The 72,089-nt window shown below is 37.1% G+C and overlaps 2 protein-coding genes across 4 annotated transcripts; one reads left to right on the top strand and one right to left on the bottom strand.

Moving 5' to 3' along the window:
• Positions 1 to 26,574: 26,574 nt before the first annotated feature.
• LOC144996907 (ethylene receptor 2-like) lies at positions 26,575 to 30,661 on the bottom strand. 3 transcript variants are annotated; one of them, XM_078956689.1, is made up of 3 exons: positions 30,111 to 30,661; positions 27,833 to 29,687; positions 26,575 to 27,389 (listed from the first exon to the last, which is right to left on the bottom strand). In XM_078956689.1, the coding sequence occupies exons 2-3, from the start codon at positions 29,561 to 29,563 to the stop codon at positions 26,844 to 26,846; spliced, it is 2,277 nt and encodes a 758-aa protein (XP_078812815.1). In that variant the 5' UTR covers positions 29,564 to 29,687; positions 30,111 to 30,661; the 3' UTR covers positions 26,575 to 26,843. The 3 variants fall into 3 exon arrangements, with proteins under 3 accessions (XP_078812815.1, XP_078812817.1, XP_078812816.1); XM_078956691.1 differs by having other exon boundaries at positions 30,117 to 30,661; XM_078956690.1 differs by lacking the exon at positions 30,111 to 30,661 and adding an exon at positions 29,773 to 29,938.
• Positions 30,662 to 39,124: 8,463 nt separating this feature from the next.
• Positions 39,125 to 62,813, top strand: LOC145045843 (uncharacterized). Its single transcript, XM_078994146.1, has 4 exons — positions 39,125 to 39,226; positions 61,482 to 61,617; positions 61,682 to 61,769; positions 61,955 to 62,813. Exons 1-4 carry the CDS (start codon positions 39,125 to 39,127, stop codon positions 62,811 to 62,813), a joined length of 1,185 nt encoding a protein of 394 aa, XP_078850272.1.
• Positions 62,814 to 72,089: the final 9,276 nt, after the last annotated feature.

Below are 72,089 nucleotides of genomic sequence, written 5' to 3'. Positions count from 1 at the left end.
GGAGCTCCGCATGCTCGAAACTCCCTAAAAGTAAGCGTGTGCGACCCCATCATGGCTGCCACCTCAGCACGGAAAGTGCTCAACCTCTCATCCATCAACTCTAAGATACCCTCCTTGATCGAACTGAAGATCACAGGAGTCTACTCAAGTATGGTGTGAGTAATCTCTGAAGAGAGAAACTCCCTAGTCTGCTCATCTAATTGCCCGGCCTCCGGGCCTGATCCTGATCCCCCTCCAGCACCTGAACTGCTGACTGCTGGTTTAGGGCGTAATACCACCATTCTGAAACACAACATAATAAACGTCCGGAACACTGATATATCTCGAGGAATCACTACTACTACACGTTTCTTGGTCTCATCTCAGCTTTCCTTTATTCGAGTACGGATCCTCTACTTTCAGTAGTACGAGCCCATACTACCTTCCACATCTATCCGTACTTTCCTCAAGTATTTCCTTGACTCCACCAAGTCACTACTACTGCTAATAATCTCTGCTACTCCCATCCTAGGCTTTCCCTAGGGAAATCCCTGACTCTATCCGAACTAGTCCTCAGTTGCTGAAGGTCTCCTTGTAATGCCAATTAGCCATCACCTGAATACCATCACATGTGGCGAGGCTCAGATAATCCTTCGAGTAAAAGACTCGTCCCTACAACAGTTAGACTCAAACAAGAGCTGCACAATAAGGCCAAGTCTAGCACTCTGAGATTATTCCACCCTGTTCACATGTGACGTGTCGTATTCACCTAATGGCTAACTCCCATTCCTCAGAGTCCCACAAAGCACAAAGCAAGTAGCATTCAGACACAGGAGACTACTCAAGCAATTCTATCCTCTTAACAAGAAACTATACTAGCATACAATGCTAAGCTCATACTATCAGACATAACCTAAACAGGCTATCGTTTTGCTGTATACTCAAAACTAGCATGCAATTCTCATAAAGCTTAAACACATATAGCAGGCACATAAGGCATCCTCTGAGATCCTTAGTCCTATTCTAGCATGTTGTTCTACTGAAACTGAAATAGATGATCATAATATAAGTTGTATGGTAATTTGGGAGTACTTACTTGAGCTCGGCTGATCGCATGCACCACACCCTTTTCCTTTTATAAAAACTCTTCTTCTTTCTAAGTTCTTTTTCAAAAATCCTTTTCGAAAACATTTTTCTTTTCAAAATCTTTACCGTTTCCTTAGTTTGAGTTCAGACACACCCGAAAGTGTATCCGAATCCCTCAAACCAAGGCTCTGATACCAACTTGTAACATCCCAAAATACGACCCAAAAATTTTATGTTTAATCATTACTAAAATCATCATTTCAATACCATAAAATAAAACCCATACGTTAATATATCAAAACCATATCAAAGTATCATGAGAAAACTGTATCAAATCATATCTATGAAAAGCGAAATCAACTCCCATGACAAACTGAAGTTGTGGTGTGTGTGATGCCATCATCTTGAACTCTTCCCCTTACATGCGGAAGTATCTGAAAACAAAACTGAAACTGTAAGCACGAAGCTTAGTGAGCTCCCCCCAAACTACCACATACCATATAATACATATAAATCACATATTGGGCCTTGCCCACTGCATCAGACCGAAGTCCGGAAACTGCATCGAACCGAAGTCCAGAACTGACTGGGACCTTGTCCCCAGCATCGGACCGGTGTCCGGAACTAGCTGCATCGGACCAAATTCCGGAACTGACTATATCAGACCGAAGGCCGGAACTAACTGATCGTGGCATAGCATAAACACATCTCAACTAGCATAACACATATCATCTAACATAAACACATATACTGCATACTGCATCAGGCCGTAGCCCGGAAAACGTAACACACAAATCCTGTCTAAGCGACGAAGGCATCAAACATACTGACTACATCATCGGACCAAACTCCAGAAACTACTGCTAGCTAAACGGGTCGGCATTGTGGCCTTAGACCCATTCCTACTGGAAGGAAACTCACATCGCGATGCCGACTGCTGAACTCCTGAATGAGAAATCCCTGACTGCTGCTCTGGCTGCTTCCCAACTATCATTGGAAAAATAAAATACTAAATCAAAATAGGGATTCCTTTATGGGTAAAATGACCATTTTACCCCTACTATGGTGTGGGCCACAAACATGGCCCAAATCCTTAATTCCTTCTAAGTCCCCCCAATGGCCCACTAAGAGTCCACTAATGGCCCAATTTTCCACATTGGGCCCAAATCTCATTATTGGGCCTTACACTAGGCCCACACCCATACTTGGCCCATACCCACTGGTTTCTGATGACCCCTACGGCCTAGAAGGCTCTAAGTCCAAGTCACGGACCACACCGAGGTCCAAATGCTTGAAGCCCAAACTGACCAGGTACGCGGGGCGTACACCAAGGTATGCTGAGCATACTGGCTGCTGGCTTGTATGCGGCGCGTACTTCCTTGTACGCCCATCGTACAGCTCTGTTAAGGCAACATCTCATTAAGTGCTTAATAATCTGATCCATCACCTACAAATCCAGATCCTAAGCTTATTCCATGGCTTAAGCCATAAAGTTGCTTACTTGATGGTTTACAAGTCTCATAAACACTCAAACTTCCACAAATAACATTCTACTTCCATGAAGCTAACTAGATCTCATGCATGGTTCCATAAAAGCCACAAAGATCGAAACTTTACTGCTGTGGGGACACTTGAGATTCAAGGATAGCAATCCCAAGCTCCAAAAACGAAGTTGCAAGATAAAGGTCCTTCCTTTGGACCTAAAAGGTCCAAACTTCCAAAAAAATCCTAGATCTAAACTTACAAGAGGAAAGTTGGAAGGTTTTTACCTCTTTTGAATGCCAAATGAAGGAATGATCTCAGATCTATGAGCTCAAGGTACTCAAGTTCTCCTTCTTTCCACTTCTCTTCTTCTTCTTCTTCACAAAAATAAGCTCAAAGATTAAACAAACACAAGCAAGGAGCAAAGGGGACGAACTAGGGTTTCTCTGGGGTGAATGATAAGTGAGGAGGCCAAATGGGAGCCTATAATGGGGTTTAAATACGTCTCAAACCCTAAAATTAGGGTTTTTCCTATGGTCTTGTACGCTGGGCGTACACTATGGTACGTTGCGCGTACGCTTCTCCTTCCCGCATTTCATTTAGCACTTACGCCTAGCGTACAACGGGTTACACCCCGCGTACGGCTTATGGGCAGGCTATAACTTGGCCCAAAACAAAAGGCCCACTCTCATATACAATTCTATTATAGCCCAAAATAAAACTTGAGAGTTTAAATAAATTTATACCTCGGAAAACGATCGTTACAGAGATAGGGAATTCTTCATTGTAATGTTCAGTCCTTCCATGTCAGCCGTATAAAATACTAAATGAAATTAAGTAAGTTAATAAAACCATCTCAACTCTTTTGTTTCCAATCAGTATTTTATTCAAATTAAAAAGTCTAGATACAGAAATGTGGTATTGTTTTTTGTATTTATTGTTGTTCTTTGCATTGTCTATGGGCGCAACACCTATTTTTATATATTTTCTTTATAAAATTACATGCATCTTTAAAACTGATCAACAAATCATACAAACAATCTAAATAATGCAAGTAAGATAATTTTAATGCTCAACGACAAACTTGTCTCGCAATGTTGGGTTTTCTGGAAATTTATACACACTTGTTAGGCAGCAAAAACATCATGTGTATATATACCATAATAAATCCAGGTTTCAATATATTACTGCAACTACTAAGGAAGACAAAATAACATACCTCTTTTGTGGCTAGAGACTTTCTGCGTATTGTCGTGTCCTTGAAGCCTTGCATGGATGAGAGGACTCACAATAAGAATCCGTATTTTACTTCAAACCCAAGACACTAAGAGCAAAATGGAGAAACCATATTAGATGGATGGCTTAGATTAAAAATTCCAATAACCCTAGAAGGGTTATAATTTTCGTCCCATGAAAGGTAAAGGGATAGGGAGAACGAAATTTAGGAATTAGGCGCAAGTAGGGTTTAATCCCTAGATCCCTATTTATATAATCCTAGTGCTTAATCCTTAAGCAACTCAAAACATAAGGATAATCCTTATCCTTTCTAGATATTTTCCATATCCTTTTCCCATAAAGGTTCTAATCCAAATAAATAACAACTCATTAACATTCAACCCTTTTAAATAATTAAATTATTTAATTAATTCAAAAATAATTTCTAATTAATTTATTAATTCATAATATATTAACTAACTTATTTCTCTTAAATCCTTATTTTCTTTAATGGGTCATGAAGGCAATTCAAAACAATCCTACTATTATTAGAAATACTACTAATAGTTAATGAGATTTGAGAAGTTTTTCAACACATAGCCCATAAAATGGTGGATCACAAACATATTTTATGTATGTTAGATTTTCAACTTCGTCCTACTTTACATGATTTTGCATCTCAACCACTATACATTAATTGAATAAACTATAAGAATTTTTAATATATATATATATATATATATATATATATATATATATATATATATATATATATATATATATATATATATATATATATATATATATTAGTGGGTAAAACATATTACCAAATTATATCATATAACCATAAAATCACCTTATTCAACCTTCCATCAAATTAAATTCTTTATGGGTGTGATGGTAAAATATAAAATGTACTTATTTGAATTGGAAATAACAAAAACGTTAATATCCTATGAAATTCGGGTTCATCAAAACTAATTTGTTAGTATAAAAAATACATCTAAATCTTAGCCGGTCGTTATGAATTTTTAAATAGAATAAGATTTCAAAGATACATGTTATTGTTCATGTAGGAACATATGTGCATGTTTAGTTATGAAAATTTATATAAAATTCCATAAATTAGACATGTTCGTACAATCCATATATTGAATATGTATGAAAATGTAACCATTATACATGAATATGAAATATATACATTCTGTTTATGTTTAGAAATTATCATTTATACAAAAACCAAGATATTGGTCACATTTATTCATGTTATGTATTAAACATGATTGTAACCATCAGACATGAAAATGAAATAATGCAATGTCCATATTCGTAGAAATGAACATTTATTCAAAAAGAAAAAATAGTCATGTTCATACATGCTCAATACTGAACATTTATGAATGTAATCATTTGAGTTGAATATCAAATATATGCAATATCCTTGTATTAAAAATTGAAAAGGTTTTCAAAAACTCAAAAATTGGTCATGTTCATATAAGTTTCAACACTGAACATGTATATCTACCACCCTTCATCTTTCTGAATCGAGATCCAGCCTGGATCGCATCGTTCCAACAACCGAAAGGGAGCAAATTAGTAGATGATCACGAAACTAACCACTTTGGATCAATCTGGGTCAAATAAATTAGATAATACCCTCCCAAGAAACACGAACGACCACATATCGATGGCAAACCGTGGATCATAAGAGAAGCAGAACTGCGAACCAACAATCAAGTCGAGAGACTTTGTTTTGATTAAATGTACAGCCCATAGGTATACTAGGTAGAGTATATGTTGAAGAAGAAGGCTAGCTATATAGGGGAATATCAAACATATAAATTTTCATTCCTAAATTTATGCATGGTAAGTTATATATATATATATATATATATATATATATATATATATATATATATATATATATATATATATATATATATATATATATATATATATATATATATATAAACTAAACAATGAACTAACATACACAAGTAATGGGTATCAAGTTGAATTTTGGTAAATATGTAAGAAATACAATGAGTCAATTAATCATTGATCCTTCATCTCTTTAAAATATTACAATTGTTAAAAATACAAACAACAAATCATTGAAACTAACAATCAAAGATTCCGAATTAGTAAATTCTACATTATGGCTTAACAATACCTACTCTTCATCAATACTATTAAAATTAATGAAGTATTACAAGGCTTGTATTGTTTCAGTAACCTACATATACAACCTTATTCATGAAATGCATCAATTTATGGTAACATATTGATCCACCTCCACCAGAGTCTAGAGTCGAGAAACATATTTTGCGTTTTTTATGCATCTATACACACGATCAAGGCAACAGTAACAAAGCAGAATACATATGTGTATATGCACATTAGGATCTAAGTTTTACTAGTTATAGCAACCTTCTTTAGAAAAGAACTAAACAATGAATAAAACTAAGCTCTTCTTTCTTTGATTGTGATCTCTTAACTGTCAGCTCTTGCAATGGATGAAGGGCCCAAAGTAGAATGCTTCTAATGTAGTCAAACCCACAACTCCAAAAAGCTAATAAGGATTAACGCTAGTGCAAGATTTTTTTGAAAATTCCATAACCCTAGGAGAGGGGTTATAATTTTCCTATAGATGAGAAAGAGAAAGATAATGGTTGGTTTTGGGAGAAGGAATCAACAACTAGGGTTGGATCACTAGCAGTCTATTTATAGGCATCAAACAAATCCTTAAGGGATTAAAATTCTTAGGATAATCCTTAAATATTTAAAACCAACCTTATTCATATAATAGGGATATCAAAACTTTTATCCACCCTTTACCACAAGTTTTTGGAAGATTCCAATCAATCTCCATGATTTAATTAATATCATAGTTCTTTAATTAGTTAATACAATTTAATTAATTCCAAAAGAATTTCCAATTAATTTATTAATTACTTAATATATTAATAATTTATTTTTCTCCATTTGCATATAGCTAATTGTGTTATGAGGCCAACCTAAAAACACCTTATTATTAGTAATATTATGACCTTGGATAGTAGTTCCTACAGTCTCCCACTTGGAAAAGTCACTAACGTAAAAGGTCTAATATTTCACTAATAATCAACATACATTAGTCATCTAGTGTATATGCCAAACTCTTATTAGAATAAAAAATTTAGTCCAAGGTAAGTGATCAATTATTCGTTTGTTCTAGATATCAATATGAATATTAGCCAAGGATAGGGGTCAATCTCAATATTTAGAAATGTGTTTCATAATAAAGACTACTGACGATCATATCTGACTTCTAAATCGAACACATCAATTTACTCAGGGCTCGGCCAATCACTTCATATGTTAGCACAAAATCAACAAGGGGCCTATAGATATTTCTTCCCAATTACGAGAATGAACAAATAAAATTTGACTACATAGGTTTTGTGTAGTCGTCTAATCATACATAGATATACCCTTTATGATTCCTAGTGATGGATAGCATTGCATCATATTAATGCACAACATATTTTGCAAACAAAACTCCATATGTATCATGTTTTGAAAAATAAAAGATATTATCATCATATAATTACTTGTGACTAGATCCTTGAAGTAATATACAAGTGTGGGTTGTGATAATACTTAAATACCAATTTTAAGTACTCATGGGTGTTAGTGCAATCTCAATGCAATGTCCAATCTATATAGTAAGACAACTAATACTCATGATAGTCTTAAATTACTCACTCACTTCTTAGAGTGTGACCAGCTATGAAGGTTTAAATATAGTTAATTTAATATCTCGGAAGTGGGCTCAAAATATGCAAAAGTGAAACACATATATGAAAGAACACACTTTTGATAACAAGACTACCGTTTTATTAAGTCATTATAAACAATTTGTACTGCTATATGTTTCTAAATAAATCAAACTAATAACTAAACTATTATATCATTTAAAGTCTCATGCCAATGGTCCTAACATGATTATCATGCTTTCTTCTCGACAATGGATTCGTGAAAGGATCAACATGACTCTCCTCTGATGCTACTCTACTCATGATGATGTCTCTATGATCAACTCTCTTCTAAACATAGTGGTATTTTCTGAGTATGTTTCTAGAGTTCCCATGGTCCTTAGATTCTTTAATAATCATAACTGCACCCTCGTTATCACATAAGATCTCCATAGGTTCTCTGATGCTTGGTAAAACTACAAGATCATTGATGAATTTTTTTAACCATGTAGCCACCTTCGTTATTTCACAATATACTCAAATACTCTGACTTACACATTGAGTCTGCCATAGTCTTCTACTTGAAGCATTTCAATGTTACTACTCCTCCATTCAATTTGAATAACCATCTTGACTGTGTACATGAGTTATCCCTGTCAGTGTGGAAGCTCACATCATTGTACACTGAACTTTCAAATTATTTGTTCCTATACATTCTACAAGGTTGTCCTTAGTTCTACTCATATACTTATTGTCCAATGACTATCGCCAACATTTTCTTGATATCAACTCATGATTCCTAAATTCTATGAGATATCAGGTCGAGTACATGCCATGAGGCACGTGATTGATGCTATGAATCGCCTCATTCTTTCGAGTTCACCTGTAACACTCAGTTTTAGGATATCTCGAATATCAGTATAGTGGACCGTAATTCGATTGAGTAAATGTCTTCGTCTTCAAGGGAATAAAGTCTACACCTTATTAGATGTTAATAATGTTGCTTAATTGATTTAAGCCTTGAACTGTGCTTTGGATCTAAAGTGGGTAAAATGGGAAAAGGTGATATTTTAGTCTCTTTACGTGTATTAATGAATTAAGTTTGGTATTCATTAATTCAAAAGTAATTAGATAGAATTGTGGGGATTGTTAATACCTTTACGTGTATATAAATATTATTGAAAACAGATTTGGACAAAGAATTTAAAATTTTTTAAAGTTGAATGGAATCTGAGAAAAGCCATAACCAGAGTGTGGTAAGACTGATACCATGACATGGTGAGTTTTGCTGCCCAAGCCCATTAAATTAGGGTTTCCCACGTATTTAAGGACCATACCTTCATGTTTTATGTCATTTTCTAGCCTCCATCACACCAAGAACTCCTTGGGAGAAAACCCTAGCCTCCCTTTTTTATTGATTGAGCTCCTCATCTCTCTCATGTCATCCAAATTTATGGTCTTATTGGGACTTTTGAGTGTTTTATCCTTCAAGACTTGGTTTTGAAGCTTGCAACTGAAGATATCACCTTTCTTCAACCTTATGGACCCTTGTGAGTTTCAAATATCATTTCTTTATTGTGTTTCATCATTATCTCTATGAGTATTTGATGTCTTGGTCCATTTTAATTAGTGTTGGTCCCTTTATGAGTTGTTCCATGGAGCTCAAAGAACTCCATAAGCTTTAGTTCATGTTTAACGTTCAGATCTAGTGGTTTAGTGGAGTAAAGAGTGTATGAAAGAATTCTTTTTACTCCATGCTCGAAGAAAGTGAGTTTTTTGCTCATTTCTTAGCTTAGGGTTTTACAGATTGGAAGTTTGTGGAATTATTATGGATAAAGGTGGAAACTTTATCCAATGAAACATCACATTGATTAAAATCTAAAAGTTTGAGGCTTGGACTTAATGTATTAAATCGAGAAAGATGCATTCTTGGAATCTTTGAGACTTAAAGTTTAGATTTTGGTTGTTTGGACCATTCTAATGGATAATGTTGCAAACTTTTTCCATTATGAACCTATTAAGTACCCGATCTAAAAAGCTTGAAGCTTGGACTTAAGGGTTAAGAGGATAATGAACTAAGTTGTTAAGGAAACCTTTTGTGGCACGGTGGGGTTCTGGCTACGATGTGGTGGGCTGAAAATCTCACATATGTTTTGTCCTTTAGTGACGACAGGGAAGTCAAGGGAATTGATGAAAATGCACTGATCAATGCTGACTTTCATCATTGACTTTTAGTCAAACTTGGGTAACATTGAGTATTTCGCAAAGGACTCGTCTTAGTTTGGCATTATGAAGCTTATGTTAGCTGTATTGTTGTTGGGGTTTCCATTGAGATTCTATTGTTTAGTTCAAGTGAATTTTCTCATTATACTTTATATTGAAGCATATATATATATATATATATATATATATATATATATATATATATATATATATACCTCTATAGGATAGGATATGTTATGATGTAGTATGTTGTTAGGTAGGTGGAGTTGTTAATTAGTTACCTATAATATGGATGGTATGTGTATATGTTTGATATATATATATATATATATATATATATATATATATATATATATATATATATATATATATATATATATGTTGACATATTATGTGTATAGTTGAGGGCGGTATAGCTATGTGTTGTAGGAAAATATACTCGGGGCGAACCAACTATGTGTTTAAGGTTGCGGGTATGAACTTTATGCTAAAGAAAAAAGTAAAGGAAAAGCTATAAGTTGAAGGCCAGGGCGGAGCAGCTTTATACTGAAGGCCAAAGGGACAGACCAACTATATGTTGAAGGTCGAGGCAAGCTTCAATCGGATGACCAAAGGGGCAGACCAGCTTCGTGTTTGTAACATCTGGATTCCCAGGTATATTAATTATGTGTTTATTTTGTGGTTCATTGAGCGAATCGACAAGTTGTGTAGCCAACTCATAGAGTAGAATCATGTTTGGCCACGTGGGTTAGTAAACTACTCGACAAGTTAGATAGTTGAGTCGTCGAGTAGATGTTGAGTAATGAAACCCTAAATCCTCATGTTTATGGCCTATTTAAGGACACTTATAGCCTCATTTGCTGCCTACCTTCACTAAGAGAAACCCTAAGTGACCTTTGAGCTAAGACATAGAGGGTTGAGCTAATATTTAGTGTCTTTGGGGCATCATTAGAAGAGAGGAGAGGGATTCAAGCAAGGAAGAAGATGAGGTTGTTGGATACGCTACTGTTTCATCCAAGAGCTTCTGTGAAAGGTAAAAAGTTCTTACCTTTCTCATTTTGTTGGGTAGATCTCATATCAATGGAGTTTAGGGCTTTTTCCATATTATATTGGGACTTTGAGTGTATTGAGTCCATATTGAGATTTGGACATCAGATCTGGACCATGTGAGGTCCCTAGAGTCCACAATGTTTCTGCTTGATTCAGCCATAATAGAGCTTCTAAGTGAAAAAAAACCTTAATAGAGCATGTTCTTGGAATTTGAATCCCTAAGTGCCATGCATGGATGTAAACCTCGTGACTTTACGTGATAATCGAACCATGAGAGCATAGATCTAATTTTTAGGAAGGTTTTCTGCCTTGAAATCATCTTGTAACGTCCCAAATTTCAAAACCAAAAATTTCTTTTAATATAACATTACTTTAAGCAAAGTCATCATTCCAAAACATAATCAGAGTATAAATTTTCAAAACACATGTTCGTTATCAGATTAAACATTCCCAGGCTGTCTAATCTATGGTGTGTGTCATGCGATCACCCCGAGCTCTTCCCTCCGCTACCGGAAGTACCTGAAACCAAAACTGAAAACCATAAGCACGAAGCTTAGTGAGTTCTCCACCCTACCACATACCATGCATAATCACATACTGCACATACTGGGCCACTCCCACTATCCTGGGCCTCGCCCGCTATAACGGCCCTGCCGCTCCAGGCCCCGCTCGGATATAGATCTGTTTCACTTAGGCCTCGCCTGTCACAGGGCCTCGCCCGCTAACAAATAATAACACATAAACATATCACAACACATAGGCTAAACTCATACGAATAATCCTTTCCTAAGGCCTCGCATATCCTGGGCTTCACCCCTGTCCTGCTACTGATGAGCCATGGAACCCTATCCACGCTCCTACTGGTAGTGAGATACGGGCCCAACCCACTCTCACTCCTTCCCTAACTTGGGCCTCGCCCCTGTTCTGATACTAATGAGATATGGAACCCCATCCACACTCTGCTATTGGTGAGATACGGGACCTCGCCCACACTCACCTCCCTACTAGGCACATACATGTATCACACAAACAACAAGTATAAACTATCATATAAACAAATTCTTGGGCACCCGCCCGCTATTAATGGACCTCGTCCTGAATATCATACTAGCATACTGTGCCTAGGGCTAACCCCCGGGTCTTCTACTCATAACTACATGGGCCGACATTGTGGCCTTAGACCCATTCACACAAAGGGAAACTCACCTGCACTGGCTGAACTTGTTGATGATCTCACTAGCTGTTACCTGGCAACTCACTGAACTCCTGCTCCCCTTGCTCCCCGAACTACCAATATCAATGCAACACTGAGACTAACTGACCCCCGAGAGACAACCAAATCAACTCTGGTCAAAGTCAAAGTCCTGGTCAAATTCAACCTTCCAGGTCAACCCTACTCGCCGAGTCACCCTACTGACTCGCCGAGTTCATATGTTCAGAGTCCTTCCATTTGCTTCTCGACTCGTCGAGTCAGTCCATGACTCGCCGAGTCTACCGATTTCTGAGTCCTGACCTGCCCAACTCATCGAGTCTCCACTCGACTCACTGATTCGAGTCTCAACTCGAAGGTTTTGGGGTTTCGCAACCTGACTCGCCGAGTCCAAGAACATACTCGCCGAGTACAAGGCAATCTTCATCTGACTCGACGAGCTGTTCATCCCACTCGTCGAGTTGCTCCTGCTCTTCATGCTACTTGCCGAGTCCACTCAAAGGACTCGCCGAGTCCATTCAGATCTCCTTACATGCAGAGGACTTTTGAGTCATGCATGGACTCCAAACTGTAGATCTACCCTTCCCAAGCCTATTCCTCACGTAAATTTGCAAACTTTACGTGTAGAGAAGAAGATCTAGGAAAAATACACCATAAACGGGTTTAAGTCAAAGAGGCTCCATAATCAACTCAAGGGCTAATACCTTATGCTTCTCTAGACCATAATATGCTTAGATCTGAAGTAGCAACTTCAGATCTGGCTTCTAACTCGAAAGAATAACATTATGGCTAAAAAGCCCCAACAACCACACATAGATCTAGGTGCAAAAGAGTCCAAGAACTAGATTATTACCTCCAAATGCTCAGAAATATACTGACAATCCCAGATCTCTAGTCCTTTCTTGCACCTCCAAGTTCCTTCTTCCTTCTCCAAGCTTAATGCACCCTTCAAGGCAACAAATGGCTCAAATAATGGATATGGCGGCTAGGGTTTGGTGTTCTGGGTTAAAGAGGCAGTAAAGGAACCCTTGGGGAGAGAATGAGGCGTTTAAATAGGCTCCAAGTCCCGATTTTAGGGTTTTCCTCGCACAGACCAGACTCGCCGAGTCCCCTTGGCCGACTCGCCGAGTCGGTCGCTTACTCCTCGACCTGGATCCCGCTTGGACTCACCGAGCTCCTCCTTGGACTCACCGAGTCGCCCTATAAAATTAGGATTTTCTTTCCTTTCTTAGCCTTCCAGACTTCGGGTGTTACAACTCTCCCCTACTTAAACTAAATTTCATCCTCGAAGTTTGCTATGATCCACCTCCTGCGGTCTGCCTCCAATACCCCACCAATTAGTCTAACACCAGCTGCCTAACTTTGGTGGCCTTCCGCTTAGTCATTCAGACTGACATCAATCCGTACGGATAATAATCTCGGGTCCATCCTGACCCTGAAAATTCTGGAAACACAACTTACTCAACCGACAATCCTTCTGGTACTCTCCGAGTACTGCAACTGAACCCATAGGGGTTCACCCCTTCTTTCCTTGCACGATTTCCTTGCCTTCCCAAGGCAACGCTCCATAACCATCTATCTCCTCTGCCACTGCGAAGACCCTGTCTTCACCAAATCTATTACTCCCGCTACTCCCAGTACGGGTCATCATCGCCAATATCCACTGGGCATTCTTTCTACTATTATTTGGTGTCGAGCACCCCACGATCAACTAACTGAATTCCACCATACGCTGCATACTCGCACTGCTACTGACTGGAAATTATGTTGTTCCTTATCTGGCTTCCGGATGAACTGAGACCACCCTGGTCCCTACCAACCTATCAATATCTGGATTACCGGCTCCCACCAATCGCTGACCCAACACAACCACTAGTCGCTCCCAACGACTTTCGAAGAAACTTCAACCACCTATACTGGTCAATCTATTCTACCATGCAGGCACTACAATTTCCTAGGATCTCCGAGCCCCTATCTTGACTCTAAGATCCCTACCAGGTCCCACCTATGCTGCTAAGACTCACGGGCCTCGCCCACGGGTCTCACCCGCCCCTATCCTTTTAGTCTCACTTGCCTAACTACTCTTGCACGGGCCTCGCCCATGGGTTTCTCCCAACCATACTACTGAGCAACCCTGCTCTCAGGTCTCACCTACACTGCTACTCTCATACGGGCTTCACCCATGGGTCTTACCCACTATATCCTAGAGCGGCCTCTCCCAAGGTCTCACCTCTCAAGGTCTATACAGGCAACTCCTTACCATTCTCATCCATTACCCATTCCTGATCCCTATCTGAATGCTAGGAGATAAGGGCCTCCCCCCGACTCCGCCAACGAAGCTACTACGGAATGCTACGGCTTACCTGCAGTCTTACATCAACCTCTATCGTCGTCTGCTAGTGAATGCTACGGCTGCCCCGTAGTCTGACAACACTTTCCACCACTGACTACTAGTGAATGCTACAGCTACCCCGTAGTCTTACAACACCTTCCACCACTAACTGCTAGTGAATGTTATGGCTGCCCCGTAGTCTTACAACACCTTCTACCACTGATCGCTGCTGAAGAAGGTTGAGGCTCTCCTGCCGCTCTTCCATGCTCTACCTACTGCCTATGCCACTGTCTACTAACACGAAAGCATCCCATGCTATCTGTCCTTAAGATCTTCAGTCCTACAGGCGATCCTTCAACCTGAATTCCGAACCACATCCTCACCATCACCATTACACGCACGGACTGATGGGGAGTTTCTCAAACTCCCAACCCTAAACTACTCAATCCATCAAACATTGAACTACCACTTTTCCTTCTCAGAAATTGCGTACTCATTCTGGATTTGCGTGCTCTTACCCTTGTACACTCGGAGGATTCTCCCCACCTTCGATCCTGCTTACATCTTGCTGCTCAATGAATAGAAATCCCAATCCTTGCTACTATTCCATAATCAATCTGTTGAGGAATCCCAAGCTTACCATGGCTAGGGATCTAACATGTCCATTTCTAAAACTTATACGGCTCTGGACTAGCGAGACATACCAAGTCCCTCCAAGACATGCTACAGTTACTGCACCCTAAATAACCTTCTCCAATAGAACCCATCCCTTAACTACTATCCAAATATCCAAGGTATGCAGATGGCATATAACTCGATCACAATCAAACCTCTCAAAAATAAAATACTCATACTGATAATGATGCAGAACCATAACTATATAATCATGCATAATAAAAGAACTGAAAACGGAAGTCGCATACCTGCAACGTCCGGCGCTGCTCGCGTATCCAAGGTAGCCATCTGAAAAGCCCTTCCTCCTACTGCAGGCGCCTCTGGATGGCCCTGACGACCGTCTGTGATCCTCAAGGTTGCAGGGGCAGGTGCCATCACCCGTCCTGCTGAAAACAAACTGGGGCACTGGGCTTTCTTGTGGCCCCGTTGATTGCAGTGAAAACATATCAAGTCTGATCCCTGATTGGTGGTAACAGTACAATCACTACTAAAATGACCAGTCCGACCGCACTTGAAGCAGCCAGACTCACCACCGCTACCACTCCTGCATGCGCCCCCGTGCATCCTGCCACATTCCCGCATTGTAATGACCAAAATTTCAAAACAATTAAAACTTTTCAAAAACAACCCATTTTAATAACGTTGTTACAAAAAGGTTTTCAATACATTATTTAACAGAGTATTTCCCAGGTCCATTTCATAAAACACCAACGCGAGGAACGGTATGATCACGCCTTTGCCTTGCCACAAACTCCTGAGAACCTGAAAACATAAAACCACAACTGTAAGCCCGAAAGCTTAGTGAGATACCCCCAAAATACCAACCACATATACGCCCTTCCAGGCCACAACCTTCCGGTCCAAACATATCGCCTTCCGGCCCATTGCGTAATGCCTTCCGGCCCATAACACATTGTCTTCCGGCCCATAACATAATGCCTTCCGGCCCATAACATATCGCCTTCCGGCTCGCAACGTAAAAGCATATATATATATATATATATATATATATATATATATATATATATATCATGACAGAACATAGAACAACCGTGCATACCGGGTTACACTCCAGACCAGACGACCATACACGTAACATGTAATCATATAGCAGTTCACAGTTAGCAAATCGATCGACAGATCACATAACATATCATTACCCTAACCAAGATACCAGCCTAGCCGATCACTAGCATAACATCACCCTACGACTCAGCCAACATAATAATTATGCACATACGCCTTTCCAGGCCATGACCTTCTGGTCCACATCGCATTGCCTTCCGGCCCGCAACATGTAATGCCTTCCGGCCCATATCCAGCAATATCATACAATAGACAATTACCCGGATTTCCATCCGATAATAGGGTCAGCCTTGGTGCCTTAAACCCTATAGATATAGTGAGGATAACTCACCTTGAAACTGCCGACTGAGCAGATAACCCGAACTGCTCCGATCCCTGATACGATCTCCACCACTGGACAGCCACCAATGCACTGAACTCAAAACCATAACCAAAAATTACCAAAATACCGCTGGAAACCACTGGTCAACCCTTGGTCAAAGACTGGGTCAAAGTCAACCCCTAACTGACCCTACTCGCCGAGTCAACCCTATGACTCGCCGAGTTCCCAACTCAAAACTTCACTCAAACCGCGACCTAACTCGCCGAGTCACCCCGAGACTCGCTGAGTCCAACAACTCTAAGTCCATTCGCACATAACTCACCGAGTCATCCCTTGACTCGCCGATTCTTCGACTCAACCAGAAAATATTGGGACTCTTCGACAAGACTCGCCGAGTCCAAGAATAGACTTGCCGAGTCTAAGGCTATCTTCAACCTACTCGCCGAGTTGTTCATCCAACTCGTCGAGTTCCAGACCATCTTCATCCAACTCGCCGAGTTGTTCTTCCAACTCATCGAGTCTCGGCTCGTCTTCAAGCAACTCGTCGAGTCCACCCATGTGACTCGCCGAGTACCACCGGTCTGAATCCAAACAGAAGCGTTCCAGACCATGCAATTGATCCAAAACATAGATCTAGCCTTCTACAGCTCATCCATCACGTAAAGTGGCAATCTTTACGTGAATCCAAAGAGATCTATGCATTTTGCACATTAGGGCTAAGGTTTGGGACAAGATAGCTTCATCCAACACTCAACACAGGGACTTTCCTGCATTCTAACCCTCCTCCATTCCAGATCTGAGGTAGCAACCTCAGATCCAACCTTTAGACTCCAAAATAACCCAAGATAAGTTTCCCCCCAAACCCCAAAATGAATAGACAAGACAATAGCAGCTCAAGAACGAGATTTTATCTTCAAAGAATGCCCTAATCTGCAAGGAAACTCGAATCCAAGCAAAACCCCTTTCTCCACACCTTCAAACTTCCAAATTTTCTCCAACAATTACTTCTCCAAGCTCCAATCCACTCAATAATGGTGCTTCTCCACGATTTTAGGGTTTCAGGGACTCAAAGGGGTGATAAAGAGGCTGGGGAGGAAACATAATACTCTTTATATAGGGCTCAACCCCGAGAATTAGGGTTTTCTCCACTCAGCGCCTACTTGCCGAGTCCATCTCAATGACTCGCCGAGTCGGCTATTTAACACGCGACCAAGTCGTGACTCTACTCGCCGAGTTCATCCATGGACTCGACGAGTCACTCTTTCCTAAATTACACTTTTAGCCCTTCCACACAACTCTTACTAGTCCTGATAATCCCTCGATCTCGCATCCGATCCCTTGGGCCTTTTGCCCGAACTCGCGGCTACCTGAACCTCATCCGGCTTCCTCTTCCGGATCTGCTCCAAATCAATTTCCCTCTCCTGGCCTGAGAAATCATATCTTCCAGCGTCTTACACCCAGACCTGCTCACGAACTCCCTGATGTCGGCCCTCAACATCTCGTGATATCGGGCCTTCTTCATCTCCTTATCCGCGACATACTGCGGAACAAGAAGGGCCCTCTCCCTAAACTTGGCGGTGATCTCCGCCACAGTATCAGTGGTCTGCATCAAATCCTGAAACTCCCGGACCAACTGCTGCAGCTCAATAATTGGTGAAAACTCCGCCCTGAACCTAGCTGAGAAATCGCTCCAAGTCATCGCGTCCAACGCAGCATCATCACCCAAAGCATGACCAATCTCTTCCCACCAATCCCTCTCTCTGTCCTTCAGGAGACAGGAAGCGATTCTGACCTTGTCCTCCTCAGGACACCGGCTCGTACGGAACGCGTTGGTAACATCAGCCAACCCTCTGCTGCTAGCGATGGGGTCCCTAGCCCCATGATAATCTGGTGCCCCTCAAGCCCTGAACTCCCGAAATCTCAAGGTACGCGCTCCCAGCCTCTCATCCAAAATCTCCAATATACCCTCCTTGACCGTGCCAAAGATCACAGGAGTCTGAGCTAGAATACTGCATGTAACCTCAGCTAATATCAACTCTCTCATCCGCTCCTCGAGCTGCTCGGCCCCTGAACCCGAGCCCGATCCCTCTCCGGCGCCTGATCCGCCCGCTAGTCTCTCTCGCAACGTCACCATACTGAAACATATAACATAACCACTATCAGAATACTCCTCACTGCTGCGAGACCAAACATACTCACTACCAGGTTCCCGATCTTGTCTTGGCGCTTCCTGAATCGAGTACGGATCCTCTGCTTTTAGTAGTACGGGCCCATACTACCTTCCACATCTATCCGTACTTTCCTCAAGAACTGCTTCGACTCCACCAGGTCCCTTTTCTACTACTACTACTCCCAGCACTACCTCATCCTAGGCTTATCCTAGGGAAACCTCTGACTCAACTCAAACCAATCCTCAGCTGCTGAAGGTCTCCTTGTGATGCCAATTAGCCACCACCTGGATACCATCACATGTGACGAGGATCAGATAATCCTTCAAGTAAAAGACTCGTCCCTACAACGGTTGGACTAAAACAAGAGCTGCGCAATAGGACCACATCCAACACTCTGAGATTATTCAACCCTGATCACATGTGACGTGCCGTATCCACCTAATGGCTAACTCCCGTCACTTAGAATCCCACAATGCACAAAGCAAGCAACATTCAAACAAAGGGAAAAATCTAACCATAACATACTCAAGCAATCATAGTATCATACCAAGAATCAGAACTAGCATGCAACACAAACTCATAAACTCAGGCATAACCTAAACAGGCTATCCTACTACCATCTAATTAGCACTATCATGCAGATCAAAAGCACATATAACAGGCATATAAGGCATCCTCCCTAGATCCTTAGTCCTAATCTAGCATGTTGTTCTATTAACTGATAATCAAAACATAGACTTGTATGGGTATTTTGGGGTACTTACTTGAGCTCGGTTGATTGCATGCACCACACCTCTTTTCTCTTTTCAAAGTTCTTTTCTTTCTGAATTCTTTTTGCTTTTCTATAACTGTTTTCTTTCTCAAAACTCTATTTTTACAAAACTGTCTTTTCATTTTGAAAACTTCTATACCGATTCCTCAGTTTGAGTTCAGACACACCCGAGAGCATGTCCGAATCCCTCAAATCAAGGCTCTGATACCAACTTGTAACGACCCAAAATTCAAGACCAAAAATTTCTTTTAATATAACATTATTTTAAGCAAAGTCATCATTCCAAAACATAATCAAAGTATAAATTTTCAAAAAACATGTTCGTTATCAGAGTAAGCATTCCCAGACTGTCTAATCTATGGTGTGTGCCATGCGATCACCCCGAGCTCTTCCCTCCGCTACCGGAAGTACCTGGAACCAAAACTAAAAACCGTAAGCACGAAACTTAGTGAGTTCCCCACCCTACCACATACCATGCATAATCACATACTGCACATACTGGGCCACACCCGCTATCCTGGGCCTCGCCCCCTACCTCGGGCCTCGCCTGCTATAACGGCCCTGCCGCTCCAGGCCCCGCCTGACTTCAAGCCCCGCTCGGATACAGATCTATTTCACTTAGGCCTCGCCTGTCACAGGGCCTCGCCCGCCAACAAATAATAACACATTAACATATCACAACACATAGGCTAAGCTCACACGACTGATCCTGTCCTAAGGCCTCGCCTATCTTGGGCCTCGCCCCTGTCCTGCTACTGATGAGCCATGGAACCCCATACATGCTCCTACTGGTAGTGAGATACGGGCCCATCCCATTCTCACTCCTTCCCTAACTTGGGCCTCGCCCCTGTTCTGATACTAATGAGATATGGAACCCCATCCACACTCTGCTATTGGTGAGATACGGGACCTCGCCCACACTCACCTCCTTACTAGGCACATACATGTATCACACAGAAAACAAGTATAAACTATCATATAAACAAATCCTTGGGCACCCGCCCGCTATTAATGGACCTCGTCCTGAATATCATACTAGCATACTGTGCCTAGGGCTAACCCCTAGGTCTTCTACTCATAACTACATGGGCCAACATTGTGGCCTTAGACCGATTCACACAAAGGGAAACTCACCTGCACTAGCTGAACTTGCTGATGATCTCACTAGCTGTTGCCCGGCAACTCACTAAACTTCTACTCCCCTTATTCCCCGAACTACCAATATCAATGCAACACTGAGTCTAACTAACCCCCGAGAGACAACCAAGTCAACTCTGGGCAAAGTCAAAGTCCTGGTCAAAGTCAACCTTCCAGGTCAACCCTACTCGCCGAGTCACCCTACTGACTCGCCAAGTTCATATGTTCAGAGTCCTTCCATTCGCTTCTCGACTCGCCGAGTCAGTCCATGACTCGCCGAGTCTACCGATTTATGAGTCCTGACCTGCCCAACTCACCGAGTCTCCACTCGACTCACTGATTCGAGTCTCAACTCGAAGGGTTTTGGGTTTCGCAACTAGACTCACCGAGTCCCCTTGGCCGACTCGCCGAGTCGGTCGCTTACTCCTCGACCCGGATCCCACTCGGACTCGCCGAGTTCCTCCTTGGACTCTCCGAGTTGCCCTATAAAATTAGGGTTTTCTTTCTTTTCTTGGCCTTCCAGACTTCGGGAGATACACATCTGAATGAGAAATAATTCTGAATGGACTCGCCGACTCGACGAGTCGGTTAGGGTTTGCCCCGATGAGCTTGATCATGCGATAACTCGGCGACTTGGGGGTCAAGTTGACGAGCTAAGCTAGACCTTCACGAGACTTTTGAAGAAACGGGTGGACTCGACGAGTCACATAGGTGCACTCAGCGAGTCGGGTCAAACATGGACTGTTGACTCGAGTTGACTTATGTTGACTTTAAGGTTTGGTCAAACATAAGTAATGGAGACCATGGAGGATTAAAATGGTCTTTTACCCACTTCAAGAGTTAGAAAGAGGAAGGATAACCTTTGGTTTACTTAGAGTCAAGAATCGAGTATTTATTGAGATAATTACCCTATGTGTTAGGCGGTGGCTAGTTTGAGATTCGAGTACAAGGATAACTACTTGTTGTCGAGGTGAGTCTTCTCACTATCCATATCTGAGTAGTAGTTACTAGTGACCGGAGGGTCTTCATAGTTATACTGGACCGGAGGGTCCTCATTATTGACCGGAGGGTCTCATTGTTATACAGTGATATGCGTTATTGTGCATACTATCTTTGTGACTTATGTTGTTATGTTATTCAGTCTAAATGTTGTTTATATGTGCTTACGTTGAGTTATATATATATATATATATATATATATATATATATATATATATATATATATATTATGTGATGCTTTGTGATTATGTTATGCTTTGCTGAGTTAGGACCGGAGGGTCCACCCGAGTTGTGGGACCGAAGGGTCTCCACTGAGACACATTGATCGGAGTGTCTCATTTGAGGTGTACGTGGTATTTTGGAGAACTCACTAAGATTCGTGCTTACCGTGTTATGTGTTATGTGTTTCAGGTTTTTCTCATGATCACGAAAAGACACTAACTTGATTGTACACACCGGCGAAAGAGTTATGTTTTGAGGATCCTGGATTTTTAATCAAACAATTATGGAGTTGTGATTTTAAATTAAATAAATGAAATTTTGTGGGATGTGTTATGAGAATTATGAAATTTTAAATGAAAATTTATTTGAAAATTTACGGTGTTACAGTGTTGAAGGCCATATGTGTATGCATTTTATGTATATTGTTGCATATGGTATTTTGGGGAAATAACTAAGCTTTACGCTTACAGTTGTGGATTAAACACTTTTTAATTACTTCAGGTGATCGTGGGGAGGCAAAGATGTGACTGTACACACACATCAGCAGTATTAAAATTTGAGATTCCATGATACTTTTCTTTAAAACACTGATTTTTGGATTATGGTTTATGAACAAATGATTTATATTTGAATAGATATTTATGAAATGGGTGTTTATTCTAGTTTTAAAATGAAAATTTTATTCTGAAAATTGGAATGTTACAATTTGGTATCAGAGCCCTACCTTACAAGATTTGGATAAACACTCATATGAATCCAAACTAAAACTAGGATCTGAGAATTTTCACAAATGTCTTCAAAAGGAATTTTAAGGAAATATTTGGGTTACAACCATGAACTCGGATCCTCATCATGTTCTTGTCTGGTTTTTGTCCTGGGATTGTGTACATGGATCTTTGACTCAACTTTAGTTTTAACAGGAAGATGTAATTTTTACAGTTATCCAAAGCTCTAAAATAAAAGTGGTTCCCAAAATATCCATATTTATTGTATATATTTTTTGATTGTGGACTGTTAGAAATCCATGCTAGTGGATAGGCTAAGGATCTCTATAGGAATTGAATGTTAGAAAGACCTAATAACTATGATGCCTTCTAGCCTAGGGAGTTTGTTGTTATGTGATACTTGAATTTTATATTTATATTGTTAGTTGCTAAGTATATGATTTATAATTGTGCATGGTTAGGATTGTATAGCCTTAGAATGCTTGATTTAGTCTTATTTAATGTTGTTTATTTGGTTATGGACTTAGATAAAAATCATTTATTTGATCATCTATTTGACCTGATATAATGCACGCCTTGCATACACGAGGAAACCAATGATGATACCAAAGACTCTAAGTAGTGCGGGAGTGTGGTCGCATAGACTCCTAGGATGAGAATCTAGGAAGTGTAGCTTGTGGCTCTTCTAAGCATATACGTGTGTTAGTACACCTACTAGTTCTCGAGTGTAGTGACTTAGGAACCTTGAGATAATTCTTGGGATGAGTACATATAGTTGTGTAAGGTAGTATGGGCCCGTACTACCAGAAGCACAGGATCCGTATAAGGATTATGAAAAGTTGAATGGTTACTAGGGAACTGACTGATAGCAGATAGTATGGTATATAATTAGGTTTAGTTGTAGTTGTCTTTATTGGTCTTTTGGATATGGTTTCTCTTGATGAGGATGAATCTGGTGCTTGTTCAGGGTTATGTATCCAAGGCATATTAGGTTTGAATGACGTAGGCCAATACGAGATGGTTGGTTATGAGGTTTTGAGGACCTTCTTCGTAGTAGTTCCAATTTGATTCATTGGACTCAAGACGAAGAAATTGTGATGATCGATTTGGGGAATACAGTTGTTGGAAAGATGGTCTGTTGATCATTTGGGATGTCATTTTCTACAACGAAGTTATATTCTTCCAGCCTCCCATGTTTGAAGGAGAAAGGATTGGATGTGTGTCATTCGATGGATAAAATAAAGGTATGGCATCCACCGCATCGGTTCCCTCAAGGGTTAAAGTCATGTTCACTTTAAATCATCTTCGTCTTTTAGTATAAGGATGATTGAGATTAATTATTCTTTGGTTCGGTGGTCAGAGTGTAGATCATGTTGCGAGTTGAGCCTTCAAACCAGTTTTGAGGAGATTGGGTGTTTCCATTGTAGATTGAGAAATTGATTCCAAAATCCGGACTGGAAGTCCGGAGGAGGAAGAGAGAGCTAGTGCACATTCAGGCACCATCAGCATATAAGGGAATTCTATAGCTATGTTAGGTTTGGCAAAGCTATTTTTTGAGCAATTTCTAGGGATTCTTGAAGTTTCAAAGGAAGATGAGGTTGTGGATTTTTTTTCTCGAAATGCAGTTTTTTATTGCACGAGGTTTAGTTCTCAGGGTGCCTCATAGATCATCAAGAGAAAGATGATTCATGGAAATGAAAGTGGATTATTCATCTACAAAGTTTTTAACAAAATTCATTTAGTATTTTTGATATTTAAGTCTTTAATAGTTAATACCTTTTAGTTTCTGAGAACATTAGCTATCAAACTCTAGTATCCAGGTTACAAAACAAACAAATGGTTATATATCCTTTATCACATTCATTTGAATCCAACTAGGTTGATATCAAGTATTAATTACATTCTATTATATACTTCCTAGATTTATGGGATCATTAGTAACAAAATTTCACAGATATGTTTGATCCCATCTATGCCTCGAAATTCTATTGCTTAGGTATCACATATCACAAAATATTTCCGATCATATCAACCGATTTAAAAAAACTTGTATAAACGGCCTATAACCTGGTTATAGAAATCGCAAATACGCCCCGCCATCAAAAGTTAACACTAGGTAGTTAGGTGATATTTATCCCACTATTGTACCAAGAGACGTGCATGTGCTTTCAAAATAGATTGCATGGATTTGAGTTTTTTAAGGGGTCGTTTATGTTTTATAATTCAAACTTTAAAAACATATATTATATCATGGTTATTGAATGTATCAAATAAACCATGATATACCTTTTAATCTAAAATCACGTTTTAACACTTTTATTTAAAATCACATTTTAACAATGTTCTTTTATAAAGTCCAAATTTTATAAAAATGATACGATCAAATTTTAAATGTAATAACTAGTATTAAGTTTTACTATTTGTGAGTTATAGAACATTTATAAACCTTTTAGTAAAACTTCATTTTATAAAATAAGGTTTAGAGTTTGATAAGTTTAAAAATATCAAGTTTAAACTTATATAATTTTATTCCTAAAATTTGCCATTTACTACTATTAGCCAGTTTTAAATAATAAAACTTTTTGTTTTTTTCTTATAAAGATTTGTTATCATCTTATGTTAAATGAGAAATTTCATTAAAATTAAACACCGTGTATTGTTATTTATGTTGAAATTTTTTTATTCAGTAACAATAACACAATATATTCACAAATTTAAACAACACATGAATGCAAAACATAGGTGAGTAAACCAACCATCTAGTGACATTTTTGTGAGTGGCCACAAAAATAACACCTCCTTCATATAGGACATAAAGGGATCAAAAAAAACTTAAACATGTTTATATTATGTGCTCTCACTTTCTTTGACAACTGTAAGCTCCAAAACTACAATTTGTTATAAAAGTTAAGAAAACTTTAGAAAATCATGGGTGAACACTTATCCTCCAAAATGGTTTTCATCTTTATCTTTTTAGATTTTTATAAAATTAAACGATTTTTAAAACTAATCTATTACTTAAAAAAAATAAAAAATAAAAATAAAAAGTAATCTATTTAATTCTCACGTACCATATGAATAAATCAATATTAGAAACATTTCATTAAATCAACACGTATTACAACAAAAGAGGTTCACTGCATAAACATATGCGCGCGTGTATATATATATATATATATATATATATATATATATATATATATATATATATATATATATATATATATATATATATATATATATATATGTTAAAAAAATATAAATATAAATATCAAAATATTTGAGAACTTTGAATTTAAATATATATATATATATATATATATATATATATATATATATATATATATATAATAATAATAATAATAATAATAATGAATTATTATAATGAAAATATTTTTTATTTTTTTAATTTAAATAGATAAAAGAATTACAAGAGCTTTAATTTTAAGAATTTTAAAATTAAAAGATAAATTCGTTAATGAAATTGATATCTATTTATGATTATATTTATTGCAATTTAATATTAAAATATTATATAAAATTTAATAGAATAGAAAAACTCATAAAATGAAATGTGGAAAAAGAATTAATTCAAAATAACTACAAAATCATATTTGACAAATTGAATAAAAATGTAACAAGTTGCAAAATAATTTTTCATTTATTAAAGAATATCATTGTTAAAAAAAAATCTAATATAGAAAAATCACAAAGATAATAATAACAAGGAATATAATTGTATGGACAATATGTCATTAACCGTGTGTTCATTCCCTCCCTTGTCTGAAAAATAATATAAATATCTCTATAAGTTAAACTTTTAGTTTGTCTCTTCCAAGGGGATTCATAGTCCAAAATAAAAGCATAGAGATGAGTCAAATAATGCAATGAATCCCACCTTAAATTGACAATGACCATAAAAACAAAAGAGATCATTTATGTTGACGTGTAAGAAAAGTGACAACCACACCTTTGTACATTGAAGGTGGCCTTGAATCCGATATCGACTATTTTTCAAATTTTCAAATGTGGTGGTCGCTTTTGTCTCCTTCAAACTTATATCACCCATACGTACTCTTCATATTCATGCATGAATCACGATTCCTCTTCCCATAATAATTATTAAAATATTATTATTAGTAATATAACCATTTCCAAACATGTCTTTCTTTTTTTATTCAACACACCTTCCAAACCGACGATTCAATCTACATTTTAAGTAACCTTTACAGCGACCCTTCAACAAGTTGCACACGTTTTTCATGGTGTATTGTATTATATAAATATATATATTATACTAGATACTAAATATGCCTGCAATTTAAACAAATACAAAACAAGAAGAAGAAGAAAAAAAAAAAAAAGCCCTCGCTATTCTTGGTTAGATTTGTTAGTTCAACAGTTTGACTTTTGACTAAAGTCAATGGACTTTGTTGGTATGGACCATCACCCTCCTGAGTTCATCAGAAATCCCCTGTAAAACCACCGGTTTTTGAATAACTCCATTAATTCCCATCTGCAAGCATCTTTCCCACACATCTGCATCACCACTGGCTGTTAAAGCCACAATCAATGGCCAATTCCGGCTGCGAGACTTCCGGATTCTTGCTGCCACCTCATATCCATCAACATCGGACATATGAAGATCCAAAAGTACGATTTGGTACGATGATACGGGTTGGTTTAGTGCCATGATGCAGTCGGAACCACTGGCGACGGTTGACACAATGCAGCCGAGTTTTTCGAGTTGTTTACGGGTGACGGCTCGGTTCATGTCGTCTTCGTCTGCTAGCAGGACTTGAAGGTTCCGGAATATAGAGTTGGATAGCGGGTTGTGGTCTGATGATTCCCCGGTTTCGGAGATTCCGATTACAATCGATGGTCGGAGTTGGAATCGGAGAATGAGTGACATTGCTTGATCGAATCCGACCGGATTTGGAACTACCCAAATCTTTCCTTGCATCATCTGCTTAAAACAATTCAACAAAGAAAAAACATATCATGTAACATTATTCTTGATCGTTGTGGAAAAGACACAAATGTCCTCCTCATCCTTATCCTCCAAAATAGCTCGTCTAATACAATCCCGTTAAAAAAGATAGAATCAGACGAATTTTCTAGGGCTATTTTCAATGATAAGGGTATTCATATCTTTTGTAAACAAATCATGATAAGGCTATTTTCACTCGTAGTCCAATGCACCTAAAACTAGATGAGAGTTTGGTATAGACATTTGTTAATGGGTTAAAAATTGCATTTTTGTATCCCATCATGTTCGAAATTTTGGGGTTTACGAAAAATTGAAAGTTTCTCTCTTAAGTTTTAGTCTCAGTCCAATACACGCAAAATGCAGTACAACATATATGTTATAAACAAAATAGGAACACAAAAGAAAAGAAAAGAACAAACCTCGACAAGCTTTCGGCACATTCCAAAGCTCAAACTTTGCTCAATTCCACCACTACGAATTCTCTCATCAGCAAACGAGCGTTCCAATTTCGTATCATGATCGTTGATCCCGATTTCAAACTTCACACTGACATAACCATCACCCGAATTCGATCTCCAACTCGCCCACCGTTGATCATTCCTCCCATAACTTCCACTCTCTCTCACAATTCTCAACACCATTCCCCCTCCACCATTCCCCCGATTCAAAAGATTCCCAACCATATGCAAAATCACCTGAAAAACCCGCCTCTCATCTCCCATGACATTATCCGGTAAAGATTTATCAACATCCATTACAAATTCATACCCTTTATAAACACACAAACACTTTGCAAGATGTGCAACTTCTTTTATCAAAGAATGAAGCCCAAAGGACCTCATTTCTAATGGGAATCTTTCTTTCGATGAATCATCCATGACATCATCGATCAACATCGAAAGTACATTGCTAGTTTTCACCATTGAATCGATAAGAACCTTTTGTTGGTTCATTAGATTATCATCTTGAATAAGGGAAAGCAAACCCACGATTGAATGCATAGGTTTTCTCAAACTTTTGCTCATTACAGTTTGGAACAAGTTCCTTGCTTGACTAGCTCTCATGGCGTCATGTTTAGCTTGTTGTAAAGCTCGATTTTGTTCTGCTAATTTGTCTCTCATGAGCTGAGATTCTTCAAGCACCGCCGCATGGGAAAGAGCCACCGCCACCTGGTCTGCCACTACTTTGACTATCTCGAGCTCCGGACCAGTCCAAGATCGAATTTGACCTCCGGGAAGAACCAAAACGAGAATCGCGTAACATGCTTGAATCATTTCAGGGGTCCCACCTTTGAAATCGGAAACCCTAAGCATCGGCATACGAATTGCTGCCACCGCTCCAGGTGGTTCTGACCCTCCACTACTTAGGGTTCCGAGCTCTGATTCATGGTCTAAAAGCTTCACCACTTCGCTCTGTTTAATTTCTTGAACGTCGGGATTTTGAATCGGAATAATCGTCGACGATTGCCCCCCTTTCAGCTGATGGGTTAGATTCATCACCGTTTTCGTATTATCCGGCATCCAAATCGCGCAATTCTGTAAATCCAAAATTTCCGATAATTTATCGAGAGTGGTGTAGAGAATCGTGTGTCGATCGAGTGATTTTCGGATTTCTTGTGTCAGCATACGAACATGCCACCCGGCTTCTTTTTGCTTCTTGATCATACCCATTTCTACACCCAGATCCCATGTTTTTTTCCTCAACATAAACTCTCGAACTTTCACTTTCAGAAGCAAAGGGATGAGAGTGACTAAAGTTATGGCGGTTGCAAAGGAAACCAAAGCTGTAAGGAACTTGAAAATGGTGAGAGCAAGCATGAGCTGAAACGGGTGTGGTTCGTAGGTCCACCCGTTTAACAAATGGGTCATTCCACAGAGAACGATGAAGGCGATGAATTGAAAGAGAACCCATTTGAAGGGGACGTTTGAACAGCTTACGAAGTATAGAAGCTCGATTGGAATCGAAAAATAAGCAACTGCGATTAAGAAATCGCTTACTCTTTGTGTTTCCATGATGTTTCTGTACCCGAAGAACCCTTCCACTTCGCAATTACACCCTCCGAACCCGTTTTCGGACCCGTCGTCATCGATGGCAAGAACGCCGACCACAAGCAATGAAATCAACCCGAGAGATGCTAATGTTTTCGACATTGCATCCGTCGAATTGATTCTTCAATCCATGTATTGAAAAGGGTTTGAAAATTTGAATCTTTTTTGTTTGTTAATTGAACGAATTTGACATCACGAGCTACAGGTTTATAGGATCAACATAATCCTGTAGAAAAAGAAGAATTATAAATTGGTTATTAAAAAAATAGAAAGAAAGGGAATTCATATAATAATATGACAGTAAACCCCACTTGAATGACATTCATGCATGTTCCCAACTTGCTATTCAACAGATTGCAGAAACTTAAATCAATCAGAACCCTTTTCAGAAGAATCAGAAGATCAAATAAAAATTTAATCAGCAGGACACAAATCTAACCGTTCATCTACGTACTGTATCAGCTCAATGAAAATTGACTGTTCGTCGAGTATCAATTATCAAAACACAATAAAGAAGAAAGAGAGAAATCGGAATGAATAGTTTATAACCAAATTAAGTAAAAGGGTTACAGAAATTACTCGATTTCAGAAAACCCACATGAAATCAATCGAAAAATCAACAATGTATGACGGAGAAAACGAGCTTTACCTTTACCTTGCAAGAACACATCAAGGAACACCGCCATTAAAACCCGGATGTCTCTTTTCTTCAGATCAGATCTTTCGAGAATCAACAAACATACAGAAATCAAAATAAATCTCCCGAATAGAACACTTGTTATAATTCCTAAAGATATATATATTCAACACGAAGTCTTCATCTATCGCTCTCACTTCCACATCAATCAATTTCAGTGCAACATAAATACACAAGTTCTTTAAAAACACCCAACCGAGAAAAACTTGTGCGTGATCCAATCTTTTGAGGTAAATAAAGAAAACCACTTTGAATCTTTACACACACACACAAGTTGTGCAAAATTGGTATACGTATTATTTATAGGTAAGTTTCTCGGTTTTTTCACCTTCTTCAAGCTCCCCCCTATTTATTTCCTTTTGTGTACTGAAATTTCAAACCTGATGTGCCTTTGGGGGAAACGTGCTTTTCGAGAGAGAGAGAAAGAGAAAGAGCTGTTTTGGTTTAAGATTTGTCCGCGCCGTTGTTTGCCAAAGGAGAGAGAGAGACGGCCGAGCTGGAAAACCAAGGTTTTGATAAAAGCTTTTAAAGAAAATTTTAAAGATTTTACCTACCATTTTAGAAAATTGTATTTTATTAAAAATTAGACGAAAATTCGTGCAATTGAGTATAATTATTTTATATAGTTAGATTTTAGTAAGTAACTAAATTCGTGCAATTGAGTATAATTTTATTTTATATAGTTAGAAGTTAGATTTTAGTGATTAACTAAATTCGTGCAATTGAGTATAATTATTTTATATAGTTAGATTATAGTAATTAACTAAATTCGTGCAATTGAGTATAATTATTTTATATAGTTAGATTTTAGTAATTAACTAATTATAGCAATTAAAAATAGTTATGTTAGTCATATATTAGTCATTTTAATTATGAAATTTTGATTCTTATATCAAATTGATATCTAAAATTGTGATTATTTTCAATAATATTATAAAATAATGTTTTATTAAAATCATAAATTTTGATGGGTTTTTAGGGGGTGTTTGGGATATCTTTTTGAGAGGCAAAAGAACTTTTGGAAAAAAATACAGGACAAAAGATGTTTGGGAAAAGCTTCTTCAAAGCTTCTTTTGGATTTTTTAAAGAGGAAAAACTGACTTTTTGAAAAAGTCAGGGAAACGTGACTTTTTGGAACTTTTGCCAAAAGTTCTTTTGCCTTTGAAAAGATACCCCAAACACCCTCTTATTATGATTTGTACGTGAATAAACTAAATATGATTTAGTTTTAATATTCTAATTAATTAATTTAGAAATCATTTTCTTTTACTATTTTAGTGTCGATCATGTATTAACAATTATTGTAAGGTACTTTTAACAATTATTATTTTAATTAATTTAAAACCTCTTATTTAAAAAAATCAGTTATTATAAACAATAATTTTTGAAAATTTTTAGTTAATTTGATATATGACGGTTTAAGTATTATATTTAAACCAGTAACGTTTTTTGCTATTTAAAAAATGACTATTTTTTAAGTTTGTTAGATATTTTTATTTAGGTTTGTATTTCACATTATATTTAAGTTGATAAATTAAATATACTATATTCATAATTTAAACAACTTATTAATAGTTATATAATTTTTTATATTTAATAATATATTTAAGTTAATAAATTAAATATATTATATTATATGTTAAAAAGTACATGATAAAAGAAAAAATGATTTTTTTTAACAATACATACTATGTGAATTTCTATGTGTTTGCGGATTTGAAATTACAGTGTCAAAATTTTGACAAATACAAGTTGTTGGAAATGATTTTAAACCATTGATATTTCCCTATCTAATAAACCAAACCATTTGTACACGTCTCCTTTCAAAAATTCAGAATTCAACCAATGTTAAATTCCTGTTTTACCCATTAATGATATCACATAGCATTAGATTTGGAATACATATGCAATATAAATATCAATATGGAAATGGAAATATGGAAATATGGAAATTCTGAATTTTGAATATGGAATATATGGATGGATATCGAATGCAATAAGGATTCCATATAACGCTCTGTCTTTCTTTCAAATCTTGTTGCTCATAACAGCTGTACACATTAACTCATTTTCGTTACATGCCCGATTAAGAGCATTTTATTATGGTATCCATATCAATCATCTTATTATGCTCATAACAACTCTGTCTTTCTTTCAATTCCGATCATATTATGCTCAATACATACTTAAAACATACGATATGAATCATTCTTTACAACATCGTCTTTCCAGCAATTAAGCATCATCGATACTTCTGTTATCGGATATTCAATCAGCGACTTCAATCATTCGGTAAGTTTCTGCTTCTCAATGTGTATATTCACAGGGACCTGTTTTGTAATCAAAGTAATCGGATTTTCAATCACATGGTTATTATTTTGGTAATCAAAGTAATCATTAATATAAAAAACGATAACATAAACACAATGTTTTTTATCAAATCCTAAAAGAATTGTTATAATGGTATAAAAAGTACAAAAAAATTGTTTTAAGAACTTTAAAAAATTATCTTTTTCCTAAATCTTTTACCCGAGATCAGTTTCTGCTTCTCAATTCTTGATCCATGTTGTCCATCTTCTTAATCTCTTGTATAAATTTTTTTGAAATAAAGTCAACATCATAAATTTTTTTGATCACCTATATGAAAAAGACCGCATTTTCACTTAGTTGATCACCTGTATAAATTTTTTTGAAATAAAGTCAACATAATAATTCTAAAATGTCAAAATTTGTCAAATTCTTGATTCGTGTTGGCCATATTCTTAATCTCCAGTTCTTCATTATATTATTTAGTTTAGCATTCTGCTATGTATCTGTAACATCCCGGAATCGAAAGAGTAGAGTTGAAGGGTTAAAAGTGTAAGTTTTGGAGGGCGACTCGGCGAGTCACATGGATGGACTCGGCGAGTCAGGTCGCGATTTTGGTCGTGTGTCAAATGGCCTACTCGGCGAGTCCAAAGATGGACTCGGCGAGTAGGCGCTGGGCGAAGAAAAACCCTAAATCCGGGGAATGGGCCCTATATAAAGATCATTATGTTCCTCTACATCCTCCTTGATCCCCCCTTGAGTCCCAGAAACCCTAATTCCGTGGAGGAACCTCATTGTTGAGCAAATTGGAGCTTGGAGAGGTGTGGGTTGAAGAAATCTTGAAGGAGAAGAGGCTTGGATCAAAGGGCTTTGCTTGGATTCGATTTTCTTTGCTGTTGAGGCATTCTTTGGAGGTAATACTTTCGTTCTTGGGCTGTGTTTTCCTAGATTCTCATTTTGGGGTTGTGTGGGAAGCTTGGTTGTGTGACATCTTGAGTTTGAAGGATGGATCTGAGGTTGCAACCTCAGATCTGGAGTGGAGAAGATCTTAAGAGCATTAAAGCCCCTGTTCTTGTGTTGTTAATGGAGCTATCATGTCCCAAACCTTAGTTCTAAGGTGAATAAGGCCTAGATCTCTTTAGATTCACGTAAAGTTTGCCACTTTACGTGATGAATGGATTGTAGGAGGTTGGATCTATGTTTTGGATCAATTGCATGGCCTGGAGTGCTTCTGAATTGATTCAGATCGGGTTGACTCGGCGAGTCACATGGGTGGACTCGACGAGTTGCTTGAAGATGGCCTGGAACTCGGTGAGTTGGAAGAACAACTCGACGAGTAGGTTGAAGATAGCCTTAGACTCGGCGAGTCTGTTCTTGGACTCGGTGAGTCTTGTCGAAGAGTCCCAATATTTCCTGGTTGAGTCGAGAATCGGTGAGTCAAGGGATGACTCGGTGAGTTGGGTGCGAGTGGATTCAGAGCTGTTGGACTAGACGAGTCTTGGGGTGACTCGGCGAGTTGGGTCGTAGATTGAGGGAAGTTCTGAGCATAGGGACTCGACGAGTCATCGGGTTGACTCGGCGAGTAGGGTCAGTTAGGGGTTGACTTTGACCCAGTCTTTGACCAAGGGTTGACCAGTGGTTTCCAGGGGTATTTTGGTAATTGTTGATTATGGTTTCGAGTTCAGTGCATTGGTGGCTGTCCAGTGGTGGAGATCGTATCAGGGATCGGAGCAGCTTGGGTTATCTGTTCAGTCGGCAGTTTCAAGGTGAGTTATCCTCACTATATCTATAGGGTTTAAGGCACCAAGGCCGACCCTTTTATCGGATGGAAATCCGGGTAATTGTCTGTTGTATGATATTGCGGGATATGGGCCGAAAGGCATTACATGTTGCGGGCCGGAAGGCAATGCGATGTGGACCGGAAGGTCATGGCCTGGAAAGGCGTATGTAAATAATTATTATGTTGGCCGAGTCGTAGGGTGATGTTATGCTAGTGATCGGCTAGGCTGGTATCTTGGTTAGGGTAATGATATGTTATGTGATTTGTTGATCGATTTGCTAACTGTGAACTGCTATATGATTACATGTTATGTGTATGGTTGTCTGGTCTGGAGTGTAACTCGGTATGCACGGTTGTTCTATGTTCTGTCATGATATATATATATATATATATATATATATATATATATATATATATATATATATGCTTTTACGTTGCGGGCCGGAAGGCGATATGTTATGGGCCGGAAGGCATTACGCAATGGGCCGGAAGGCGATATGTTTGGACCGGAAGGTTGTGACCTGGAAGGGCGTATATGTGGTTGGTATTTTGGGGGTATCTCACTAAGCTTTCGGGCTTACAGTTGTGGTTTTTATGTTTTCAGGTTCTCAGGAGTCTGTGGCAAGGCAAAGGCATGATCGTACCGTTCCTCGCGTTGGTGTTTTATGAAATGGACCTGAGAAAAATACTCTATTAAATAATGTATTGAAAACCCTTTTTGTAACAACGTTATTAAAATGGATTGTTTTGAAAAGTTTTAATTGTTTCAAAATTTTGGTCGTTACAGTATCCTTTATTCAGTAATATTTTGTCTACGTTTTTTAAATTGTTTTTAAATTACCAATTAATGCATTGTACTTTTGGTTTTCTGAAAACCTACAAAGTTGCATATTTCTTGTCAATTGCATATTTCACACATCTTCATTAAAAGAAGAGTATAAATTACTTATAATATACTTATTATCTTACGTATTAGTTATACAATTTTAACGTGTGAGGGGTATATTGGTAAACTTATTTTTGGCTGAAAATGATTATTGAAGAGGCATGTGGAAAAACTGATTGTTCTAATTACCACTATACCCTCTGTAGCACTATTTTAAGTATTTTATTTTGAAATTACTTTTATCTCAAATAACCAAAGTAACATATTTTACACTAAGTAGGGACATTCTATAAAAAAAATCATGCACAGGGACCTGTTTTGTAATCTTTTTTCTGTACAGGGACCTGTTATGTATTATTTTTCTTCACAAATACCTTGTATGTAATATTTCCCTGGGTGAAATTACTTTGTTATCATAAAATCAAAATGTCTTCCATGGATATCTAAAACCCGAAAATATTTTATCCAATGCTGACTATCAAAGATAGGATCTACAACATTCTGGAGAGTATGTCACCCATTGAAATAATCTAAATTTTATCAATTATTACATGATTGGAACTATTCGGCCAATTCCTATCGGTACATGTTCACAAGATTACATTGCAACAAGATGGTATAGGGCTCCCAAACTGTGTGGATCCTTTTTTAAAAAGGTGACTCGGTAATGCAGTTATATGCTTTAAATTTAATAGTTTAGACTTACTTCAATTGCATTTAATATTACAACCAACTTCTGTCGTATTTTCCCCTCATAAACAATTAAGCTGTTAATTAATCATTCTCTAGTTACAAAGGGTAGAATGGTAATTAGACCAACCAGTTCAGGGACATAGTGCTCATTTTCTATACAGGGACATAATGGTAATTTTCACAACAGGGTTATATAGTTTGTGTTTTATGTGTTTTTCTGATTTGTTTTCTTTGTTTGACTTTTTAATATACTTCATTGTATTATTGAGAATCTTTTTATATGTTTACTACTCCAGGGACATAATTGTAATTATGTTTGTGTTTATATTTTATGTGTGTAATTTTCTTCCATTATTTTTCCTTAATATTGTATGTCTTTCTGTTATAGTGACAATGACAGATCGAAATATCACTTTTATCAAAGACTTAAACAATATGAGGGATGATTACACACTAAAAGTGTGTATTGTTTGTAACGCTCGTAGATCCGGGCTAGCCAATTTAGAGATAATAGGTGTTGAAAATGACTTTTCGACAAAAGATTACTTAGAATAAATAATCTTAACCAAGTTTTATAATATGTCTCAAGGGTTCCGTACATATAAAGAACGCAGAAATCCGAGTTATAACGAAGAAGTTATGGCCCGTCGAAGTTTTACGGCAAAACCGGCACGGCACTGGGAGACGTAAATAGTGAATCTTTGATAAATGACTTTTTATCCTTATCGATACAAATAAGATTTGTAGTATATGTTAAACCGAGAACATACAAAAAAAGAACGCCCAAATCTGACTTCGTATGCGGAAGTTATGAATTTTTTTAAGATTTGGCATAGCAGTGCACGGTCCGAAACTCGAATTTTAGTTCGAGCAGTTTTTGGCCTACGCGAACTAAATGAGAATTCAAGATCTCATTAATAGGAACTCAACGGTAAAAAGACAGACGAAAACAGAGTTCGTATGTAGAAGTTATGAATTTTACGCGGACATTTAACATTATAATCTCCTCGTACTGTTAAATTTAAGACCGGTCGAGAATTAGCCGATGGAGTCAGAATGAAAGTTGTAGATCTTATTTTTACCTATGCGTGGATATAAATAACGTCAAAAACGAAGGTCGTATGTGAAAGTTACGGATTTTAGAAGTCGGAAGTCTGTTGTGCGAAAATGAGTGATGTGACACACTCTTGGCCATTGTTTTCTCCCCAAGTCTTTCCACTAGATGGTCACATGTGGCACCAAGTTCAGCCATTTTAACCCTATAAATAGAACCTCTCCCACCCTCATTTTCTTCACACATTTCTCATTCTTTCTTCTCTTTACTCTCTCTAGAACCTCTCTCTAGCCCCGAAACCCCCCGAAAAGCCTAGGGAACCTCCCTACCAAGAGGCGGAAGCCCCGGAATGCTCGACGGCTCCGAGAAGAAGAGTTTTTCGGCTCAGAAACATTGCTCCAAGAAAAGCCCGATTTTCTATAAAATTTGTTGTAAATGAGCTACGCCTACGCTATTTTTAATATAGTTTTTATTTAATTATAGTAACGTTATTAGGAACTTATAAAAAGTACTTGGGCTTTCATTATGGGTTATATAAGTATTGTTTAACGCTTATATAATAGTAATAATAACTAGACTATTAATTAGTCTCGACAAATAATAGATTAAACTCTAGTGGTAATAATACTAGGTTTCATCGAATGATATTATTTTTAAGATGCGAAGCGCTGTCTGAGTTCGGAATCACCACATTTTCAAGTGAGTGCATAGTCCCTTTCATGAACATGATTTTAATACAAGTATTAATTAAAGTATTAAATATATGTTAAAGATTTAAATATTTGTTGAAGAGTTTATGTGTGAGTGTATAGTCCCTTTCATGAAAATGATTTTAATACAATTATTAATTAAAGTATTAAATATATGTTAAAGAGTCAAATATTTGTTGAAGAGTTTATGTGTGAGTGCATAGTCCCTTTCATGAACATGATTTTAATACAAGTATCAATTAAAGTATTAAATATATGTTTATGTGCGAATTATTTGATGTTGCCTGAGATACTTGTTAAAGAACATACCTGATTATATATGCTGATGTAGGATAAAGAGTAAACCTAAATTAATTATGAGGAATATTGGGTAGTGTTTTCTTACGAGAACGAGTGAATTATACTCAGAGAATAAAACCTTTGTATATGTCATTGATCCGGGAGCATGGATTAGACATAGTCATTGTCCCTAGTCCGAGAGTATGGATTAGGCATAATCATTCATCATTAATCCGAGAGTATGGATTAGTCATTCATCCCTAGTCTGAGAGTATGGATTAGGTACAATCGTTCATTTCTGATCCGGGAGTATGGATTAGGTAAAACGGCTAATCTTAGGTCTGAGAGTATGGATAGTCTCGTTGTGAGGATCGACAGGGTGGGATAAGAGTTGTTTATATATGGTGAAATTGTATATTTTGTGAGTTTTAAACTATATATACGGTATAACATTGTGGAATTGAAATCCCTATGTACTCACTAGGTTTCCCAACCTGACCCACTCAGTTTATTTATATCACAAGTGTTGATATGAAGTCACATTACACGGAGAGATTAAGGAGATATAAATCACTACTGATAATGAATGTAAGTTCTGTTTATGCTTATGTTTTTGTATTGACGATGACATCCCAAATGTTTTAAAATGAATAAAAATACTTTTCTTCGGAAGTGCTTTGATAACGTATATATATCATGTTTTACTGGGAACAAATTTCGCAACATTTTTATTAAAAGAGGTACTTAGATTTTTATAAAGCATAAACAAAATTGGTCTTTTCTGGCCATGAAAATGGGGATGTCACAGTTGGTATCAGAGCATTAGGTTAAGCGAACTAGGAATTTGTATGAATCCTAGACTTAAACTTAGAATGCTAAGCGATGATTGTGAGATGTGAGCACTAGCTTATTTTAGGAATTATGCCTAAAATGCTTTTATGTGCTAAATGCTTTGTGCTTGATATGTTGTTATTTGTTCGGATCTATGGTCTGTTGCCGACTGGATCTGGAAACCTTATGTGTTTAGGATTCTAAACGTACAACTATGATATTAGAACTAGCATATAAACGTTTCGGAGAGATAAGGATGATTTAAACGTCAGTCCTAAATAAAGATCTGTATTCACCTTATTCGGTGTATAGATTAAGATGGCAAGGACCCGTAGTGGAAATGTGAATGCAAATGGGAACCGAGATCAACCCCCAGTGATACACCAAATACCAGTCGTAGTAGAAGTCGCACCTGATCCAATCACCATGGCGGGAGTACAAGCCATGATGCGGGCTATGTTAGCGGAACAAAGGGAAGAAATGAGGCGGATGATGCAAGAGAATAGGGACGAATCCACCGTGCCCATTGTGCAATAGGAGCCGATTCCCGAACAATCGTAGAAAGGAAACTACAGTAGGTCAGTGGGCCAAGTTGATCCGCCAGTTAATAGGAGAAACGGCCAAGATGATGTAGTCGAGAGAAACGGATGCAAGTACAAGGATTTTCTAACTTGCAAGCCATTGACTTTCACTGGAAAGGAAGACCCGATCGGAGTCATGGATTGGATCTCAGAAATGGAGTTAGCTTTTATGATGTGCGGTTGCAGAGACAAGCTGCAAACCACCTTTGCAGTGCGTCAGTTCCGAGGAGGCGCTGTGCATTGGTGGAATACCCTAGGGAAGACTCTAAGCCCCAATGAGCCCCTACAATTGACTTGGGCAGAGTTTTTGGTGCAATTCAAACGTAAGTATTGTTTAGCCCAAAACCTGCTCGAGCTGGAGAACTGATTCCTAACCTTAAAGAAAGGAAGCATGACCATCGATGAATACACCAACAACTTCACGGACAAGATGGAGTTTGCTTTGAGCCTTGTCTCGGACGAGCTAACAAAAATTGACAAGTACGTAAAGGGACTTCCATGGGAGCATGCGGTGCCAGTACGTCAGGCACCTACTCTGGAGGCAGCTATCTAGGCTGCCAAGTCTGTTGAAGATATGATCAAGGGAAGAGCCGCCAACAAGATGGAGGTTGGCAATAAGAGAAAGTTTGAAGGATCCTCAAGGTCCGATGAGAAGAGAAAATTATCGAATACTGGTTCAAAGAAGTTCGAAGAAGGAACGCAATGGTGTGACAAGTGCAGAAAGAAACACATTAGGAAATGCTCTAAAGAGATGACCTGCTTTAAATGCGGGAAGACTGGTCATTACACCAGTGAATGCACAACCAAGAGAGAAGTCTGCTTTAAGTGTGGTGAAGAGGGACACTTCAAGCAAGACTGCCCAAGGAAAGAAGAAGCTACAAAGCCGAATATGCCGCCAAAACCAAAGGCAAGAGCATTTCAGATGATCCTTGATGAAGCAGATGACAACACGAGGAATCAAGGATGAGGACTTCATATCCGAAGATCGAGTTATGCAGTAGCCATAATACCGTATGATGTAGCCTATTAGAGGTGTAGTCTAGGGTGAACTTGAACACCTATGTAATCGTTTCAAGGAATAATATAAAAACCTTCGTTTTGCTATCCAATGTGTTAAGTTTTCATGTGATTTTATTTTATGGTGACTTGTAAAACTGTGAGACAATACTTGGGACGAGTATAAGTAGGTGTGAATGGTAGTAGAGGCCTATACTACCGGAAGCACAGGACTCGCACTTGGATCAGGGAAGGTCACAAGGTTGCCAAGAAACTAGTAATTGGTACCGTTTTATTCAAGAATATCGTTACCATTGTTTCGGTAATGACTAAGAATGTGATTGTTATACCTGTTGGATTAGTGTCTAAGTCCATAACTATTTTGGTATGTACTTGACCCTATGGTGCATGGTCCTTTTGGGTTGCCTTCACCAAAGCAACTTGATTGGAGAAATGAATAAAGAGAGAAAGGATAATATGATTTATTAATATGTTATAGGAATAATATATTAAAGGAGAAATCATATTTGTTTAAATAATATTGGTCAATAATTAATTAAGAATTAGTTTTGTGATCAAATGTAATTAATTAAACTAGAGGGGCTGATTTGTGATTATGTGATAGTTACAAAATAAGGTAAGGATTATCTTATTTATATGGTGGACGAATTAAAGGTTGGAAAGCCTTAGAATTCGAGTATGATAAGGATTCAAGGATTAATATATTAGTTGCTTAATGGATAATCAACTAGATAAGGATAATGACTGAAACCCTATCTCTACACCTATATAAACACCCCTAGGGTCATGAATTCGTGTATCCTTTCCCAAGAGGTCCTAGATACGAATTCTAACCTCTCACCTATCTCTTTATACCTTCTCCACTTGCTTATGGTGTTTGTAAGCCATTAGAGGAGTGACACTTGTGACTCTAAGCCTTCCAAAGCAAATTCAAGGAGGAATTGGGATTGTTATTGCTACATAACAATCAAGGTATGTTCTAAACCTAATTACATGTTAATATGATTACTTACATGCTAGAATTAGGGTTTATAGTCTTGGATTCAAAGCATGTACAATAGAGAAACCTAGATCCAAGCATTAGGGTTTGTATGAGCACATAGGATGTCTTATGACCAAAACCCATCAGTCGAATTAGAGCCTAGCTTGGTTTCAATTGTATTGATGCATTGTATAACTGGAAAATCGTTTTTTGGGCTTTATGGCTGAGGAACTCGGCGAGTACCACAGTGTACTCGGCGAGTAGACCTCAACTCGGCGAGTACAGTGTGGTACTCGGCGAGTTGGAGCGTCAGATAATGCTTATCTCGGGATTTCTTGCTGTTTTTGCATTTGGATAGTTACCTTATCATGTTAGATCAATATAAATCCGATTTTATGATATATATGACTATATTCTTGATCTAATTAAAGATAATTATCAATTAACAAGATAATTGTTTCCTTATAAGATAATTGATTAATTATTTTGAGTAAATTGATAAATTGTTTTGCAAGAAATCATTAAACAAATCAAATATGGATAATTATGTAACTAAATGTTAGTTTAGATTATTTGTTATTTGATCCTTGTTGTTATGAAAAGTTTCATATTTTCCCCTTTAGGTTTTATAGTTTAAATTTGAACCCAAAAGTTTTGGAGTTTTGAAATTTAAATAGTTAAAACCCTAATGTTTTGAAAAAGGTTTCAAAACTTGCCCTCAAGTTTTGGAATTTAAAAGTTGATTAAAAGGTTTAATTAGAAATGTTAAATTCTAAAACTCTAGTAATGTTTTGAAAAGTTCAAATCACACCCTTATGGTTTTATTAATTAATTAAGGAGTATAATTAAAAGAGGTTTAATAAATCCATAAAAGTTTAGGTTAACCTTTTAATTGAATTAAAAATGTAATTGTTAAAGTTAACCATATAGTATTTTAAAAGTATAAAATACACTCTATACTATATATAACATTAAAAGTCTAACATTATATATATGTATGAGTAAAAGTCAGTCTTACCGTTAGTAAGCCTCATTCACGAAGCTGGTCTATAAGGAGTGTTTAAGGAAATTGCTTATAAAATGGCGATTGAATGGGTATCCACTCTTACCCACCGCACTCTTGACTAGTGGAGGGTCGTTAGCCGAACAGGTAGGATAGGACGAAACCTTCCATTATAAGTATAATGAAATACCAAGTAACTAAATGTTTTTCAAATTCCCAATCTTAGTTACTTAGGAAAAAAGTGAATTGATGCAATTCCATGAAATTACACTTTGTGCCCTTGCGAAGACGTTAGTGGAACGTGTGTGGTTTACCGGCACACTAAATGGTTCTAAGCAAAGGTAGCAAAGGGTGACTCAATGTTTGTCATAGTTCGGTGGAGCGTGTGTGGTTTACTGGCACATCGAATAGGTGATTGTAACATGTGAGGGCACCATGTAGTTTGCATGGTTATTCACACCCGCTTTGTGATCCTCGACATCCCAGTCACAAACAAGAGGGGCATATCGAGATTTAAACATGCCATTGAAATGTTCAATGAATCTCAAAGGATCTAGGAGTTTTCATAGATTTAAAACTTAAATTTCTTTTTCGTTTTTCATGGTGGAAATTAGTGAATCGTCATTCACTTACCTTCAAATGTTCTGCAATTTGGGTTACGGCATCCCTCTCCCGAGTTGTAGGATATTGTGTTGGGTCCTAGCCTTGGAATTTCATTTGGGTGATTTACCAAGGACTCAATCAATCAACTAACTTGAATTCGTTTTTCTCCCGATGTCAAAGTTCGACAACTATGGTCTTCTCAATCCCGTGGAACAAGCATTCCACATGAAGATGATATTCCACGATTCGATCGAGGAACAAGAAATCATGCTTCACTTCCTCCTCCTCCTCCAATTATTCTCCCTAACCCACAAGATTGTAAAATTGAAAAGTTCAATATCACTCAAGCCCTTTTGGCAAGTAAACATAAAAAGGGAAAGTCGGTGTGTGCACACGTCTTAGGGATGAAGTCACACATTGATAGATTAAGAATGATGGGATCCGTTGTCGGTGAAGCGATGGCTGTTGATTGGGTTCTTCGGTCACTTCCTAACTCATATAGTGAGTTCGTAAGAGAGTACTATATGATAAACCGCGATGTGACCCTTATAGATCTCACCTATATGTTTATTGTTGCTGAATCAGCAATGGTTTGGCGCAATAGAAAAGCAAAGTTGATTGGTGAATCTGCCTTCAAAACCTCTATGGATATAGACAATCGCAATGAAAGACATGCAATGATCGAAAAGTTTGATCATAAGAGAAAGGCGATGTCTGAGGTAGTTCCATGTGTTGTTCCAAAAGAGTCAGTTTACTTTTATTGCCAAGAGAAGGGGCATTGGAGACGAAGTTGCCCTATTTACCTAAGAGATCTAAGAGATGGGAGAGTCAAAAGTATGACTACACTTTAGGTAAGAATCCACTATCTAACTCCATTAAGTTCCTATTCATTGATTCTTAATACATGATGTGATAAGATTGCATTTGAATGTTTTGAAGGATCGGTGAAAAGAAAGGAAGCTTGATAAGAGAGCAAGATGAATCTAATCACAAGAGATGGATCTCGATCTCATGGACTTGAAGATTGGATTTTGAGCTTAGATAGTTATGATAGAGTTGTTAGAAATTTTCTTTTACATAGTTTTCAATAGATTTTGCATTGTAAGGACAAATGTTTTTCCGCTGCTTTTTATAAATAAAACAAATTTTGTTTAACTTATTTATTTGTTTACTTCCTTGCAATGAAATTGTTATGAAAATTGATGTTTGCATATTTCTACAACGAATGGATATGATTCTTAGTTTTGTTATTTATGGAAATGTCAAGAATTTACCAAATAGGGAGAGTTTCTCATCGCCCAAGTTTCAATTGGACAGAAACTTGGAATCATGCAACTTGGTTGCATGATTACTGAGAAATTTCATATTTGGAAATTAGACTAATTCATTGACAAAATGTCAAGTGAAGGACTAGGAGATCGAGTACACAAAGTTGTGTGTTGATCGAGTTCACCATAAGAGTAACAAAGATATTCGTCATGATTTACTAAAGGTTTAGTAAATATGATTATACTTACAAGATTAAGTGTAATTTTGAATTGATTAAATGGTTTAGATCAATAGCAAAACGAATAAGAAGAATCAAATAGGCAGAAAGATAAGAGTTTCTCCATTCTAAGAAGAAGGGAGAGTAGCTTTTATGCTTTATGATAGGTCTTAATGATTAAGAACCATATCTCAATTGATCCTCTAAGTGAGTCTTGGTACAATTGTATGTCCAAGAAGAGGAATCAAAGATTGAAGAAATGGTCAAATCAAGAAGTCAATCATACTTCGTTCCAAAACAAGTCTTAAAGTCAAGATTGTGACATTGGGTGAATAGTATTAAGAAGGTTTATAACATTCATCAGTTGTGGAAAGTTGTGATGTCTTAGATAAGACAAAGACCAACTAATACCAAAATTATGAAGTGTTTTGTTTTGATAAAATCTACACTAACTCTTGAATATTTGTTTGTCAAGAAATGTTTTGATAAGAGAATCGAATATGTCAAGGAGTCAGTGGGAGTCTTAATAGTCTTGAAAAGTTTCAAGAACAAATCAAATAAACCTTATCGATCACCACTAGAACACGAGTTGAGGTTTACAACCTATCGTGAAGACATTATTTTGTTTCTGTGCCAATCCAATCGAGTTAATTATGCATGTGAGTCCTATGAGTTCTCATTTGAATGCATAAAAGGCAAGGACCTTGATCAATGGAAAGTACATTGATAGGAAAAGGTGAGCTTCTTAACTACTTGGAAGACGTGGTGGGCAGCTGTGCTACCATAAGGCAAGAAATCAAGATTAAGGAAGTTCGATCCATATGAGTTTGAATTTGTCGTAAACTTTGGTTTTAACAAATTCACATGGATAGGAACAAATACACCATTTAAATCTAAGTGTCATAAGATTTCCTCCTTCATGAAAATGATTGTGAGAAAATACTTTCACTAAGAAAGATTTTAAAAGATAGTGATTGTAAAATTGCATTCTCGAATTCGATCATGGTTACGGCATCCCTTTCCATAATTTGAATTGTGAGGTTTGGCAATTAGTCTTAATTGTTAAGACACACATATGAACTATCTAAGGCAAAAGTGTATAAGTTCAAGAAGCCTTGATAAAAGATTATCAAAACACTAAGTATTAGAAACATGGACTTAAGAAATTCAATAGGTATTGTCTTTCTGAAAGTTAAGATGTTTATGAATACATGTCGAAGCTAGTGGGAGCATAAGTGTTATGTTTTATAGTAATCATCATGATAGTGGGAGCATGAAAGTTATGATTGTATGATTATTATGGAAAGTATTGCAAGTTGGCAATATTAATTATAGAAAAACAAGAGTTATACCTTGCAAAGTCATAAGGGTTGTAAAGTTGTTTTGCTATAATTAAGGGAGAGAATATTATGCTTCATTTCAAATGTAAAGGATTAGGTTGAGAAATGTTAATAAACTTAGTCAAGGGTACATAGTGTGTTCTTAAAGTTTCAATTATGATTACGACATTCCTCTTCACAATTCGAATTTTGAGAACATAGAAAATAAAACATTATGCGTCGTGTCCCATACGCTTCGGGTATAGGATCAATTGCAAATGATTTAATGTTTGACCATTCTAAGATTTTCCAAATGTCTAGTGCATTTAGAGGGAAAAGGGACTAGAATCGGTTTTGACTAAAATAATTAAACAACTATCAAAGGACAATCCAAAGTTCGACGAGGATTGGTTGCTTGTGAGTAGTTGGAAGTATAGTATTGGAAATTATGGAAATGTTTCCATATTGGATGGACAATATCGACATAATTATGAATAGATAAGATTCTATTAAGAATGAGTTGTCATACGGAAATTATGGAAGCGTGTCCATATTGGGAAGTAAATATTGAAAATCTATGTCTAGATTAGAAACTTTTATGCAAAAGGATGTTCAAAGGAATGTACTTTGAGAGAGAGACATCATATCTAAGGAATTGTCCTGTAACAATCTCCGATAGAGAACTTTGCAATATCATTGGCAATAGTCTTTGAGACTTTGGTGCAGTGACATTACAAAAGTATCATTGCATAAAGTGTTAGAATCTAGTATATTCTATAAGTAACAAGAATTTGATATTCTTACACTTAAGATAATGGATTTGGAGTTGTAAAATGAGAATGATTGGAAATGTGTTAAATTTGTCTATTTCACAAAAGTAAGAACCATAGGTAAATATTGTGTGCATGCTAGGAGCATGGGACAAGTGTTGGAATTCAAGTAAGAAGTTGATTACCCGAAACAACAAATAATGAGTAATCGATATGGTAATAAATAAAACGTTTTTTGTTTATACTCAAAGGTTTGAGGCCATATGGGATTAGTATTATTCTTGTGTTTCACCTTGCATGTTTTGACTTCCAGAATAATTGAGTTTATTAAGAATAATCGAATTATTCAAACGGGCCACAGTCGTTCATATGTTGGAAGTAGATATGAATGAAGACTGTCGTGAATTGGTGTGTGGATTGTCTAGAAGAGTATTAGACATAAGAAAATGTTTGCTGCAACGTTCATGAGTGCTTATGAATATGATTTTAGCATTGGATTAAACCCACGCTCACTTGGATCACTCCATGAATTGTATTACGAGTGATTAGTGAGACGATAACATCTTATATTCTTGAAACCGAGATGTGTGAGTTGTATCTTACGAATCGGTTGCAAATTGATAATATGTAAACGCAGCAGTAACTTGGTGTTATAAAACATATTGTTGTGTGTAATTCGGTGAGTGAGTGCAAGTGAGCATTGTATCAAAGTTTATCCGTTACTCTTATCCAAAGTAGGATAAAAGCGATATCTTTGGGCCCCTCGATGGTTTAGTGATGACATACGTAAATGCTCGGCCGGGCTAGGACTAATTTGATTTGTTCAGTTAGTCTGTCGTCATAAATCGGAAATCGAGATATAGTACAAAGAGAATGATTTGAAATCATATCTCATACGATATCTAGAATGCAGGAATATATGATCCCTTATCTAAGGACATGCATATCTGATAGGATCAGAGTTGACAGCGGCTTTGGAAAGCTACAATTGCAGATCAGGATCTGAAGTCATACGCATAATAGTTGTTAGACTTATCCAAGTGGGAGACTGTTGGATTAGTGTCTAAGTCCATAACTATTTTGGTATGTACTTGACCCGATGGTGCATGGTCCTTTTGGGTTGCCTTCACCAAAGCAACTTGATTGGAGAAATGAATAAAGAGAGAAAGGATAATATGATTTATTAATATGTTATAGGAATAATATATTAAAGGAGAAATCATATTTGTTTAATTAATATTGGTCAAGAATTAATTAAGAATTAGTTTTGTGATCAAATGTAATTAATTAAACTAGAGGGGCTAATTTGTAATTATGTGATAGTTACAAAATAAGGTAAGGATTATCTTATTTATATGGTGGACGAATTAAAGGTTGGAAAGCCTTAGAATTCGAGTATGATAAGGATTCAAGGATTATCTTATTGGTTGCTTAATGGATAATCAACTAGATAAGGATAATGACTGAAACCCTATCTCTACACCTATATAAACACCCCTAGGGTCATGAATTCGTGTATCCTTTCCCAAGAGGTCCTAGATACAAATTCTAACCTCTCACCTCTCTCTTTATACCTTCTCCACTTGCTTATGGTGTTTGTAAGCCATTAGAGGAGTGACACTTGTGACTCTAAGCCTTCCAGAGCAAATTCAAGGAGGAATTGGGATTGTTATTGCTACATAACAATCAAGGTATGTTCTAAACCTAATTACATGTTAATATGATTACTTACATGCTAGAATTAGGGTTTATAGTCTTGGAATCAAAGCATGTACAATAGAGAAACCTAGATCCAAGCATTAGGGTTTGTATGAGCACATAGGATGTCTTATGACCAAAACCCATCAATACCAACCCTAGCGGTCATATCAAATTGAGTCCGATTACGATAAGTATGATAAATAGTTAATAGAATCAAGTTCGATGTAGCAACTGACTTAAGCTAAAAGCTTGAAGAGAAAAACAATCAAAGTGATCAGTAGAGGTATCGCGATAGTTGCTTGTAGCTAGAAATGCTACCTTTTAAGATGAGATTGTAACATGAACGAAAGTATAGTCTGTTCTGGAAGACTCTAAGAGACCTGAGTCTAAGCGTGGGAACATACAATGATTAGTCATTAGAATATGAAACATCGGTCTATTTTAATAATAAAACAACTTATCTTAAGTTTTTTAAGAAGAAGAAGCAGTCTCTAGTAAGGATCGAGATTGTGAGTTGAAGGTCATAATTTGGAGTCTAACGTGAGATAGGGAGCAAGTACAAGATCAAGCACCGCCTGCAATCAGGAAGTCTTAGAGTTAGATATTCGTTCGAAGAAACATCAACGTTATGGTTATTACTTTGGATGAAGAGATAACATATGGAGTCATCATGTGAGCCTATTTCGTTGATGATTTCGGGATGTAATCATCCTAAAGGGGAGATTATTGTAACGCCCGTGGATCCGGGCTACTCAATTTAGAGATAATAGGGGTCGAAAACGACTTTTCGACAAAATATTACTTAGAATAAATAATATTAACCAAGTTTTATAATATGTCTCAAGGGTTCCATACATATAAAGAACGCCAAAATCCGAGTTAGAACGAAGAAGTTATGGCCTGTCGAAGTTTTACGACAAAACCGGCACGGCACCGGGAGACGTAAATAGTGAATCTTTGATAAAAGAATTTTTAGCCTTATCGATACAAATAAAAATTTTAGTATATGTTAAACTGAGAACATACAAAAAAAAAAAAAAAAAAAAAAAAAAACACCGCCCAAATCTGACTTCGTATGAGGAAGTTATGAATTTTCTAAGATTTAGCATAGCAGTGCACAGTCCGAAACTCGAATTTTAGTTCGAGCAGTTTTTGGCCTACACGACCTAAATGAGAATTCAAGATCTCATTAATAGGAACTCAACGGTAAAAGGACAGAAGAAAACAGAGTCCGTATGTAGAAGTTATGAATTTTACGCAAACATTTAACAGTATAATCTTCTCATACTGTTAAATTTAAGATCGGTCGAGAATTAGCCGATGGAGTCAAAATGAAAGTTGTATATCTTATTTTTACTTATGTGTGGATATAAATAACGTCAAAAACGGAGGTCGTATGTGAAAGTTACGGATTTTAGAAGTTGGAAGTGTGCTGTGCGAAAATGGGTGATGTGACACAATCTTGGCCATTGCTTTCTCCCCAAGCCTTTACACTAGATGGTGACATGTGGCACCAAGTTCATCCATTTTAACCTTATAAATAGAACCTCTCCCACACTCATTTTCTTCACACCTTTCCCATTCTTTCTTCTCTTTACTCTCTCTCTAGAACCTCTCTCTAGCCCCGAAACCCCCCCACCCCCCCCCCCCCCCGAAAAGCCTAGGGAACCTCCCTACCAAGAGGCGGAAGCCCCGGAGTGCTCGACGGCTCCGAGAAGAATAGTTTTTCGGCTCGGGAACGCTGCTCCAAGCAAAGCCTGGTTTTCTATAAAATCTGTTGTAAGTGAGCAACGCCTACGCTATTTTTAATATAGTTTTTATTTAATTATAGTAATGTTATTAGGAACTTATAAAAAGTACTTGGGCGATTATTATGGGTTATATAAGTATTGTTTAACGCTAATATAATAGTAATAATAGCTAGACTATTAATTAGTCTCGACAAATAATAGACTAAACTCTAGTAGTAATAATACTAGGTTTCGTCGAAGGATATTATTTTTAAGAAGCGAAGCGCTGTCTGAGTTCGGAATCACCACCTTTTCAAGTGAGTGCATAGTCCCTTTCATGAACATGATTTTAATACAAGTATTAATTAAAGTATTAAATATATGTTAAAGATTTAAATATTTGTTGAAGAGTTTATGTGTGAGTGCATAATCCCTTTCATGAACATGATTTTAATACAATTATTAATTAAAGTATTAAATATATGTTAAAGAGTTAAATATTTGTTGAAGAGTTTATGTGTGAGTGCATAATCCCTTTCATGAACATGATTTTAATACAAGTATCGATTGAAGTATTAAATATATGTTTATGTGCGAATTATTTGATGTTGCCTGAGATACTTGTTAGAGGACATACCTGATTATATATGCTGATGTAGGATAAAGAGTAAACCTAAATTAACTATGAGGAATATTGGGTAGTGTTTTCTTATGAGAACGAGTGAGTTATAGTCAGAGAATAAAACCTTAGTATATGTCATTGATCTGGGAGCATGGATTAGACATAGTCATTGTCCCTAGTTCGAGAGTATGGATTAGGCATAATCATTCATCATTAATCCGAGAGTATGGATTAGTCATTCGTCCCTAGTCCGAGAGTATGGATTAGGTAAAGTCGTTCATTTCTGATCCGGGAGTATGGATTAGGTAAAATGGCTAATCTTAGGTCCGAGAGTATGGATAGTCTCGTTGTGAGGATCAACGGCGTGGGATAAGAGTTTTTTTTATATATATGGTGAAATTGTATATTTTGTGAGTTTTAAACTATTTATATGGTATAACATTATGGGATTGAAATCCCTATGTACTCACCAGGTTTCCCAACCTGACCCACTCAGTTTATTTATATCACATGTGTTGATATGAAGTCACATTACACTGAGAGATTATGGAGATATAAATCACTAGTGATAATGAATGTAACTTCTGTTTATGCTTATGTTTCTGTATTGACGATGACATCCCAAATGTTATAAAATGAATAAAAATACTTTTCTTCGGAAGTGCTTTGATAACGTATATATCATGTTTTATTGGGAACAAATTCCACAACATTTTTATTAAAAGAGGTACTCTGATTTTTATAAAGCATAAACAAAATTTGTCTTTTCTGGCCGTGAAAATGGGGATGTCACATCGTCCGGCTGTGGAGATCAATTTCCGAAGTTAACCCCACTATTGTCAAATCAGTTGAAATGATATTAATGGATGAAATGGTAAAATATCTTATTCCAATTTCATTATTCAAAATCATTTTTTTGTTTATTTGCTAATTCCAATAATATTTTTCAAAATCTATCATGGACGAATAAATGATTCAATGTTGAACAATTTATATAAATTAATATACAATTGTTTAACAATATATATAATATTCTTACGATATGTGAATAGGGTACAAAAATCCGAGCAAGTGTCTACCCAAGAGATTTCCAAAGGTTTGAGTCCAAGCTGAAACAAGATAAAGCTGTTTACATCCGATCCCCCACTATAGCTCCAAACAGATACACTTTTAAAATAAGTGATGTCATCTCCAAGTTAAACTTGCATGGACGAACAATTGTTCATGAGTGTCTAAGTTTTCAATCCAAAACAACATATGAGTTTTCTTATGTATCGTTTGAAAGCATTATCTCTGCAACAGCTACATCCAATAACCCAATTGGTCATTTTCCCCCCTATTTGATTGAATTTTATATTTAATTCTTTAATTTTACATCATTTTGACATATTGTATTATCATTTTGTAGATGTTATTGGTGAAGTTGTTTCATTAGGAAAGCTTGATTCCCATGATGTCAGCAAATCCAGCCATAGGCTAACTTTACAAATTAGAAACTTAGAGTAAATATAACTTTTCTTATATTATTATTATTAATATTATTATTATTATTATTATTGAAAGACCCCAAATTTCGTATTTTTGAAAGACCCAAACTTTCATATTTCACATTATCATTACTCCAAAACATGCTATTTGCATATTCATAAAAGCAATATTTTACATTGATTTAAAGGATTTACAAACTATTGGGTACAAACCTTCTATTACAAAGTGTTATAACTACACAGGATATTGTAATTTATACAAACATAAAAAGTAGTACAAAAGTACTATTACAAAGTATTCTACATCTTTCATTAGTATGTAAACATACTATTTATTTATCACCTGCAATTGTTAAACATTGATAGGGTACGAGTTCAAAAATAGATACAATATAATGTTATGCCATATATATATACTTCAATGTGACAAGGTAAAGAGGAACAACAAGATGTATGTGAGATTATGTAACAAGCGTTCACATCAATCAAAGACATTATTCAAAGATATTCTTTTCAATTCTTGATATACATCAATAAAGCTTTGGCCCAATTGGCATAGAAGACATGCAATTTGTGATTAACATCTTGTTAGATTTCAGGCTTATAATCCTGTCTAACCATTTGCCAATGCCATAGAATAGAAGTCATTCTCTTACGGAGACATGCTCTACATGGCCAGAGGCTACGTACCAGTACCAATGTGAATCTAAGTCCTTTCACTGATCACATGGTCAAAGGTATTACAATTACTATAAACATAGCGAATAACACGAGAAAATGACTCAGAATGATAATACTGAAAAGCACATAGCACATATAACACATAACATACAATTGTTTCTATATATTGAACTCACCTTAAGTTAACTGGGGGTTAAAATAGTAATTTGGACAGCACTTCGGCTTTAAATATGCCTTTCTATGTTGAAATTCGGGAGTTTGTTTGAAAACCGGGCTCTGCGAAGGTAGGGCTTCAAAACCGAAAAGATAAAATTTTTCGGGCTTCTCGGGGGTCTCGGGACGTGTTTCGGATGCTAAAATTGATTTCGAGGCTTCGGGGAAAGTTAATATGAAGAAAATATGGAAAGAGGGGCTAAAAGTGTCAAATTTTCAAAGTTAGTCGGCAAATCTCGCATGCCTCTTATTTATAGGGTGCGAGTCCGAGGGTACTTGGCTAGGGAGGCTCCACGTAGTACCTGCGAGCTTCGGACACGGAAGGAAGGCGTGGCGCCTGCGAGCTGCGGACATCTGGCAGGAGGGGCAAAGGCCACGAGGCCGCTGCGAGGCTCGGACGTGGCACGGGAGCGAGGCGGGTAGGCGAGACGTGTCTCGCGTCGGACTGGCCACCGATGCGAGACGTGTCCCCTTCCTGCTGGACCTCGGCCTCGGCGAATCCCCTTGTGACACCTGCTGAGTTCGCATTCGGCCACGTCTCCGGTGACGCTGCTGCTTCGTGCGAAGGTGACGTGGCCGGTACTGTTCATGCGAGTTTTCTCGGTATTTGGGCCACGAACTTCTAAAATCCATAACTTTCGCATACGAGCTCCGTTTTTGACGTTATTTATATGCACGCGTAGCTAAAATCATCCTCTACAAATTTCGTTTAGACTTCGTCTGCTAATTTTGATTTAATTTTAATATTATTATTTTTAACAGACCGGGACAGGAAAATCCGTTAAAAATTCATAACTTCTTCATCCGACATCCGTTTTCGTCAGACTTTTTACCGTTGTACTACATATGACGAGACCTTCGATTCTCGTTTTGGATGTATCGGTAAAATATCGCTCGATCTAAAATTCGAGTTTTTAGCTGTCTACTGCTAAATTGAATCTTCGAAAAATCATAACTTCCTCATACGAAGTCAGATTTTAGCTTTCTTTTTACCGAATTTCTCGGTTTAACAAACACTAAGACTTTCATTTAGATTACTAAGGCTAAAAAGTAGTTTATCAAAAACTTATTTTTTACGTCATTCGGCGCCGCGCCGGTTTTGTCGCGGATCTTCGGTTGGTCATAACTTCTTTGTTATAACTCGGATTTTGACGAGGTTTTCTCCTACAATTTTCTAAAGAGATTCTCTACAACATTAAATAATAAAATTTTACTTATTTAAAATTTCATATTTTCACTAAATTTCACTATTTGGTTTTTAATTGGAATCTCATAAGACTTCTAATATTTTCTGAGTGATTCTAAACATAGTTTTACTTCATTTCTAGTAAAAACCATCTGTTAGAACTCAACACTCAATTTTACATAATATTTCACAATTTTATTTATTACAAAACACGATTTTAGAACGTGTATGTTACAAATACCTCCTCCTTTTGAGGATTTCGTCCCCGAAATTACATCGATTAAAATAAATGGGGATATTTTGCTTTTATCTCATTCTTATTCTCCCAAGTATAGTTTGGGCCACGATGGTGTTTCCACTTGACAAGCACCAATTCTACTTCTTTATTGCGTAGCTTAGTTGTTCTTTCATTCACGATTTCATCATACTCTTCTACATATCTTAACTTATTATCCAATTTCACTTCGGATAATGGAACTGTCTCATCGTAGATGCTCAAGCATTTGCGCAGATAACTTACATGAAACACATCATGAATACCCGCCAAATCTTCATGCAATTCTAAGTGGTAAGCTTGCTTTCCAATTCGCTGGATGATTTTGAAAGGACCAACAAATCTAGGACTCAACTTTCCTTTCTTCCCAAATCGCATAAGGCCTTTCCATGGGGATACCTTCAGCATCACGAAATCACCCACTTGAAATTCTATAGGTCGTCTTCTCTTTTCCGTATAGGACTTTTGTCGATCTTGGGCCGCTTTCATTCTTTCTCGTACGATTTGAATCTTGTCGGTGGTGTCTTGAATCATTTCGGGGCCTCCAAGGATCTTCTATCCTATATCACGCCAACATAATGGCGTACGACATTTGCGACCATATAATGCTTCATATGGTGGCATTTTGATTGAAGTGTGGTAATTGTTATTATACGAAAATTCGACAAGCGGTAAGTATTTATCCCAGTTACCACCGAACTCCAAAACACATGCACGAAGCATATCTTCTACTGTCTAGATTGTTCTCTCTGTCTGACCATCTGTCTGAGGATGATAAGCGGTACTGAGAGCAACTCGAGATCCTAATTCGCGTTGCATACTCGCCCAAAAGTGAGAAGTGAAGCGAGTATCGCGATCGGAAATGATCTTTAATGGCACACCATGTCTTGCAATAATTTCATCCAAGTATACCTGTGCGTATTTCTCCATTGGAGCCGTTTCACGCATAGCGAGAAAATGTGCACTCTTAGTTAGACGGTCGATGATTACCCAAATGCTATCATTCTGTCTAGCAGTCTTTGGCAATTTGGTAATAAAATCCATGGACAGCTCTTCCCAATTCCATACAGGAACACTAAGGCTTTCTGGAGTTCCATAAGGCTTTTGGTGTTCTGTTTTGACTTGTAAGCATACTAAGCATTCCTGTACATATCTTCCAATGTCTCTCTTTAATCCAGGCCACCAATAATCAGCTCTTACATCATAGTACATTTTACTTGTGCCAGGATGTATTGATAGCTTAGATTTATGAGCTTCATCTAAAATCTTCTGTCTTAATCCACCAATCTTTGGAATCCATAGCCGATTCTTAAATACTTTTAATCCTCGTGGATCATCAAGTAAAACATCGGCATAATGTACGATTCCTTCCTTCTTTACATTTTCTGGCTTTAAGGCTTCAACTTGCCATTTCTCTAGTTCATCAAGAATGGTGAACTTCACCGTAGTGTGAGTAATAGTATAACACATACTATTACAATAAACTTTCCTGCTAAGTGCATCTGCAACCACATTAGCCTTTCCAGGATGGTACAGGATTTCGCAATCATAGTCCTTGATTAGCTCCATGGCTCGTTGTTGTCTCATATTCAGAGTTTGCTGACTGAATATATACTTGAGACTCTTGTGGTCGGTGAATAATTGACATTTCGTACCAAAAAGGTAATGTCTCCAAAGTTTTAGGGCAAATACTACTGCAGCGAGTTCAAGATCATGGGTGGGATAATTCTTTTCATAATCTTTCAGTTGTCTTGAGGCATAGGCTATTACTTTACCACGCTGCATCAACACACAACCGAGTCCTAATCTTGAAGCATTGATATATACAGAGAAATCATCATCACCTTCTGGGAGTGATAAGATGGGAGCATGAGTTAAGAGATCTTTTAGAGTTGAGAAAGCTTTTTCTTGATCTTCACCCCCATTCGAACTTCACTTCCTTCCGTGTAAGGCTTGTGAGGGGTACGGCTATACGAGAAAAGTCTTTAATGAATCTCCAATAATATCCCGCGAGACCTAAGAAACTACGAATTTCGGAAGCATTACGAGGCACTTCCCAATTTTGAATGGCTTCGATTTTGATGGGATCTACAGATACACCGTTACTAGAAATAATATGGCCGAGAAATTGAACTTGACGGAGCCAAAATTCACATTTCGAGAATTTAGCATAAAGTTTCTCCTTTCGAAGGAGTTCTAAGATTTCACGAATATGAATGGCATGATGGGCTTCAGACTTGGAATAGATTAGAATATCGTCAATGAATACGATGACAGACTTATCGAGCATTGGGCGGCACACTCGATTCATCATATCCATGAATACGGCAGGAGCATTTGTCAAACCGAATGGCATGACAAGGAATTCGAAATGCCCATATTGAGTACAGAAAGCAGTCTTCGGTACATCTTGCTCTTGTACTTTCAACTGATGATAGCCAGATCTTAAATCAAATTTTGAGAAATAGCTAACACCCTGAAGTTGATTGAATAAATCATCGATGCGAGGTAATGGGTACTTGTTTTTGATAGTCACCTTATTCAGCTCGCGATAATCAATGCACATTCGCATCGATCCGTCCTTCTTCTTAACAAACAATACTGGAGCACCCCAGGGAGAGGTACTCGGTCAAATAAAGCCTTTGTCAAGTAATTCCTGCAGTTGGATCATCATTTCTTTCATTTCGGCTGGTGCAAGATGATAAGGAGTCTTTGCGATTGGAGCAGCACCGGGCACAAGGTCAATTTGGAATTCTACTTGTCTGTCCGGAGGAAGTCCAGGCAGATCATCGGGGAAAACATCGGGATATTCGTGAACAATGGGAATATCATTTACAGTTTTATTCTCATTTCTTGAGATGTCAACCGTATAGGCCAGATAGACAGAACAACCTTTAGATATGAATTTACGAGCTTTGAAGAAAGAGATTATTTTTAAGATTCTTTGTTCGCCATAGATATGAATAGGATCTTCCCCTTCAATAGGAATGCGTACCATCTTTTCGTAACACAAAAGTTCTGCATGGTTCTTTGATAACCAATCCATGCCGAGAATAATATCGAAATTGGGCAAGGAAATAGGGATTAGGTTAGCAAAAAAATTATAGCCTTCAATTTCTATGACACAATCCCTATAGATTTTATCAGCAAGTAATGATATACTTCTGCAGTATCTACGTGAAATGGTTGTGCAAGTGCATAGCAAATAGTTTGAAAAGAATGCGCAAATTCATAAGATACGAAAGAATTTGAAGCACCAGAATCAAATAAGATGTGAGCAGGTCTAGAGTTGACAAGAAATGTACCCGTCGCGACATTTGGGTCCTCACGTGGTTCCTCTGCGGTAATCTGGAATGCACGACCCTTAGCTTTTGGCACCTCCTCCTTTTTAGTTGGAGTACTCTTTGTTTGTTGGACAGGGACTTGACTTCTCGCTGGTTGTTGAACAGAAGCTTGACTTCCCGTCACTTGGCTGGTAAGAGTAGGGCAAAAACGCTTCTTGTGGCTAGTAATACCACATGCATAACAAGTCACATACTTCCTTGGGCAAGCTGACTTGATATGACCTATTTCTCCACACCCATAACAGACAATGGATTCTGTCTATTTTGCATTGACCCGGATGATTCCTTCCACAAATGCGACATGATGGTGATTGAATAGAAAACGATTGTGACCTACCACGGCCACGAAAAGCACTCTGAGATTGTGCTTGCTTGCTAGGATCAGTTCGAATAGATTGAGCTGGTGGAATAGTGGAAGCAGGAGTAGTTCTTTCAGTACGTGGATGCTTTGGAATAGTAAGAGTAGCACCACGTATTTCTAAGTCATGCTCACGCCTTCGAGCATACTCAACGACTTTATCAAATGACAAAACATCCCGGTTGACAACGAAATCATGGATTTCGTGTCGTAGTCCTTCCATGAATAACTGAATTTTCTCGTCTTTAGTTGGAATATACTTCGTAGCAAACCTTGCTCTTTGATTAAAATTGAGTTTCATACTCATTCACAGTCATTCCTCCTTGTTTAAGCTCGAGGAATTCCTTCTCCAATCTTCTCCTCATATCTAGAGGACAATACTTTTCTAGCACACGAGTCTTGAACAATTCCCAGGATAAGTTCTCCTGGTCACATCCATCCAGAGCTTCATATGTTGCTTCCCACCAGACTAAAGCTTCTCCAATGAGCATTGCAGAAGCATAAATAGCCTTGTCTTCATCATCCACATGAGAAACACAAAATACTTTCTCGGTGTTCTGAATCCAAGTTAGAATGATTATAGGATTAAGGACACCAGAAAACTCTGTAGCACCACTACTCTTGAAATCCTTGAACGAGGGACGCTTCACTTTCCCGCTTGAAGATTCTCCAGTGACTTTCTCTTTTCCTTTATCATCAATCTTTTTGTGTTCTTCGAGAGTTTATCGAATAACACTGGTAAGTTTACCTAAAAGTCGCTCCTCACGAGGAGATACTGGAGTATTCACTTCCTCGGGTTGAGGATCTCCACCAACATCAGGGGTATGGCTACTTACTTGTTCAACCATTGATCTGAAATACGGACTAAGATAGTATTTTAGAATATTAGGGTTTACTACTACCTAATACTTTTACTTATATATTTCCTATGGTTTGTATCCCTATACTTACAATGATTAAGTTCATATATTGAACTTCCTATAGTTTAAGTCTAAATACCAATCCGTGGAATTTAGTTCGCTTAAACTACCGCTCTGATACCATGGTTGAAAGATCCCAACTTTCGTATTTTTGAAAGACCCAAACTTTCATATTTCACATTATCATTAATCCAAAACATGCTATTTTCATATTCATAAAAGCAATATTTTACATTGATATAAAGGATTTACAAACTATTGGATACAAACCTTCTATTACAAAGTGTTATAACTACCCAGGATATTGTAATTTATACAAACATAAAAAGTAGTACAAAAGTACTATTACAAAGTATTCTACATCTTTCATTAGTATGTCAACATACTATTTATTTATCACCTGCCATTGTTAAACATTGATAGGGTAAGCGGTGACGCTTAATGAGTTCAAAAATAGATACAATATAATGTTATGCCATATATATATACTTCAATGTGACAAGGTAAAGAGGAACAACAAGATGTATGTGAGATTATGTAACAAGCGTTCACATCAATCAAAGACATTATTCAAAGATATTCTTTTCAATTCTTGATATACATCAATAAAGCTTTGGCCCAATTGGCATAGAAGACATGCAATTTGTGATTAACATCTTGTTAGATTTCAGGCTTATAATCCTGTCTAACCATTTGCCAATGCCATAGAATAGAAGTCATTCTCTTACGGAGACATGCTCTACATGGCCAGAGGCTACGTACCAGTACCAATGTGAATCTAAGTCCTTTCACTGATCACATGGTCAAAGGTATTACAATTACTATAAACATAGCGAATAACACGAGAAAATGACTCAGAATGATAATACTGAAAAGCACATAGCACATATAACACATAACATACAATTGTTTCTATATATTGAAATCACCTTAAGTTAACTGGGGGTTAAAATAGTAATTTGGACAACACTTCGGCTTTAAATATGCCTTTCTATGTTGAAATTCGGGAGTTTGTTTGAAAACCGGGCTCTACGAAGGTAGGGCTTCAAAACCGAAAAGATAAAATTTTCCGGGCTTCTCGGGGGTCTCGGGACGTGTTTCAGATGCTAAAATTGATTTCGGGGCTTCGGGGAAAGTTAATATGAAGAAAATATGGAAAGAGGGGCTAAAAGTGTCAAATTTTCAAAGTTAGTCGGCAAATCTCGCATGCCTCTTATTTATAGGGTGCGAGTCCGAGGGTACTTGGCTAGGGAGGCTCCACGTAGTACCTGCGAGCTTCGGACACGGAAGGAAGGCGTGGCGCCTGCGAGCTGCGGACATCTGGCAGGAGGGGCGAAGGCCACGAGGCCGCTGCGAGGCTCGGACGTGGCACGGGAGCGAGGCGGGTAGGCGAGACGTGTCTCGCGTCGGACTGGCCACCGATGCTAGACATGTCCCCTTCCTTCTGGACCTCGGCCTCGGCGAATCCCTTTGTGACACCTGCTGAGTTCGCATTCGGCCACGTCTCCGGTGACGCTGCTGCTTCGTGCGAAGGTGACGTGGCCGGTACTGTTCATGCGAGTTTTCTCGGTTTTTGGGCCACGAACTTCTAAAATCCATAACTTTAGCATACGAGCTCCCTTTTTGACGTTATTTATATGCACACGTAGCTAAAATCATGCTCTACAACTTTCGTTTAGACTTCGTCTGCTAATTTTGACTTTAATTTTAATATTATTATTTTTAACAAACCGGGACAGGAAAATTCGTTAAAAATTCATAACTTCTTCATCCGACATCCGTTTTCGTCAGACTTTTTACCGTTGTACTACATATGACAAGACCTTTGATTCTCGTTTAGGATGTATCGGTAAAATATCGCTCGATCTAAAATTCGAGTTTTTAGCTGTCTACTGCTAAATTGAAACTTCGAAAAAATCATAACTTCCTCATACGAAGTCAGATTTTAGCGTTCTTTTTACCGAATTTCTCGGTTTAAGGAATACTAAGACTTTCATTTAGATTACTAAGGCTAAAAAGTAGTTTATCAAAAACTCATTTTTTACGTCATTCGGCACCGCGTCGGTTTTGTCGCGGATCTTCAGTTGGTCATAACTTCTTTGTTATAACTCGGATTTTGACGAGGTTTTCTCCTACAATTTTCTAACGAGATTCTATACAACATTAAATAATAAAATTTTACTTATTTAAAATTTCATATTTTCGCTAAATTTCACTATTTAGTTTTTAATTGGAATCTCATAAGACTTCCAATATTTTCTGAGTGATTCTAAACATAGTTTTACTTCATTTCTAGTAAAAACCATATGTTAGAACTCAACACTCAATTTTACATAATATTTCACAATTTTATTTATTACAAAACACGATTTTAGAACGTGTATGTTACAATTATTATTATTATTATTATTATTATTATTATTATATTCATTAGGTTACAACTGCCATATGTTATTTTATTATTATATAAGCATTTAACCAGTATTGTTTTTGCAAAGGTTTGCAGGTTAACGTCACATTGTTTGGAGATATTGCATACCAATTAATTTCTTATCTTGAAGCTTATAAACAAGTTGGTCGTGTGGTTGTTATTTTGCAGTTTGCAAGACTTAATGTCTATAACAATACATTTCTTATAAAAGGCAACCTTCCTTATCCTAGTCTTTTATATTACTCATTATTTTGACTATTTTTTTGTCTCACTAGGAACACCTTTTGTTAATAGTTATTTTAAACACACACACGGGATGTTCATAAATGCTGATCTTCCCGAAATTGTTACCTTCACAGATAGGTAACAAAGTATTTTAAATGTTGCTTCAAGTGATATTGCATCGTTATTATTACCTAGAGGTAGGAAAACACACTCTCGGTTTATAATTCCGTTGAATCTTATAGAGTATTCTGTTTGTAAGATACCGCCTGATAGTGAACTCGACAGATTAGTAAGAAAAAGCTTATTGATTATCTGGGATAAAGCACCTATGGTCCACAAGATGCATTTGAAGCTTTAGATCAGGCTCTGAAAGATGTGTGTAAGTTTGATAAGTCTACCAACTCAAATATTCCATTTGGAGGGAAATTGGTTGTTTTTGGTGGAGACTTCAGACAGATTCTACATGTTATTCAAGGAGGTAGTAGACAAAATATCGTTAATGCTTCTTTAAGTTCTTCCTATATATGGGAACAATGCAAAGTCCATAGATTAACAAAAAACATGAGACTAATCGTTGGAAGGGATCCATCGGATATTCGAAAAATACATAATTTTGCAAACTGGATTTTGGATATAGGAGAAGGAAAAGTTGGTGGTTCGAACGATAGTGAAGCCATTATTGATGTTCCGAATGATATTCTCATTAATGATCCACATGATCCTATAGGTTCATTAATTGATTTTGTATATCCTTCAATCTCAGAAAAATTCAATGTTACGAGTTATTTTCAAAAAAGAGATATTCTAGCTCCAAAAAATGAAGTTGTCCAACAAATCAATGATTGTTTGTTAGCATTGTTTCCCGGAGATGAAGTAGAATATTTAAGTTCAGATACTCTTTGCCAATCAGAGTTTGTTCATGATCAGTTTGATCCCAATTTATACTCCCCATATATTTTAAATGGTCTTAAAGTATCAGGTTTTCTAAATCACAAGTTAATTCTAAAAGTCAGTGTTCCAGTTATGTTACTAAGAAACATTGATCAGAAAAATGGATTATGTAACTGCACTAAACTACAAGTGAAATCTCTAGGCAAACGTGTTATTGAGGAAATTATCATATCTGGAACTAATATTGGAAAAGAAATATTTATTCCAAGAATGTCTTTAAGTGCATCTTAAAAAAAATCATTCAAATTTCAAACAAGATAATTTCCATTGGTTGTATGTTTTGCAATGACAATTAATAAAAGTCAGGGGCAGTCGTTATCAAAGGTTGGTCTGTATCTCAAGGATCCTGTTTTTTCACATGGACAGTTGTATGTTGCCTTATATAGAGTTTAAAGTTGAGAAAGATTGAAATTGTTAATTTTAGATAAGGATGATAGACTTACAAACAAAACTTCAAATGTTGTGTATAAGAAAGTTTTTAGGAATTTATAAATGCTTCGTATCCATTAACTTCAAACAATTGTGTTTTTTTATTACATTTTTTAATATTTTATTCTTTATATAGCATTGTAATCCGTAATACTGAATTTGTTTCAATATTTGATTTTCGGACTTTAATAGATGTCACATGGTGTTTCTTGATTGCTCCATCAAATAAAATAATAATGATTTACCCTCACACTTCATAAAGCATTCACATATTGAAAGATGCATTTTAGTTATCTTCATATTTACCTTTCGATGGATTGATTGCGTTTCTCTTTAACATATATTCAAATTTATATACTTTTTTACAATTTTATATTAATATTAATTTTAAATAATCAATACAAATAATGCTAAACAAACTTAACTCTAATTAATAATATAAATTTGTTTTTAAACTTTTTATCCCGTGATTTCCACATATTGTAACCTAGTTAAATATAATAATAATTTTCAAAATTATAAAAATAGTATTGTCAAAATTATTTAGTTTCGGTATATAAAAAAAAATTAATGTTGAATAAGTGATCGAGTTTTAGATAACTTATATGGTTTTGGTCCCTATTTTTGACATTTTTTTTGGTACATCTTCAACCTAAATCGACTAATATGCCCATTTAATAATTCTTTTTTAATTTCTTTTATTATTCTTTAAAGAAATCTTAATTTAAAAAAAAAATCAAAAAGAAAACTCCACCCACCTATCCTTCTCTATTTCCATATCTCTCCTAAAAGAAATTCAACCCATCGTTTGTGAATCATGTCTCGCCACCACGGGAAACACTCATAGAGCCTAAGTCATCGTTATTACTTCATCTCATACTTCAGTTCGTCTCATACTTCAGTTCGTCTACTCCATCTGGGCACAAGGAGATCCAATCGCGTTAGTTGTGGCTAGGGATTTTCTCCAATAACACAAGAACAAAAGATACACGCGCTTTCAGATTCTATTTATGGAATGATTTTAGCTATGATTTGATTCAACTTCAGTGTCTACTTCTTTAATTCTGTTAACCCTAAACCCATAAATGATATAAATATATGCATATGAAAATGATTTTTAGAATCAATTTTTCTTGAAAACCCATAAGCTTTTTTCAATGAGATCTCGATTGTGGTGTTATTTTGGGCTAAAACATGTGGTGGTGTTCTTACCTGTAAATAAAATCCATTTCGTTTTCTCTCGCTATAACAACTCTAAAAAAACCCTTAGTTCCAATGACGGATTAAAGATTCTAGCTCTTCATATATATAAAAGAAGGATTGCAAGGGTGGGAGAAGTCATGAGGTGTTCTTTTGTTAATGACAAGATAGAGGGGACAGAGAGGTACATTTTCATAGGTGGCCAACAACGATGGGGGAGGTGGTGGTATCTGTTGATGTTGATGACTTTATTCGATGATGGAGACTGAAATGGCTTGCTTGAAAAGGAAGGGGGGGGGAGAGAGAGAGAGAAAGAGAGAGAGAGAGAGAGAGAGACTTTTTTTTAATGTTAATTAGTAAAAAACAATAACATAAATAAAAATAAAAAAAATAAATAGAAAGGGTATAATAATCTTTTAAATCTATAGGAATCAAAATCACTAAAAATATCGAAAATCCCCATCATCGATGCACCACAAACGCTTTTAAAAAAAATCATATAATTTTAACAATGACAAGGACCATTTTTTCAATTTGTCTAAATAGTTTGACAAAACTGCAAGAATTGCCTCTGTGATTAGTTGAAAGTTGTCGCTTTAGTCAAAAAAGGTTTGGACTAGCTTCAAAGGTCCAAACATTTCATTATGTTGCAAGTTTGGTCCAACTTGTTTTGAACTTTTTTATAATGATGATTTTGCCCTTACTTTTTTTTTTTAATATTTTTTATTTATTTAAATAATTTTCTAATTAAAAATATTAAAAAAAAATCATCTTTTCTGTTTTATTTTTATAATTATTTTTGTAACATAAATAAAAAAATACCTTCTTTCTCTCTCTCTCTCTCTCTCTCTCTCTCTCTCTCTCTCTCTCTCTCTCCAGAGTATCTCCAACCCTAAAATAAAATTAATTTCACTGATGACAGAACAATTCCCCATGAATTTTCTTTCAAAAACTCATATGAAATGAACTATTTTCATGACTAATTTTTCATTCAATTTGCTTTGTATTTGCTTCTCTCCTTCAACACTCGTTACTTAAAACCTCGTCACAGCTAACCACACCTTCACCAGATTCTGCTCCTGCTAGTATTTATGTTTCTTCTTGTTAAATGTGACTCGAGCATTTGGATCATGTTCATGGAGCATTTTGGAGTACTCGGAACTAAATTAAGCACTTGGGGTTCATGGAGCATGTGACAAAGGAACGGATCATTTGAGAAATGAATGTTGTAACACCTGGAATCTAGAAGATTGATTGTGGAATAAATACCCTTTTCTAAGGACCAAATTGTCGAGTTAATGGTGGTTGACTCGACGTGTTGGAAGCCTTTGGGTCGCGCGTTTTTATGAACCAACTCGGCGAGTTAGTGAAGGGAACTCGGCGAGTTGGACGATGATTGAGAAACTCTGATTTTAGGGTTTTGTACCTTATTTAAACAATATAAGTCCCAGGTGTTGGCGTCATTCCCAGCCTCCATAGCTCCTAACCCTAATCTCGAAACCCTAGAGCCTCCTTGAGTGTTGTGAGCTCATTGTGAGTGTGTTTTGGTGTGTTTGAAGCTCATTGAAGGAAGAGAAGCTTGGTGAAAGGTGGTGGTTCAAGTAGGAGCTTTCAGATCTTGATTCTTTGCTCCTTTTCTTGCACATTTTAGGTATAAAGTTCTAACCTTGCTTAATATTTGCTTAGATCTCTTCTTGGGATAGATTGTATACTTTTAGCCATGGTTGGGTGGTTGTTGGGTAAGTAGAAGCCCCAAGTGTTTATTATATCCTATCTATGATCTTCATGAGTTCTTTTGGATTAAAGGTGCCAACTTTATGGGTTTAAGGGCTTCATGCGTTCATTAAGTCTTTAATTTAGCCCTTTTTGAGCTTTTGAGCTTCTTCTAGTTATGTTTAAGCGTAAAGATGGAAACTTTACATGTTCATCTAGCCTTATGGGGTCATATCTGCATTTTGAAGTATTGTCTTTGATAATTAAGTGATTAATGATTGAGCCCTCACTTTTTCAAGTCTAGGGTTTGGGTTTGGACCCATTTAGGTGGTTCTTAGGGGTAAAATTGGAAACTTTACCCTTCTAGATCTCATTTTGGTCAAGACCTGAGATTTGGAGGTCTTGGATTCGATGAAGGCAGCTTAATGCATTAAGTTGTTGGTTCTTGGGAGAACTCAATGAGTTTGTTGGTCAACTCGTCGAGTTGATTTGTTTTTTATCGATCTGTACAGTTGATGGAGAAACTCGACCAGTTGAAGGACAACTCAGTGAGTTGGGTCAACTTGGACTGTTGACTTTCACTTTTGATTTATGTCTTTGATCAAGTTTGTCCCAAGGGGTACTTGAGGTAATTTGAATTGTAATTAAGGGAATTATGGTCTTAGGATAAAGCCCATATAGGTTTCGGCCGAATTTGGGAAAATTGGGCCATTGGTTGATTAGTGCGCCTTTGGGCCTTTCAGATTGTAATCTGGGTCATGGATTTGGACAAGGCTATGTTAGGGGTAAAATGGTCCTTTTACCCCAGGTATGGAGTTGTGGTTATGGATTGGGACCAAATTGCTAATTAGGTGTTATTTTGATCTAATAGTTCGGAGGCATCGTCAGGGCAGCAACTAAGGAATCCTTTCAGTGAGCTTTTGGTGAGTTCCTTACCGGGTTTAGCAGGTTGAAGGCACCAATGTTGGCCCATGTTTATGTTATGTTGTTAATATCTAGTTGTCTTTGTGACTCTTGCATGTTCTTGTGTTTATATGTTTTCCGGGCTAAGGCCCGATGTCGGGCGGGGCCTGATGGATATTTGTATGTTATGTGATTATTGCATGTGTATGTGTTTATTTGATATATGTTATTGCATGTTGGATGGGGTCCGATGTCGGTCGAAGCCCGATGACAAGGCGGGGCCCACTATGTGTTTACTATATGTTTATTGTATGTATGGTATGTGGTATTGGGGAACTCACTAAGCTTTGTGCTTACAGTTTATGGTTTATGGTTTCAAGTACTTCCGGTTCGATAGGGAATGGCTCAACTTGATCGTAACGCATCCATCCATGTTTTCCCCAAAATGTGATCTTGGGAGTGAAATTTGATAATTGCTTTATTTTGAAACTCTTCTAGATGTTGGATTAAAGGTTAAAGAATGTTTTGGGCATAATAAAAACAAAACATTTACCCTTGATTTTCAAGATGTTACAAGTTGGTATCAGAACCTTGTTTTGAGGGATTCAGGCTTACTTTTGGTGTGCCTGGATTCAAACTGAGGATATAGTGAAGATTTTATAAAATAAACATTTAAATAAAAAGAATTTTCTAATCAAGAAAGAGGTGTGATGCGTGTAATCGATCGAGCTCAGGTAAGTGATTCCAAGAATACCAATACATGTTTTATGATATATGATATGATTATGAGAATTGCATGCTAGAATAGGGTTAAGAATCTGCTCAATATTTCATGATATGAGAAATGCCTTTTTATGTGCTTGATTATATGAGCTTTAGAATTGCATGCTAGTATTGATTCTAAATAAGTGGATTGAATTGCTTGATTAGTTTATGCTGGTTAGATTTGCTGTTGTCTGAATGCTGTTTGCTTTGTGCTTTATGGGACTCTTAGTGATGTGAACTGACTGCTAAATCACATGCAACACACGTTAAATAATCTTAGAGTGATGGATCTGACCCTATTGCGCAACTCTTGTCTGAGTCTAACCATTCTAGGGTTAAGTCTTTTACTCGAAATATTATCTGATCTCTGTTGCATGTGACAATATTCATGAGGAAGCCAGTTGATATTGGTGGGAGTCTTTCAGCAGCTGAGGGCTCATTGAGGTCGAGAACCTAGGAGAGTCTAGGATATGCTTCAGTGGGTTTAGTGATGCATTTTAGTGAGTTTTTGGTGCATCAGTTTGAGAAGGTGACTTAGAGGATTCGGGAGGATTCTTGAGGAAAGTATGGATAGTTGTGGAAGGTAGTATTAGGCTTGTACTAGTGAAAGCACAGGATCCATGCTCAAATCGAGGAATGTCTTGGAGAATCTAGGAAGCTTGTAGGGTGAGAATTCATAGTTATGTTATGATCATGGGTATGGTTGCTTTTCCGAATGGTGATAAGCACGCATGGGTATGGTTCAGGGTTTGGTACTGCTCAGGTGGTGAGCATGGTGCGATTTTAGGGGCAAACTGATCCGCAAACCGCAAAGTGCGATTTCTAAATTCTACAAACCATTGGGTGCGGGTTTTTTATGGTTTGGTTTTGTGGTTTTTTAGCGCGATTTCGGTTTACACCGGTTCGGTGTCAGTTTTAAACCGAGTCAAACATATGGTGTGATTTTTTTATGTTCATCGGTATGATGTTTTTTTAACCGTAGTGTTCATGTCAAGATTTATGATTGTCTGACATGTTGTCATTTTGTTTCCTCACAATTAGAAGTGGTAATTTTGAGTATTTTATGTTGTTTACTTGATCACTTCATTTGCAACCCATATTTCCAAGCTCATATTTTTTTTTTTCAATTTGTGCTTAGAAGTTACAAGTTGGCAACTTTTAGCCCACATAATGTTTACACTTGTCATATAATCATTAAGTCACAAACACGAAGTGACAAACTCACATATTAAACCTAATACCTATTTACTAATTACCGTCAAGTTCAATATATAATATATGTATAAATTAGAATTTATTAGTTTTTTAAAGAATATGTATACTTGTATAATATAAATTAGTGATTTATTTTATTGTTAATAAGCTTGTGGTGCGGTTTGATTTTGATAGTCCGGTTTCTAGATAAAAACCGCACCGCACCAATAAATTAAGTTTTTAAAAAAAATAAAATCCGCACAACTGGTTTTTGCATCGGTTTCAGTTTTTCGGATGCGGTTTATTGTGGTTTCTGCGGTTTTTATTTCATCAATTTGGTTTTTTTCTCACCCCTACGACCCAGTTAGTGGAAGGATTTCCAGGGTTTTGAGTTCATGTTGGTTTGAGGAGATGTAAAGTGTATTCCGCACTAGTCCCGACCACATAGGAGCCAAGGTTCGGTTCACCTTGGATATTTTGTATCGGGCGGTAAGGAGTTGTTGGGAATTGATTGCGTGATCTATTATTCTTTCTGAATTGGAGACTATGTCTTGGGAGGAGTTTGTGACCCAGTTTAGGGCAGAGGTTGCTCAAGCTCTCGCAGTTCAACCATTAACGAGTGAGCTAGTGAGCATGTCCTGTTGCCAAACCCTGAATGATATGACTTCCAGAGCCCGAGGGCGGGAGATCGAATTGGAGCACATTGGGAAGAGAGGATCAGATAAGGTGCATATAGTGGAGGGTCCCGGGAAGAGACCCAAGGCCTCTGATCAGTGTTTATGAGGCCAGCAGGCTCGGAGTCAGTGTAACATGTGCGGGAAACTGCATGATGGGACTTGTCGTTCTAGAGGTTTATGCTGCTACAAATGTGCCCGGATTGATCATGTCAGCAAGGATTGTCCTCATGGTCAAGCTAGTTATGTTTTCTCTGCAACCAAGTGGGCCACAAGAGGCTCGTCTGGAAGAGAAGAAGGGGAGGAGCAGTGAGTGCACCTTCTTCGGCTATTTTGCGAATCTTCAAAAGTCGTGAAAGTAGGGAGGGAGCCCCATATGAAAGGAGCCGATCATCGCAGTGTCACACATGGGAGGTCCGTGCTCCAATAGGGGATTTTGCAGGTATGTTATCTTTTGCGTTCTTTTCAGTTGTTATCAGTAGTTATGTGCTTATGTTGGGTTATATCTTCAAGAGATGTTATATGTCAACTGCATGCTATGACTCATTGGTGGGTTGGTAAGGGTTGTATTTGGTTGGCAGTTTCCAAGTGTTTGTTCGTTATTCGGGTTTTTGGTCAGGATCGGATTAGGGTCATTCTGTGGAAGGTCTGTGGTCAGGTTTCAGGCGGTTAGTTCACCGGTATCGCCAGGATTTAGTGGGTTTTCCAATTGTGCTTGGTTGGCTCTTAGGCATGCCAAGGGAAGTAAGCCATTGATGATGTTTTGGTCTGGGAATCAGTTCTGAGGGTTTCAAAATTTGGGTATTTGTGACATCCCCAAATTTCCTGGACAGAAAAGACGGGTTTATTTATGCTTTATTTGAAAATCAGAGTATATTTTTAATGAAATATATTGCGGAATTTGTTCCCAAAAACATGATAAAGAATTTATCAAAGCATTTTCGAGGAAATGTATTATATTAAAAACATTGGAATGTCATTGTTAATACTTATCAAAAACATAAACATAAACAACATAGGCCTTATAATATCTATTTATTCTAGTGGTCTATAATCCATTGATCTCTCATTAGATCATCACTCTTGAGCGCTCTTGCCACTACCTATATATGAGAAAACTGAGTGGGTTAGGCTTGGAAGCCTGGTGAGCACATAGGGTTTTTAACCCACAATAATTAAATTTATTAATTTTATCAAATCAATCAACCCGATTACCCATTACCGTTATCCTCATTTTACCTCTCTAAAGCATCTATTATGATAAGGGACCTACATCGGGGGTGGACAACACTGTTCATGGGATTCCATAATAATTTATGTCGAATAAGTCAACCATGAGGGGGATGGAGTACACCAAGTGAAGACGTAGTTCAAATAAACACCTACAGGTTGCGAGCCTGTCAGCATTCCACTAGACTGTCTAAAATAGTCCGCAGTCGTCATCTATACTCCGCTAGATGAGTGGATCACCATCAACATCGAGGCCTACCATCAACTTATTTTATCACACACCAACTATTTTATCTATCCATGTTTTAGCTCAACATATTTGTAGATATAAATACACATACAGTTTAAATCATTTAAGACATGTATAAACGTTTATCCAACATAGATATCACGTAAATAGATAATATGCACACATAGCATGTAATTTATATAAAATACTTCATATTTATGTGTAAGATGAAAGTAACTATGCGTTCACATTAGTAGTGTGATTTGATAGAATCTAACTAGAAACAGTCAGCGGTGGGTGATCATAGGGCTCGGGATGCGGAAACGACCTTCAGAAAACCAGAGAGAACGAAAATATATAGAAGGTGTAATGAAAGAACAGGTTTCAATTGCTAATTATAGACTCATTTTGGCTCTCTCACGTCATAAGAATCAATGCCCACGGCATGAGCCATGGCTGTATCATCTCGTAGACTTCCATACGTGTTTATACCTCCGAAATGTGTCCGCACAACTTCTCACGTTGTGATAATGATATGCTCACGCCGTGGGCTTCCAAGAGTCATACCATAGCCTTCCTAGGTGTTTTCTAGGTTCGATTATTGTTCATTTGACTACTCAGATCATGAGAACTAATGCTCATGTCGTGAGTCCAGTCAGATTAGGGTTTCTAACACGTGTCACGTTCTCAGACAGCTACATCTTCGGAAGGCCATAACTTTTGCATACGAGCTTTGTTTTTGACGTTATTTATATCCACGCGAAGGTGGAGACATACTCCATAAATTTAGTTTATACCCCTAAGGCTAAAAATTACTTTATCATAAACTCACTTTTTATAATTCCCGGTGTCGTGCCGGTTTTGTCGCGAAACTTCGACATGTCATAACTTCTTCGTTATAACTCGGATTTCAACATTCTTTATATCTCCAGAATTCTTGTCTCGACCACTACAACTTTCTTCATAGATATTGGGTCTATCTATTATTTTAATTTTGAAACTTATTTTCATTATTAACTTATTATATCATTATAATTAAGTATGAAGCACACAAATTCACATAATTCACATAATACTCAAATAATTCATCTTTATTACTTCAAAAAGAGTTACAATGGTTGACCTAGACTATTACATCATCATTAATGCTTAGCCTAGAAATATGGACGT

The sequence above is a fragment of the Lactuca saligna genome, chromosome 5, assembly GCF_052625555.1.
Source record: "Lactuca saligna cultivar CGN05327 chromosome 5, ASM5262555v1, whole genome shotgun sequence".
Taxonomy (NCBI): domain Eukaryota; kingdom Viridiplantae; phylum Streptophyta; class Magnoliopsida; order Asterales; family Asteraceae; genus Lactuca; species Lactuca saligna.
This window is presented reverse-complemented; position numbering and strand designations above follow the sequence as displayed.

Coding starts and splice junctions, on each gene's coding strand:
- LOC145045843 (XM_078994146.1), top strand. CDS start 39,125: ATGGCGGGAGTACAAGCCATGATGCGGGCTATGTTAGCGGAACAAAGG. Junction 39,227..61,481: donor ACGAATCCACCGTGCCCATT/GTGCAATAGGAG, acceptor AAAGGTTTGCAG/GTTAACGTCACATTGTTTGG. Junction 61,770..61,954: donor ATTGTTACCTTCACAGATAG/GTAACAAAGTAT, acceptor TCTGGGATAAAG/CACCTATGGTCCACAAGATG.
- LOC144996907 (XM_078956689.1), bottom strand. CDS start 29,563: ATGTCGAAAACATTAGCATCTCTCGGGTTGATTTCATTGCTTGTGGTC. Junction 27,390..27,832: donor TGTGCCGAAAGCTTGTCGAG/GTTTGTTCTTTT, acceptor TGTTTTAAGCAG/ATGATGCAAGGAAAGATTTG.